A 60,948-nucleotide genomic window follows, 5' to 3' on the forward strand; every position below is an offset into this window, starting at 1 on the left:
ACAACCTCACACAGAAACCAACGCTTCTGCAGCCCGATTGTCAGCGGACATGAACGTTGAAATCAACGTTTCTTTTTTGCATGCAATAAAATCACAGGCATGAGCAAGATTATCTTTCAATAGTGATGTTCAATCATCAGAGAACGAGAGATCTTTTCGCTTTCTGTTTTATATTATATTATTTGTTAAACTCAAAACATTGTATAACAAGTAAAATGAACAAAATTTAAATATGTTACAGTTTTTAAAATAGATGACAAATACGACGTGAAGTTTTACCATTTTTACCATTTTGGCAGACCAAAGAACTTGAAAAAATTGAGACAAACATATTAATATTGATTTCATAAAATTCCAGAAACAGTCAGGACAATTATATAAACAATTAAAAGAATCCCTTAAATTTTAGAGCAATTTTGATTATACGACATACATACAGCATTATCCGATTTGTGTATGGTGACTGCAACTCCACATATTTACAACTTGTGGAGAAGGCTAAGGTGTCAACTCTTCTGGTGCGCAGAATCCGGACTATGGTTCTAGAAACTTTTAAGATTTTAAATAATATTGCTCCTTCATGTTTGAACTAAATCTACAAAATACTCTTTTAGATATAGTAATATATTAGATGTTCCCCGGGTAAAAACATCTACTTATGGTAAAAAATCGTTTAAATTTGCTGTAGTTACACTGTGGAACAGTTTTCCGGACCATTTCATGACAGAAAACAGTTTTTCTCAATTTAAGAACATATTTAAATTTTAAATCTCTTTTACCGCTGCTGACTCGCTGTCAGGTGACCCATAGAGACGCTTATATCTTTATATAAGATTGCTAGAAAACTGAAATTATGAGTGTTGCTTGGCTTTATTTTGTTGTATGTTTTGTATGTGCATGAAACTTTGTTTTATTTGTTTTGTATACGTTTTTATATTCGGTAAAAAGCTCATCAGAGATTATGTTTGTATGTTATATGCTATGCCGAATCAAAATAAAGTTTTCTATTCTATTCTATTATCCTCTCATACTTAATGCAAGATCATGCGACAGGGAATGACTTATATTTCTAAAAGTTGTGTTGATATCATGTAGCATATATCTATTGTCACAAAAATTCACTATATTCGTAAACATTAATAGATTTGTAAAACTAAGACCGCATAATCGAATAAAGTTACACCCTGGTTATTTTTTTCAACATTTTATCACTATGTGGAGATAATCAAATTTGACTACACATATACTGCTTTTTTTCGAATGCTCGATGTAAACATTCGGAAGTTCTCACTAAAACACTAAAACATTTGACATAAATTTGATTTGGTTTTGGTGTTGTGTATATGCGTTTGTATGTATATGTTAGTGAGTGTATGTTGAGGGGGAAAAGGGGGGGGGGGGGGATGGGTAAACAAAGCATATATGTACATGTACATGTATTTAGGGAATAAAGGCTAGCAACTGAATCAAGATACTCTTTCTGCTACATTTGAATTCTGACATTGCTATACGCATTTGCACAATCTTAAAAAACAATTTGTAGCAGGGTCAATTCTGCTGACAATTCACAGATGCGTACAACATCACAAATCAGTATATGCCTGGCGGACAGAATGATTACAGATCACAAATGTAACATGTGCAATACAGGTTAATACTCGAAATAAAAAAAATTACTTTTTATAATTATATTAATAATAATAATAATAATAATAATAATAATAATAATAAATTATTTATTTAACGAAGGTAACTCATTTAGCATACAATTGTTAATCTCACACGAGGCCTTCACACATTAAAATGAACAATTAATACATATAACAATCAATGCATATAACACAATAATCAATAGAGATGTACACAATTACAAATTTATATACACAAGCATGAAAACAGACTGAAGAACTATCATGGCAAGAATGTCCTAAGAAAAAAAAAGTTTGTCTACTCATTTTGTTTTGTGAAAAAAAGATTAGCACATTTCACCTTAAAGCTTTCGATATAACTTGAATCCTTTATAACATTTGGCAAACAATTCCAAATTATTAGACCTATGATTAGTGTGGTTTTTTAATTACATGATAAGTGTATGGCAGATGCGTTAATTTTAAAATACTGTACAAAGTAAAATAACAAAAGTACCTATGCGCGACTAATAATATATATAGAATAATGAAAAGTTCTTTATTTTGGGAGATAATATTTTTAAACGTTTCAAGAAAAATCAAATAGCTATTTTAATAAATGTTTTTAACCAAACGAATTATAAATACAGAAATCAATTAGATTTTACCGATTTTGTTATGATTCAAAAATAATCCAATAGCTATATAATAATGTAAAGTCAAATAATAAACTTGTTCAATTCATCTTCGCCAGACTTGTAAGAATTGGAGAATAGTACAAAGGGATGTCACTCTTGAATACAAAGACACATCTAAAAAATGAATTAACACTGCATTTATGTTCCACATGCTATAAAGATTTTAAAACTATCAATATAACCAACAGTCGACATCTATCTTTACCCACAGTACAGTATATTTTTTGGGAATTGTTCAATCCTACTCAGACAAATGCGTGGACTACTTTATGTTATTAGCTTATAACTAACGTGTTTACACATAACTTTATACAATTTTTATCAAGATTTTACTAAGTACCCATATCCCGATATCGTCAGGTAGAATCGCTTTAGCTGAATGTTGTTGATAAAAGACATGGTGATAATAATCAATTTATTCAGTATCATACTTATCTTACACTCCAAGAGTTAAAATTTGTGGGCATTATTCTTATACAAACTGGCTAAAATATTAAATAGTAAATAAGTTAATATTTTCCGAAATTGTGATAACATACCGTATGCTGTTCCCTCGTACTGATAAAACTGAAGGTCGTAAAAGACATTTTCTAGAAATGAATTACATTAACAAAGGTATGGAACTTGTTAGATAGTATAATAAAAGGCTTTACCCTTCAAAACTTAATCTTTCTGATTTTGATAAAATAGCACCACATATTTTTACGCTTTTAAAATAACCATAAGGTCCAAGGACACAGTTATCGTCCTTTGGTTTTCGTTGTCTACGAATATAGTCCCTAGTGTGAACAGTGTATAACTTGCATTTTTTTTTGATACACTTTCCAAATTTATTTCTTGATATTTTATGCATGAAATATTAAGTTAGGGGATGAAATTACATGTTAAAAAAAATTGGGTGCTGAATCTTTATGTTAAGTAGTGATTTGGTCCAGTTAAAAAAGGTCAAAAATTAGAATGTCTGAAGCTGTCAAACTGAATTTTAGCCCCCCTTAACACAGAATTGTCAATATTTTGAGTTAGAGCTGGTAGAAGTTTCTATAATTTTTATATTATTTGTATCAATAGTAGTACACTACACTGTAAAAATCTTTTTGAGATACAGCAGGTGCGATTTTTTTAATTTAAATTTATTGTCTAAAAGAAATGCACTACGAAATAACTGTGTTCTCGGGCCATAACGGTGTTATTCTTAATCATATACGTCAGTTATATCAGCCATCAGTCCAGAAAAAAGTGTTTATTAAACTATATTTTTCTGTTCCCTTCCTGTCAAACACAACAGCATGAAAAACTCATTTCTTAAGATAAAACAAAACACAATCTGTAGTAATTTTTTTAATTTTTTGTTGTTTAAAATATACATATGTCATACAGCCACTGTTTTATTTGATCCTGTTATGTATAGAATTCAAAGCAGATATAGTTGTTTCAAACTACCAGTGTTATGATTTCTTTTCATTTTTATTTGATGTCTAATTACTTATGAGATGTCGAAGGGGGAAACCTATATGTGTTTTACTTTTAACTCATAAAGAATAAAAAACAATAGTATTCAATATACTGAAATTAACAATCTTTGTCATTTTTTTTCGACTGCAGCTAAATGAAATAATGACACTTTTGCATTGTGTTTATTACTTTTGAATTGGTTTACCTCAGTAATTTTCTTCATTAATTAATGTAACAGTAAGTTAACCAGGCTTCCGATATATCATACCGACAAAATATCATAATCGGACAGCAGCGACTGGACAAAGAATATTCAAAATCCAGCCAAAAACAAAATGATTGACATAATTTGTTATTACATTCCTTTTTTACTGTAACACTAATAAAGAAAATAATTTGGAAAAAACTGCAGATCTCGAAAATGTAAATGAAGTAAACCTGGTATAGAAAATAAAAATAGTGTTGGTTCTATTTTGAAACTACAATGCAATATCACAAATGCAAACGATGTTTGAACTGTTTTTATACGGTTTATATCATTACGCTCAATCGCTTAAAGTCGGCTACATACAAATGATCAGAAAAGACATAACAAAGAAGTTTGACATTATTGTTTAAGAGCAATTAAAATTTCGAATGTCAAAACGAAAAATGATACTGCGTTTTATCATTTTACGTTAATCCTTCAGGATATATTTGCTGTTTTACCACAGTATTCACTTGTAGACGTTACTAATACTTAGTATGTTATTTTCAAATAAATAAATCATGTTAAGACAATGTAAACAAAAACTAAATTCAAATAAACAATACTTAAACACACTTATATGCTAAATTTCAAAGATGGTAGCTATCAAACTGAACATTTATATCAACAAATCAGTAGTTTGTGTCATAACACTGTTCCAAAACAATACGTTCGGGGATTAGGCTAAACCTATGAGACTACGTCATTTGATGTTGCCTACAAAACTTAAAACTGGTTTAGTCAGTAAAATACTTCATCAAAACAATTAAGAAAACGTTATATTCAATTGATATGTAACACTTGTATATAAGCATCTTCCCATTATTCCTTTATATCAGAGCTATATATATTTTATATACTGGAATGGCTAAGTTTTTCTATAAAACAAATTACTTGAACTTTCTTGTGAAAGTAAATCCTATATTTTATCAAAATCTTCATCAATATATTGCTATAGGATCATTTTTTTCCCGTTCACTATTCGCCGATATTTTCCCGTACGCAGTGACCTTAACTACGACCTCTCGTTAGAACCTCATCCACCGCATAGCGTAAGTGCAACTTATTCGTAAAGAACACATTTAATTTAACAAATCGTTTAACAACATTTGTGCTGTATTTCTGCCATAAGCAAATCTAAAAACAAATATCTTGGCTCTATCAATTCACGTATGTGTCGCGTGCTCCACGTGCTTTGTGTTGATCATTTATCAATGTCACGATCCGGTAAATTTCGGCAACAATCTAACCAGAAAGTTAGCTTGCAATCAACAATCACTAAATGAAACATTATTTGTCGATAGTGCGTAATAGATTTGTAATAAATATATAAAAAACGTGCATACCGGACTAAGTTTAATGTATTTGCATGCGTTGATTCAATAATGTCGATATCATTAAAATTACAAGAAACTCGTTTCATATGACATTAATGTTCAAATACTGTTCAACAATGCAAAGCTTCTAGTTATAGAACTATTGTTGAATACATGTACTGAATATACACAAATTTTATTTTTATTTCAAATCAAATTAATGGGACAAATGTGTAAATACTACACGGAAGTTTTTAAGAATGTTTTCTTCTACATACTAGGCCATGTACCCCACAGAGAGTCAAAAAGTCAATCATAACAATGCTACACTTCAGTAAATAGTGCATTGTTCCAAGGTTGTACTCTTAGTCCCACGTCTAGTGGTCAAGTTATCAGGTGTCACTTGAATACGACATGAAAATGGATGACTCTTCTTCAATTATTATCTGTCGAACCGCTAAAAATATAGTGTTATATGTTTGTATACCACAAGGCGTTTTTGCAATCTTAGGTTAACACAAACGAAAGTTAAATTTAATATTGCGTATGTTCCCAGGGAACTATCTCCAAATAATAACATCACTGTTTATCCTTTAACAGAGAAACCTTGTTGCCATCTAAGAAATCAAAAATACATGTGAAGACATTCTGTTGAATGTTACAGACCTTCTAAAATTCAAACTGACCTTTTTTCCGTGCATTCATCGTTCATCGTCCGTTCTGCCATCGTGTTCCATTCATTCATCGTGCATTTAACGTGCGTGCGTTCATCGTTCATCATTCCGTGTGTTTTTCATTCAACATGCGCTCAACGTTCATTCATTTTTTTTTTTTTTTTTTTTTTAACAATTAAATCATCTTTATTGCACTAAATGCTGTTTAACAATTTACTTAGCTTACAGCATTGGGCTAAGTTTCCCTGTGTATTTAAAATTATTATATATCCAGGGAGAATATATAATAAAATATATATAAATGTTAGTATTATACAATTAAACATAATACATAATATAAATAAACGTCAATATAAACTGATTCATTGATTTTTTGTCTGCTTACAAATCGGAAAAAATAACGGATCTTCACCGTTACATTTTGTGATTATTATGTGTATTTACTTTCTCACAGGATACCTGTGTAATTGGAATTTACTTATTCTTTTATAATTTGAAGGATTTATTTTTCAAACTTACATGCTTGACCATGTTAATGGAAATACATATATAGGTAGGTGTATATAGTTATGTTAAATACAAATCAATAGGTTATTTGCGATGCATTTTTTTTTTTGGCTCCTCGTGGTATATTATAGACTGGAAGTAGCATGTGTTGATTTGTCAAACATACTCATTACCTACAGATATCACTTACAAGTTACAATATGTCGATGTCTTTAATAACATTTTTCCGGTTTCGATATTTCTTATCGCATTTAATTTTATAATGTCGTATATTTCCGTTTTGAAAATTTTGAAGATATCTATCTTTGTTTCTTTTTTGTTTGAAATAAAATGTGCTTTATATATAGAGAAAAATATAACTGTTATAAGGGTGTTTATATCAAAATATTTTATATCTGATATTTTATAGCCAGTTATTAAATTTTCTAGCCTTAGAATGTGTCTGTTTATTTGAAGATAAAGTAGTAGTTTATATATTTCATGCCAGTATTTAGTATTATAAGGGCATGTTATGAAAAAATGTTTATAGTTTTCAATTTCTTTGCAGAAATTGCATGAACTGTTTTCTAATACTTTCCACTGAACTAATAATTCATTGCATGGAAGGATGAAATGGAGTAATTTCCATTTAAACATTTTAAATTTGTTGTTATCTAGGTATTTAAATATAAAATTAAGAGTGCTTTTTAATTTTATGTTAAAATTTTCTTTGAAAATTCTTTCCCACTTAAGATAACCTACAGGTTTTTCTTGTTTATGAGGGGCAAATAATATTGAATATATTTCTTTATTACTCATTTCTGGATAGATATTATGATTGAGTAGTATTTGCAGATTTTTGGTATTCTTTATATGTACTTTTGTTTTAAATGAGCTTTCTTGCTTTAAAATATTCTGCCAATGTTTTGGAATAGCTTTCTTTATTAAGGATAATTCTCTAATCCAATCTCGTTTATCTTTTAGTTTAAGTAATATTTTATTTTCTGATATATAACCTCTTTCATCTAGTATGTCATTTACATACAGAATATTATGTTCAATCCATTTAGTAAACAATAAGTGTTTTCCTTTTGTTTGTATATTATAATTGCCCCATAAGATCTGCTTTCTTATATCTAGAAAAGTTTGTGGGATCTTTGTCTGTCCACCCTTTACATTAATCCAAGTTTTAATCAATTGCTGATAGAACTCAGGGATGGATTTAAATGATTTTTTGTCTAACATATTAACATTTTTAATGTTCATCTGGAATATCAAAAGGTTTTTACCAAATTTGTTTAGATAAAATTGGGGTATGATTGACCAATTATCGCCAGAGTTTTGTTTAAGTTTTAAAATCCACCGTAATTGAAGTGCTTTGAGATACAAGTCTATGTCGATCATTTTTAACCCACCTTCCAAATAGTCTTTACAAAGGGTTGCACGTTTAACTTTATCTTTTTTCCCATTCCATATGAAATTATAGACTAGAGTTTTAAACTTTTGTATAATTTCCTTTGGTATGTACATGTTTGATGCAATATAAGTTAAATTTGGAAGAATTAATGATTTTACTACTATTATTTTGCCTATTAATGTTAAGTTTCTTTTCATCCAATTTGATAGTATCTTTTCACATTTTTTTAGCTGTTTATCAGTGTTTAGTTTTTGACAGTCTTGATTGTTATAACCAAAGTAAAAGCCAAGACTTTTAATGTTATCTGTTTTCCAATTTATGTTTTCAAATTTGTCTCTACTATGTTTGAGTTTTCCTAACCAAAATCCCTCTGTTTTATTTCTGTTTAACTGTAATCCTGAGAAGCTTCCAAAAGTTTCAATTATATTCATTGCTAAACTAACATCTTTTGGTGATTTGAGAAATAGGGTTGTATCATCTGCGAGTTGACATATTTTCAGTGAGCAGTTTTTACCATCTAATTTCACCTCTAAACCCTTGAGGCTATTATTTTGTCTTAGTTTAATTGCCATAATTTCAACTACCAATACGAAAGCTAACGAAGAAATTGGACATCCTTGTCGAATTCCGCGAAAAATATTAAAACTGCTGGACACCCAACCATTGTTGAGTATACAGCCTTTTATGTCTGTGTACATTGTTTGAATCCATCTTATAAAACTACTTTTGAAGCCAAATTTTTCCAAGGTTTCTGACATAAAGTTCCATTCAAGGGAGTCAAATGCCTTTGAAAAATCAACAAAAAGTATAGCTCCATCTACTTTAAAGTTCTCTGAGTAATCAATAATATCTTGTATTTGCCTGATATTGAAGCCTATGTATCTATTTTTTATGTAACCTTTTTGGTCAGTATGAATTATTTTTGGTAATACTAGTTTTAATCTTTGAGCAAGTGCATAAGCTAACAATTTTACATCATAATTTAACAGAGTTATTGGACGATAATTATTTAAAGAAAGTGGATCTTCTTTTTTATATATTAATGATATTGCCCCAACTTTTTGTGAATTTGACAATTCTCCTTTTTCATGGCAAAAATTGAATACAGATACAATTAATTCTTTTATTTTTTCCCAAAATCTTCTGTAAAATTCAACATTAAGTCCATCTAAACCTGGAGCTTTATTTAGTTTCATTTTGAATATAGCATCTGTACATTCCTGCACTGTGATTTTTCCTTCACATAAAGTACTTTCACTATCACTTAATTTTGGACATTTTTTAATATCGTTTAAGTACTTTTTGGTATCTTCAACATCTGGATTAGTAGAGGAATATAAATTTTTATAATAATTAACTTCAAGGTCAAGTATTTTTTCTTGATCAGTAATTATATTATTGTTTACATCATATAATCTAGTAATGGTTTTTTTGCACTGCCTGGCTTTTTCAAGACCTAAGAAGTATGAGGTATTTTTTTCTCCCTCTTCAATCCATTTCACCCTTGATCTTATTTGATTGCCTTTTATTTTTTCATTGTACAGATTTCCTAATTCTTGTTCTACTTTCTCTATTTTTTCAATCAGGTAGGTATTTGTTTCATTAACTCTGATGTTATTTGTATGAATTGCATTATTTAGTTGTATTAGTTGATTTTCTAATACATTGATTGAATCTTTTTTGTTTAGGGCTTTCAATTTACAGAACTGAATTGTACAATCTCGAACCTCTATTTTAAAATTGTCCCATAGAATAGCTAGATTTTTTGAATCATTTGCTTTAATTTTATAGTTGTTAATGAGATTGTATATTATTTTTAGGTAAATTTCATTGTTTAAAACACTACTATTTAATTTCCAGTAACCACGTCCTTTATTATTTCTTGACATTTGTAATTTTAAAGATACACTATTGTGGTCAGTGTATTGAATAACAATTGGTCTAATATCACAAGAGGAGCAATTTTTTTTAATTTCAGTACTAACAAGGAAGTAGTCAATTCTTGTGGCTTCTGTTTTATTTCTTTTACTCCAGGTGAAATGAGTTTTATCTCGGTTTTTTTCACGCCAAATATCTGTTATTTTAAGAGATTTAATTAAAGTTTTAAGTCCGGATACTGGTTTATCAAATTTTGTTCTTTTATTTTTATTTTTTGTATCTTTTTCAGATAAGATATCGTTAAAATCTCCTCCTATTATTAATTGTCCAAGACTATATTTGTCTATAAAAGTTTTAACTGATTTAAAAAAGGTGTTTCTTAGTTTATTGTTATTTGGTGCATAAACGTTTGCAATTGTAAGTATGTTTTCATCAATTTCTATATTTATCAGAAGAAGTCTCCCGTCTTTATCCTTATAATAGTCAATAAATTTGTAATTAAGCCTACTTTTTAACCATATGGATACCCCTCTAGCATTGCTCTGACCATTGCTGAAGAACAATTCCCCTTCAAATTCTTTTTTTAAAGATTCTTCTAAGCTGTCAGTAAAATGTGTTTCTTGTATAAGAAGGATATCACATTTTTGTTGTTTTGTCCATTCAATTAGACGTTTTCTTTTTTCAGTTTGCTGTAGTCCCTTAGAATTGATTGTACAGATGTGAAGTTTTGGATCAGCCATGATTGTTATTATTAAAAGGTAAGAATTAATTTAGCTTTATGTTTGGGAAACCCCCATCTATTTATAGTATCAATTATCGATGTTGTGCCTTCTGCTACTGTTTCACGCAGGTTTACTTTAACTAACAGGTGAAAAATTATCGGCTGTTTTGTTGTGTTTTTAACAATGTATTCTTTATATTTTCTACATAGTGCACAATGTTTTACTATACGTAGTGATCCTATATAAAAACATATTAAATAGTGTTCACATTTTATCACATTATTTAGATATACAGTATCATTAATATATAACGTAACGGTATTATGTAAAACAATATTACACAGTGTTGTTTTCAAGTTAACAATGCATACAATTTTTACACAGAATGACCTCGCCTTACGGGTCATTATTTGGGTCAACAGCGTGACTTTGTTTACAAACTGAGCTGTGACAAACGTATACCACACACAGCTTGTGAATACAATAATTGAGAAATAAATTTTACTCAAAACAAAAAATATACATAAATTGCAATGCTTCTGTTGAGAAAAATATTTACATGAATATATTATACAAAAGTTATATTTACAAAGTTTACAGTAGATTAACATAATGAGTAATTTACATAAATATGTACATTTTTTTTTATCAGTACTATATGTGTTGCATTTGTCAGGACTAGATCGTAATGGTTTGTTATCCTCATACTTCTTTGCTTTTATTTTGGTATATTGTTTTTTGTAACTATTGAATGCTAAAAGAGTTATTATTTTTTTCAGGAAATATATGTTATTTTCCAATTTGGACTCAAAACTATGCACATCATTTAAATACAAAATATGAGCATATGTGCAGCTGCATGCGTGATTCTGGATTTGTACACCGGTTGTCAATTTACTATTCATTTTTGGTGTACAAAAGTGTGTTCTTTGCATATCTGTGTACAGTATTGAAAAGTGATATATGTAATTATTTTGTGATCTAAGAAGAATCATTTTAAGGCACATCTGGATCAATTGGAGCTGTGGTGAGGAAAAAGCAAACTTTAAATAAAATATGTAATTCACCAGAGATACTAATTGTGGAATGTATGTGGACTTACTACTACATGTATATAGAGTGGTACTTTGTTCAACTTTGCTGTGAATGAGTTTTGTTACAAGTGTCATCATGATCATAAAAAAATAAATATCACTGCACATGTATTACAGTATAATATTAAATTAGTGTTGCATTTATTTGTTTTCATATAAAGTTTCTGCAAACTGTTTGTTTTTACAGTACTGATAAATACCATTGGGTTTCAGTTGATATGATTAAGTTGCCAAAGTTTTTGACCGTTTTACTGTGGTATCACCCTCATTATCGTGCAGAACATGGGTCGGGGTAACCGGAGACCGTTCCACGTTTCTGTTAGCTTTTAGTTTTGCAGGAGTTGATACAGACTCCTGTTGTTCTGATACAAATGATGTAATTTGAGTTTGTGTTGTCTTTTTCCCTTTTTTCTCTTTTTTTGTTTTTCTTTTCCTTTCCTCCTGAGTTGGTACAGACTGGGGCATATCACTGTCGTCTTCATGTACGCTCGTAGATTCATGTTCACTAATTGTTGGTGGATCATCTGTGTGACTTGGTTGTTGTGTAGCATCAGTATCTACAGAAGTGTCATCATCAGCATGTGTGTTTTCATTTGCATCATTTGTGCTTTGATGTACATCAGATTGTTGATTGGTATCAGAAAGATCATTTTCCATACAGTCCATTTGTTTATGACCTTCCTTACCACATGATTTACAAACCCAGTCATTAGGGCAATTGCTTATATTGTGGCCATCAGCTAGACATTTTGAGCACTTTTTTGGACGACTGTTTGTCACTGGTTGATCGCGGTACATAACTGTGGCTCTGTATTTTCCTATTGCAATAGAGCGAGGAATGTGTTGGGGTAAGGGACCCTCACATATAACAATTCTATCACCAGTGAAACAGTTAGTGAGCTTATTTTCATACCTCAGACGTTCTCTAAAGTGGTTAAAGATTATACAGCTTCGTTCTTCTAGTGCTCTTAAGATTTGGCCGTCATCGGCAGAGAGTGGGACATCTTTAACTCTAATTCTTACATTGTCTATGTTCTCATGTATGGTCACCCGAGGGTTCCTTGAGTAAACGTTGACTTTTTTACCACGAATTTCTACCCCCTTAGAGATAAGGTGATCTCTTTCAGACTCACAATCCAGGTATATTCTCCAGAGACCTCTTATACGTTGAAGTCCTATGATGGTTCTTGCTTCAACTGAATAACCCAGAGTTTGATACATCTCAATATTTGTTAGGTAAAGTGTTTTTGTTGTTACTCGATCTGTGAGTGAACCAAATACATCTATTTCTTGAACAAAGACTGGCTTAACACCGGCCATTGTTGAAGGGTCTATTGTCTTTGGATCTGTTTTTGTTGCGTCGGCATACGACGCCATTTTTTCTTCACTTTGGCTTTCTTCGTTAGATTTTGCCATTTTTTTACAAGAATTTAAGAATGTTCTGGTGTGTTAAGATCGTGTAAATTGTCAAAAGAAATGTTTATGGTAAACCTTACACAACAATATATTACAGCTAAGTTGGATTTTTCTTCGAATTTCACAATTTTTTCCTTGCCTGATTACAACCCGCTACCGTAGTCAAGGGCCGTAACCGTCTTCATTCATTCTTAATCGTGTAAAGTGCGTTCAACGTTCATTCATTCTTAATCGTGTAAAGTGCGCTCAACGTCCAGTCATTCTTAATCGTGTAAAGTGCACTCAACGTTCATTCATTCTTGATCGTGTAATGTGCACTCAACGTGTGTTAATTCTAAATCGGATGATATTCATTCAGTCTTTGATTCATTTTGTAAGATGACTTTATAGTCTTGTATAACCACTACGTACTAATTAGAAAACATTTTTTTTAGTTGCGAGATACTCATTTTCTTATCTTCATGTATATCATGATGTTATAAAAATGGGTTAACTTTTATGTGTATTCTGATTTTTAACTTTATCTTTATTTAATTGCATTATTTTTGAAACAGCAAATATCAAATCTCTTGTTCTCGATTTTGTCTTAAAAACTTTACTTAAGTCTATAATTGAGTCTGAAAATTAAACCCAACAGTGTTAGAATTTCTGTCCCTCACCGGGATTTGAACACACACCTTTGATACACTACAGCACCAATCGCAATATACATGCATATATATTTGGACATCTTATTAATAACGTTCATTTTGAGTCATTTTTCCAATGTTGAACTATGCTAGATTATAATTCTTCGCTTATTAGGCAAATTCATATTCTACTCAGATATTTTCAATCATTTAGGTTTTGATAAATGCGTGCGTCTAAACACTGCTAAGGACTCCTTGGTGCACTAATATTCGAAACATTTGGCAAACGTGCTAAAAAATCTTCGTTTTAATTCAATAACTCCTACAAAAAGTCGTCTTATAGTTTAGATGTCAATAGTCATGACGCAGATTTCATGCATCGCTCTAAATATTTTCGCCCCTGCCATTTTCGCTAACTATAGTGGAGTTTAAAATAATATACAATTTACAAAAAATGTTTTATTTTAAACCATGCTTGTCGGCAAGCGTGGTCATCGAACACATTTTTTTAAAAACTGAATATGCCATCGATGTTTGTGACCAATTTTTGGTGTACCCCCTCCCCCCATAAGGACTTTTAATATGCCACTAAGGACTAGAAGAGAGTGCTATTACATGTAAACAAATTTCATATTATGGTAGAGATTGATATTTAATGCATAAATTCCAAATTGTATCGGAAAAGAATCACAAATAAATGAATAATTGAACAATATTGAGGCACGTGCCGGTTTTTCTTTGATTTCGCCGAAAATCCGTGAACCGTAAGACAGTGTTAAATTACATAACTGATTACACTATTATCCTGAAAAAAAAATGAAAAATTAATTGTTTACATTAGAAAATAACCCAGACATTAGATATGTTTACCATAAAACTACTAAGGGATTTATTATTGTTTTTGAATCTTTTTTTTGTATTCAACATCTACAGTTTAAAATCTAAAGTATGTACATCGGTTAATTTAATAATAAAATCTAGAAAATTGTTAAGCGTTTTTTATGTAAAGAAAAAATGTTTGTCCCGAGAATAAAAAGCACCCCCGCACCCACCTTATGAATGGTCATAACCTAAGTGGGGGCTAAATTTGGAGACCAAGGCCTGACTGCCATAAACAACAGACGACGAACAGCAAACAGTGGATACAACATTTGATATGTATGAAAGACGACGACGTACACAAAATGATTGCTCTGAATAAGTTTAACTACCATGTACCACTTGATACCCTATGAATTTATTTACATACTTGAACTCGTCTAAGGAATATATTTCTGGACAAAAACGAATTCAGCATGTTTACTGTAACAACAGACACCAAGTGATGGACACAATTGTGGCTTATATTGTTTAATTCATTTTTAGAGCAAAATTTGATTGATTGATTGGTGGTTGCTTAACGTCCAGTGGCAAACATTTCATGCATATTCAGGACGAACAGTCGTTTCAAAATTATATTATGAGGTATTAAGTATTACAAATGTTAAAATTGTCTAATCATTTGGTAAAAAGATATTTTCTGAGCTATTTGAATTTGTACGAATCATATTATTTTTTCTGACAAAATTATATCTTTTGCTCTAAATTAACACATACGATTCTGATAATATTAAGAACGTTGTAACTTAAGTCTCGGAAATTATTTGTTTATTAAGGCTTTTGAATATTTAAACCCTGCATTTGTTTGCAACTGTGCTAATTCAGGTACCTGGGGCCATGTCAGTGAAATTATCCCAGGATATGTCCTAAGATATGTCTTAGGACATTATTAAGTTGGTCATAGGACGTGTCTGAGACATGTACTAGGATGTAAAACAAAACTATCTTAGGACAGTCCTAACTACGATGGTCATAGGACCATCCTAACACATTTATTTAATTAATATAAATATGTAGAGAATGAAATGACATTTATTTTAATGTATTTCAGTATATATGTAAAGGTCGGGAGGTAGCATTTTTTATGAAAACAAAAATAACGCTTAATAAAGTTTTAACGTAATACTAATAGATACATGATTAAATACTTTTAAAAATGATAAATAAATTTCATACAACAATTAAACTAAATTGTCACAAAAGTTTGTTAGAGGCTATTATCGTGCTGCAATTTAAGCTATATAAACTAGTTTTGTCCTTATGTCCACTCAATTTCATTAAATGTATTGAATCAGCCTTTAGTAAGAAAAGAAGTCCATTTTTTCTAAAACCGAAATTCAAATGTTTTATATGTTGCAATTTAAGTTATATCATTTGGTCAGGTGCAAACAATGTTGCTAATATTAATAGTATTTTTAAGCTTCAAAAACGGGCAGCAAGAATTATTTTAAATGAGCGTAATAATATGGCATCTTCAGACATATTTTTTGGATAGCTGCGAAGGATGCATAATTTTAAGAAGACATGGGGTAGTATATACACAAAGATAATTTTTTTTCTAATACTACTGAAGGCCATATTTGTTGATTTTATTTCGAGGTAGGACATCGTAACTTTTTGGACTATCCTAATACCATCCTAAGACACCTTTGTATATATCCAAATTTTAAGACCAAATTTAGGACATATCTTAACTTAGGAGACTTTCGTTAACCTGACTTAGGACTAAGACGTGCCCTAAGACCATTCTAAGACACGTCCTAGTCCTAAGACAGCTTCGTTGACACGTCCTAGTCCTAAGACAGCTTCGTTGACACGGCCCCTGTTGTTCAGTGGTTGTCGTTTGTTGATCAGAAGTGTTTCTCGTTTCTCGTATTTCTTATATAGATTAGACCGTTGGTTTTCCTGTTTGAATGGTTTTGCACTAGTCATTTTGAGGCTTTTTATAGCTTGTCTCATTAGCACTCATATATACCACATCTATTAATATCTATTTTGATCATAGAATATCAAATTTCATTATTGTCGACATTTTTATTCCTTTTGTCTTGATAACTCTTTAATAAATAAAACATTTTAACAAGCTGACAATATTCTAACTTATTTGTTGACGCACATCAAATCCATGCACGCAAATAACTTTATCGGAAGAGAAATAAAACAGAAGCAAAATGATTTGTCCTTTTAATCTTTGTAAATAAGAACAAAACATTTGATTATACATATTTAGCACTAGTCTTTACAATTGTTAATTACCTAAAATAAAAAAAAGATTATGATTGTTTAATCAGAGTTGTTATGTAAGTTGGCTCGTGTCAATCGGCTCACTGATTTTCGGCAACATCAAAGAAAAAACGGCACGTGCATTATTATCATTCAATTACTCATTTATTTGTGGTTCCTTTTCTATAAAGTTTGGAATTTATGTATTAGATATCAATCTCTTCCATAATAGGAAAACAATGTACATGTAACAGCGCCCCTTCTAGTCCTTAGTGGCATATTATAAGTCCTTAGTGCACTAAGGAGTCCTTAGCAGTGTTTAGACGTACCATTGATAAATACCAGTTAACACGGATATGTAATTTCTCTTTAACAATATTTTTATTCTCTGTTCTTTATTTTCATTTAAACTAAGCTAAATACGTTTTGTGGCAAATAAAATTAAAAAAAAAAATCAGATGTATTTGAAGGCATTTTGTAAATAAACTTATAAGATCAGGCAAATATATCAAGTATTCCTTAAGAACGATTCTAATATCAGAACTTTTTTTTTACTAAAAATTGTGTTTACGAGTTTAAAATATAGTTATTTATTTTCTGATAAAATAGTTAAATCTAGGGTATTATCATAACAATTCTTGATTTTATTTTATAAACATTAAACACTTTCTCGGATTAACTTGCACTTTTCATGGTGTTCATGATTGCAAATCCGGCACACTGTTTTAATGTATGTCTAAAAGATTAATTCCGAAAACAAATTTACATTAGAGCTTTGTTAACACTGTAGGATTATTAAAAAATGACGGATTTTTTTTCTACCATGGGGGTATTTTTTGTTCCGTTACTGAGGATATGTTTGTCCTTCACGAATCAATAGTAGAAATTTGACTGAGTCTTTTGTAGACGAAACACGCGTCTGGCGCAAATACAAAATTTCAATCCTGGTATCTAGGATGAGTTTATTTATTAAATAGGATATATGTTGTCTCATAGGAAAACACAGTAGTTTTTATCCGAAAGATTTTTTTCATTTTTATCGGATATAATAGTTATTTTGATAAATACAAATAATTCATTGAAGTTTTGTATGCATCTATCGAGATAAAAAACAATCTCGTCCAGAAATGTTGTCTAGTAATACGCACAATGTCAGTGTGTATCAGTGTGCTCTCTCACTGAACATGCAAGTCATATTATGAATAAGATTGAATATTGTTTGCTTGCTGCAAAGTGCTGTGTATTATTTGCAAATTCAAAACGATAATTGTCAAACTATATGTTATGCAACTTAATCATTAATCACCAATGAATGAGATGGGGTTCATTTTTTGCCTGTTCGTGTACATTTATAACTTTGGTTTTTAAATCATTCCAATTCCTTTTCATCCGAGCTTTCATTGTTGGGGAATAATACAGAATACATGATTCATCCATCAAATATACATGAAGTACGTTACGTTTGACTCTCAAATTGGTTCAACATGATAAAAGGTGAACTGTTAGCTCTTGTGTGTATATTGACATAAGGATCGTTTTGGCTTTATAGCTCAAAACGGTATTATTTGTTTTTCCTAAGCATTTGATGATTCTTTTTTCTTGATTTTATAATGAGGATAAATTCAGAAATGTTGACTGAATTCGGAACACTTTACATTGGTTAAATAACGAAATGTATGTTTTAGAAATTTACACAAGTCTAAATTCGGTTTTGACGCCCGGGGACACTGTCGTTTACAGCAAAAGACGAAAATCTACACATGTATATCCTAATAAAAAAAAAGTTGTTGTATGATTGCCAGTGTTCATAATTATATCATAAATATTGTTCTCCCCCTTATAATGCATCTTATAGTTGCCACTGGACGTTAAACAACCAACTATTAATTCATCCATCTTATCCTTTTAGGTTTGTGATAATTTGTATACATTATAGTTAGGAGGCCGAAATTATTACACACATAAACCACTCATTATCATCCCTACGTCTTGATCCCATCACAAAACAACACTTTATAAATTACATGCATCCGTAACGCTTTCCTGGATTTACTTTAACCAGGAACGCTCAAAGCTACAAATTTGAAAGCCAAAAAATGTATAAAAAAATAGGAGTGAAGAGCTACATGTATATGACCAATTAAGGACTTGCACATTCGCTACATTCTTTATGTGCCTGTCCAAAGTCAGAAGCATGTAGTTCAGTGGTTGTCGTTACTTCAAGTCTGTTATATGTGTTTATAAATAAGGCCATTAGTTTTCTCAATTGAATTGTTTCATAATTTTCATGTCGGGGCGGGGCCTTTTATAGCCGACTTTACGGTTTCCGTATTTTTCATTATTGAAAGTCAACACAATAATTATTTGATTATTCAATCTTTAAACATGTAAATGCATATAAGGCATCCCTCGGATATGTGTTAGGTGATTAATTGATGTTTGAGTAATGTCCAGTGGCAAATATTTCATACATTTCTAGACGAAAACAAATGATCAAATAAAAGGGTATGGTTACAAATTAAGGTGGATCCAGTGGGTTCCGGGGATTGGAACCCCCTTTTATTTTGACGATCAATGCTTTTGAATGGGGAAATATGGTTGGAACCACCCCATTTTATCCTGGGTTGAGAACCCTCTTTTTAAAAATGGCTGGAGCCGCCCCTCTTTCAAATGTAAAAATGTATAAATAAATTATTTATCTTATTTAATATTAAGTTAAATTATAAATATCGATGAGTTTTATAATTTGACAACAATCATTGATATTGGAAATACACTAAAAAATATACAACAATTAATATATGTACCACATTGAATGTTCAGTAAAATTGCCGACCAATCAACACTGAAAGCGCGATATCTAAAATTTGTATACCCTTATACATTTTAATTGTGACATGTCAATTTTAAATGTCATTCTAAATAAAATGGATTTCGAATCGTGTGTGAAGTGCTTATCGTTCATTCGTCAATGAATCATTCACCGCGCGTTTATCATGCGTTCATCATTCATCATTCACCGTGCGTGTATCGTGGGTTCATCATTCATCATTCAGTTTTCGTTAATCCTCCGTGTAACGCTCATCACTCATCGTGCGTGGATCGTGGATCGTTCATTCACCGTGCATTCATCGTGCATTCACCGTGCGTGTATCGTCCGTGCGTGTATAGTGCGTGTGGTAAGTTTGAATTTTAGAAGGTCTGTAGCAGTGTTTAGCGGTCATAAGTTATAGCATTTTCTGATGAACGGCTACGCGTTTTTAGGCAGTTAAGCTGCCTTTTGCTAGCACTAAAGATTTGTATTTTCCCCCGGGAATACTGAAATAGGTATCATTGTCCTTATCTAGCAGGCTGGTAGTTCATGTATAACTAATTGGACACTTTTTTCATGCTTTTAGTTCTTGAATACAAAAATATATGTCTAATATAACCTTAAATGATCGTCGAACAACCAAAAATCAATGACGTTGCACATTGGAAATAGTGCTTATTTGAAAGTGTTACAAAGAGTTTTATCTTCTGTGCTTTTGATAACGATGTTAAAGTTTACATGTTGTAACCACTATTATATTATTTATTTGTGCGTTTTTTTGTGCTGTATTTCTGTCACGTAGTGTTGTCATTTTAGCGCTATGTTTTAACATTGCCATATAAGCGGGAGGTTTGCCCAGCCATAAAACCAGGTTCAACTTACCATTTTTTCTTAATATGTCCTGTACCAAGTCAGGAATATGGCAGTTATTATCAAATAGTTCGTTTCAATGTATGTTGACGTTTGTATTTGTTGCACTTCAGTGTTTCTGTTGTTCCGTTGTTTTCCTCTTATAGTTGATATGTTTCCCTCGGTTTTAGTTTGTAACCCGGATTTGTTTTCTCTCAATCGATTTATGAATTTTGAACAGCGGTATACTACTGTTGCCTTTATTTAAAGAACAATTGTATGAAATATTTCATCGCCGAAAATTTCTACATACAAGTCGTTTACATTTACCAAATGACAAATTGTGCATGGATATCGTTAGGCAGTAATTTCAAACCAGTAGACGAAAAGTAGATTTCAAGGATTTATTTCAAACGTTTAGTTGTGATCGATACTATATTGCAACTTTGTTTACATGAATCGTACCTATTACAGTGTTGTTTTAACGTAGCAGTCACGTGACAGTCTTGTGGCAGTTATACTCGCTTTCGTTCCTTTCTATTATATTATTCCGTTTTATTACATAACTGGCCCTTATCAAATCACATGAAGTTGTTATAGTTGGACGACACATGTTTTAATGGCGTCTAAGTTCAAGATTTTGGTCACGTGACAAAAGGTCAGAGTTTATCGTGTATGCATTGTTTTCGGTTGTTTTTGTTTTTTTTTTTTACATCGTATCGTCTTATTTTTACTTTTATACGTTTAACGTTTTAATTTTGTTATTGGTGAACAATTAATTAATTCTAATTCTTAAATTTTTTCACGTACGACACTCGCATCAAACAAAAACCTGTAAAGGGCTCCTTTACTACTTTGCATATATACGAAATCAGCTATAAATATTTTACATACGGGTCATTGAATATTATATTAATAGATCGATAACATTCTATTTTATATATAATTTCTTTTGTCATGGAGACAAAAAAGATGCGCCGGAAAACAACACATAAAAACAGACCGATCGTTGTTTATAATCTTCATTGAAAACATTAAAACAATAACATATGAAACAACTATATTTTATTGAATTTAACACTGTGACACTGAAATATCGAACATAGCTTTCCATCCTTTTTCGGGGGTTTCCTGTCTTCTGATCGTGTTTGACCCCGTAATTTCAGATTTCGGATATCAACTGCATACCGTTTTCGCGTTCAAAAATTGGCAATGTAAGTAACCGAAATCAACACTACTGCTGCCAAGAAATAATGGTTACTCCTCAAATCTTTATGAATAGGGAAGTGAATTGTTTTTTCTTCAAATTCGGTTTGGTCAAAGCAATGGCGTATATTGTTACTTATACATCCTTGGTCAAAGTTTAAAAAAAAATTATCCATATTTGGCTATAGTTCCACATCTTCAGACAGCAGTGTCAGTGAACTTGTTATTTTTTTTCATAGAAAGGAAGAAAAGTATAAATTTTGTACTGTAGAACTTACGTCGACCAAACTCAGTGTTCTCCCCAGGCCAATATAATATTGGAGAGTGGTCCTTAAACCTATCAGTCTTAGGGCTGTCCTTTATTTCTGGCCCATGGTGATATAAATTTCAGTCTGAAAATCGTATATCGGTAAAATTTACCCGACTTGTTAAATCTTATCCGTGTAGTTTAAAATTCAAGGTGAAATTTAACCAACACCTTGATTGTAATTGATGTACCTGATGAGGTCTGTATGATAAGTCTAAGTTGTAAGCTTGTAAACTAGCACATTAAAACATTTATTCAGCTTGTTGGTCATGAACAAAGCAAGTTTATAATCATGAACATAATATTTTGTGTAAAAAATACATCCTAAGATGATCTAAGATTGAAGCTTCCCATAAAACTCACTAAATCACCTTTTCATAAATTCCCATTATAGATGCATTTGCTTTCTTCAATTATTCAATGGAGACATGCTTACACTTACATATACATACATCTTCTCAGAAATTGATACTTTAAAAAAAGATATCTTAAAGTAACTTAAAACCTGGTATCAATTTTTGAAAACAAATGGTATAGTTGATGAGAAAAGTGTATGATAGTGGAAAACAGAACAGTACAAAAAAGTGTTGATACTTGAGATTATGTTATACGATCGCACAACAATTGGTAAAATAGTATAGTGGTGTCGTCCTCCGAAGACATTTGGTTTCCTGACAATATCTTGAGCATAAGTGTATGGATCTCTATGAAATTGTAGCACATGGTGCCATACCACAAAAGGAAGGTTTGGATTGATTTTGAGGGTTATGGCCCAAACCGTTTAGGCCGAAAACAATCATTTTATAGAACTTTGTATAAATTGCTCATTTCTTGACCAATTTCAATGGGGTTCTATAATATGCTGAATCTAACTGTGTTTTTCGATATTTTTTTTTTATTTTGGTCCCCGTTTTCAAGTTGGTCCAAATTGGGGTCCAAAATTAAACTTCGTTTGAATTGAAGTCAAACATAGAATTCTTGGTTTTTTTATTCTAACCGTGTATTTAGATTTTTAATTTTGGGTCCCATTTTCAAATTGTTTCACCTTGAGGTCCAAAGGGTCCAAAATTAAACTTTGTTTTATCCCAACAAAAATTTAATTATTGGTGTTTTTTTAAACACTGATTGTAACCCTATATTCAGATTTTTCAAATTTGAGACCCGTTTTCAAGTTGGTCCAAATTGTTGTCAAAAGTGTCAAAAATAAAACTTTGTTTGATTTCAACAAAAATTAGATGCTTGGTGTACTTGAATACGCTGAATCTAACATTGTATTTAAATTTTTGATATTGGACAATAATGGGTAAAAGTCTAATTTCAAATTTTTCAGTTCTTTGACCACATTCATACCTATGTCAGAAACCTATGCTGTGTCAGATATGTAATCACATTCCAAATTAAGAGCTGTACCAAGCTTGAATGTAGTGTTCAAAATTACTTGCCCCAACTGTTCAGGGTTCGACCTCTGCGGTTGTATCAAGCTGTTCCCCGCGAAGCATTCTATTATAAGCTTTGATAAATAGGTAAGCCAACTCTTCCACAATTTTCAGCATCACTATTGCCTTGGTTTTCTATTAACTGCCTACAGCACACGCAGTGCTTTCATTATTTCCTTTGACTTACAAAAAAAAGGGTGTGTTTGAGACCAACATCGGAATGGAAAAATCATTTTCCGTATAAGCAAACTAATGAACGCAGATTCGTCATTGTAACCTGAATGACATCCCTTCATTGTTTTTAAAATACTATAAACACTTGGTAAATGTTATTTGAATTGAATCTCATAATTGATCGTTGGTGTATTGCATTATTCGTAGCCCATCCTCTCATGTCTTGCCTCGATTATTATTGAACGCAACAATGATGATTTTTGCAGGATTTGTGGTGCAGATATCATAACAGTTCTGTTAATATTTTGTTTTTCTATTAGCCTTGTTGTACGAAAACATGATTACTCTTTATTCCCATAACCTAATCGCAATCTGCACTGTCGGATTTGGTTGAACTGAAATATAATACACTATTCATAGAGAAACGACAAAATAAAGTTTGAACTGTTTAAAAATGTTCCATATGAAGACTTTATGTTTTACAAGTATCATCTCTAACATGTCTAACGGGCTGGTATAAAAAAAAAAGGAATATCGCAAAAGGTATCTGTAGCTCATACTTTATTTTATATTGTTTTTCTTATTAATATTTTATTTTCGTGAATCATATCACTGCATTTGTCATGCTTTAACGGATACGAAAATGTGTTTAATGGTTTTGTTAGGTACACCACAGGTTACAATATTTCGTCAATCACACTATTTTCAAATCGGAACAACAGCCACATTTGTCTGCATTGTTCAAAGTAACCCAGCAGTTAGTGAGTTATGGTGGACTGATAACCAAGCACAAGTTATCACTGACACACAAAGATACAATGGTGGAAATATACATAACCACAATCTCAGCATTATAAGTGTGAAGGATTCCGACAGTGGTCTATATACATGTAATGCAAAGAACACAGAAGGTACATCAAGTGCAACTACCACGTTGATAACTGGTAGTGAGTATAGTTTGTATGTATATTTTAAAACAACTAATAATGCTATTCCTTTAAAACGGTTATAAGGATGACTGAGTTTCACACCAAAAAAGAGACAATGAACTTGTCAAATTCTTAATGTTACTATTTATAATAACTGTTTTTCATTTATTGTTTTCAGTATAAATAAGACAGTTGATTTTTTTTTGGAATAGCTTCACAATTTGATATGCAGGGGTCTTTTATAGCTTACATACGGCATACTAGTTAGTTTCGTTTATAATTGAAGGTTGTATTGTGACATGCTGTTGTTTTTATCTTCATCTTTCATATTTGGTTTTCTAATGAATGGTTATCTTGTTTGAAATCATTCCACATTTCCTGGTCTTTAAATCAAATGTTCTTGCAACATCAAAATGTATTTGTACTATTTTCTCCTTTTATAAAAGGAAGAGAATGAGTTCAAACACTTAAAGGGGTAGAATGACATCAAATATTCATCAAGGTTTTCAGTTCTAATAAAATGTTTCGTTAAATAGTTTAAATGGATGCACAGTATTGCATGTCAGAAATGAAAAGGACATTTTCGTTGAAACATTTGTTTAAATCTTTTTTTTTTGAAGGCCATATAAGATTACGTTACAATTATTGTTGGAGTATTTTCAATGCAGTTTATGTGTAAATGAATGCACACGCTGGAGGTTTTTAATATTGAATATCATAACTGAATTATATATTGACAATAGTTTAGGTGAATATCTTATTGTATGCAGAAAAAAACATAACTTCAACTATTGAACAATGGAAATTGATTGAGAGTCTTTCTATCATATACACCTTACAAACATCTGTTAGACTAGAAACAGTTATAATACCTTAATATAATAACTAAGAAACTGACTTAAAGATGTTCGCTGTTCTTGCTTTTAACTTTATTTATATATTCGAAAACCTCTAGTTTAATCCATGTAGTGCAAATAAAAAAATTTCCCGCGAACCCCTACTTTTCTTTTCATAATTTTATTACGTATAGTTTAAAAAGTCATTTTTGAAAATCTAATATAATCTTATATAGTTTTTGAAGCAAAAAAGGTGCCAACATTAAATGTATAAAAAATCTAAAGAGAATCATTTCCCGCCAAATTTCCAATTTATTATGTCTCGAAGACAGGTACACAGACCTTTCATGTTTTCTGCTTTTAAAGTTCCGTTATTTATTTACTAATGTATAACAGTCTTTTTAAAAGCTTTTTATTTTGAAGCAGAGGAGCGACAACACTTAAATGAAAATAACTCTTTATTAATTTAGTGCGTCCGAATCGGTTTTCTGAATTTACTTTCATCAGTAACGCTCACATCCAAATATTTGAAATTCAATTATATCCTTATAATACATGAACACCTAAAGCGCACGCAGACGCTTGAAGTGACGATAACACTTTAAATGTTCGAGGATCTGAAGCGCTTTTCTGGAGTAACCTTCATCAGGAACTCTCCAAGTAAAATGAGTCAAGCTTTTAAATCGTATGTATTGATTTGATAAATGCACAGATCGATGATATAATCTGCACAATTTAGTGTAGAAAATACTTTTGACGGTGATGTCACAACGATGTCGGAAATATTTATGTCGAAACTGACATTCAGATTATAAATACTACCATGTCTTTTCTGATTTATGTCAAAATGTGTTTCTAAAATGCATTTAAACAGTCATGCTTCAGTGAGATTCCCCCGTATTTTTTTATGGGATGTGTGTTGTTCTATCTTTAGTTTTCTGTGTTGTGTAGTGTACATTGTTGTTAACCTTGTCATTGTTTTTCGTTTGATACCATGGCATTGTCAGTTCCTTGTCAACTTATGAGTTACACTTTTCTTTAGGTATCTTTCATCTCACTTTCTTGGCTATTACTATTGAGAACATGCGCACAAACATACTTTGGCAGATCATGCATAGACTCCTAATCATTTAATGATGTTATCATCGGAAAAGTTTAACGGCAGAAAAATATTGGTGTTGCCGAGACCTACCAAAATAATATTTTCAAATAATGTTAACTGCTATAAACACAATCCTTGTCACCAAAATGTCTTCGCAGGTGTATTTACTATAAATACATTGTTTTGAAGTAAAATAAGTAGAAAAGTAAGACGATACCCTTTAATTATATATACATTAGAATCGTGTATTAGGTTGCCTGTATGATATACTCAAGCTGTTACACAGAAGGTAAAAGTTGCATGCTGGGGTTTGTGTGTTTCGATCAATTTGAATTGTTTTTTTTTTCTCTTGTGAATATAATGTTAAATGTAAACAAAAAACGTATTTTCTAGTACGACATGAAACTATATCATGAAAAAAATATACAAACTGTACGTGAGTGTACATGTATGTGATAAAAATTACCATCTACCATACATTATTTTGAATTATAAAAGTTAGATATACACTTTCAATGATTCTATTCAAAATTTTAGAATAAAACCTTTTATATGCACTACAAATGCACATGGTAAATGCATTGATAGAATAATAATCTTTATTTACATTTCTTATTTACATAGACTTTCATTTATTATTTTGCTAGTTTGTAAAACTCTGTTTGATGGTTTAATAAATGATCCGTGAAAGTTGTAGTGTATCCATTTTACCGGTCAAACAGGTGTTCTGTATTTTTTTCAAAATATAAAGATGTATATATAAGAAATGTGGCATAGCACATTTACGTAACGAAATAAGCGTTTTGTATGCATATTTAAATCTCACTGTGTTGTTATTTTCGTCATTCGTTGATAACTACGAATGACATTAAAGTTTATAAGTTATTTATTTTATTGTAAAATGATAAACAACTTAATTTAGATTGTATTGCCAACACACTTTAAGTTTGCTACGCATAATGATTAACATTATTAATCAGACACAATTCTTCAACATGATCGAAATTGTTTTGACAAATTAGTTTCATGGATGCTTTTTATGACCTTACACTGTTAAATGTTTTAGATTATGTTCTGTTGTTGAAAGAGGTTTTTGGAAAATGTGCACACTAGATTGAATACATCAGTAATTTTCATGTAGGGAAAGATAGCAGTGAAAGATACCAAAGTGATAGTAAAACTCATAAGTTGAAAACTAACGGACAATGTTGCTGCAAAAAAAATAAATAGAAAAAAGACTAACAGCAGTCTACATACATGTACAAGACACATGATCGAAATCTAAAAATTGATCAAAACACAAAACCAATCGAAAACCGGGAGTGATATCAGGCGCCCCAGAAGTGTAAGCAGATTCCAGATATTTAGAAAAGAAAAACTATCGCACTTATTATCTGTTTGAGGTCCAAGGGTTTATGTTCTCCAAATGATATTTTTTTGCAACATTTTTACTCGGCAGATTTTGTACTTTCCTCTACTATGAAACCAGCTGTGATTTTAGCGGTATTTGTTTATATTCAAAGTTTTCCAGTTTCTAGTTTCAAGTTACTTGTCATCGCATTTGTGAAGTATCCGGGAAGACCTTTTCCCTGATTTTGTTTAATAATTTTTCATGTTAACTTTCTAGTGGTAAGTATCATCTCGACTAGGCTAGGCAAATAGTCACATTTTTCAGTTTCTTCCTTAGTCCAATTTTTCTCATTTTTCGTTGACTTAAGAAAAGAAGTTTACACAGAGCATACAAAACCATTAAATATTACAGACTTTAAACTAATCAATATAAAAATGAGAAGATGTGGTATGACTGCCAATGAAACAAGTCTCCACAATAGACCAAATGACATAGAAGTTAACAACTATATGTCACCGTACGGCCTTCAAGAAGGAGCAAAACCCATATTAAATAGTCAGCTGTTAAAGACCCCGAAATGACAAATGTAAAATAATTCAAACGAGAAAAACAACGGCCTGATTTATGTACAAAATAATGAACGAAAATATATGAACTTATATTTAAAAAAATATGAGTCCTTCTTTTTTCAGTTCTATTGAACGTTGTATCTATGCTCCAGTGATTGCTATTTTGCCAAAACACTGCGAGGTTATATTTAATTTTTTGGTTTTGAGTGTTCGTGTTGATGGTAAATCTAGACACGCGATTCAGACATAGCAAATGTATACAGTGTTATTCGTCATTTCTATTAAATCAAGAGTTTCAAGTGGCGAAGTTTCAATCATCCCTTCGAAAAGTGTACGAAGGCCATAACGAGTTGGTTTACCCGAATTTGAACTACAGGATTAGTCTTATCACCGGGTTTGTACTAACATGGTAACACAACTGGTGCTTCATGTGGAGCAGGATCTGCCTACCCTTCCGGAGCACCTGAGATCACCCCCGATTTTTGGTGGAGTACGTGTTGCTCAGTCTCTAGTTTTCAATGTTATGTTTTATATACTGTTGTTTTTTTTTGTTTTTTTTCATTTTTTGTCATGACATTTTCAGTCTATTAGCGACTTATGAGTTTGAATATCCCTTTGGTATCTTTCGCCTTTCTTTTTCTTGGAATGGTCTATACCGCTGTTGGTGGATTGCCAGTCACTGAGGGTATCATCTGCTCAGTAAATAGTGCTTATTACTGACATGATTTATATCACATGTTTTTGTTAAATGTTTCGTTGATAGATAAGACACTGTCAAAAAATAAAGGTTTCAACTCCCTAAGGCAAAATATTTGGCTTTGTATTTAAGGTCCCTGTTGGTCATATAGCTCATCGCGTATTAAAGTTCCTATTTACATCTTTGGATTTAAAACTTTGATTCTCTAGAAAAGCTCTTATGAAGTACAATGTAGGACATTTATTAAATGTTATTGATTTTATGGTAAAATATAGATAGAAGAGAAAAATTAACATAGAATTGAGAATTGTAATAATTAAAAATTGGTCATTTGATCAACAGAGTTTTTTTTATATATCTATTATGAATATGTGTTATTATCATTCACATTTTTTTTTAATAATGAAATAAAACAATTTAGTTTTAAGGGTCCCAAACGCATTCCATTTCATTTTATTTTTTTACAAAATCCATCAAAATTCTGAACAGTTTTGAAAAGAAATGATTATTTTATGTGTAGTGGTCGGAAAAAGGCTAAATGTAAGATAAAAGGGAATAACCTCTTATGTTGTACTCCAAACTGGTTTTTAACTGAGATAGGTTTGATAGTTTGAATAAAACAGATAATTGTTGTGTATCAACGGTAAATCAGTTTGATCGCATGTAATTTTACTCGAAAAAAAAACTGGTCTACAATCATAAAAACAGGAACAACCCAACATGACATTATACATGTAGTATATATGTATGTTTTACATTTGTCCTTTCGGGGCCTTTTATAGCTGACTATGCGGTATGGGCTTTGCTGATTGTTGAAGGCCGTACGGTGATCTATAGTTGTTAACTTCTGTGTCATTTGGTGTCTTGTGAAGAGTTGTCTCATTTGGCAATCATACCACATCTTCTTTTTTATATATGTTTTGAAGTAAAGACTAGGAAATGTATTAAACTATCTGAGGTTTTTAGTATTTATCATAACTTCGTAGATATAACTCAGACAACCATATTGAAAGACTATTATGTCGCCATAGATGAACAAAATATAACTCTGGAATGTCTGATAAACGCTGAACCGTCAAATAAAGAGCTATACTGGCTCAAAAATGGACAAGATCTGAGGCCGTATTTGAGAAGTAAATACAGTGGTGGCGAACAGTCACTGACTCTCAAGAATGTTGACAACAATGATGCCGGTAATTACACATGTAAATTGGAAAATAATTTTGGAACTTCTGAGGACGTTACTGAATTGAAAGTTCTTTGTAAGTAGACATAATGAAACTTATCAAATAAGATTGAGTTTAATCCCAAATGAAGGTTCCGTTTAACCAGTAAACGTTCATTTTCGTAACATGATCTTTGGGTGTGGTTTGAAGTTAGAAAGTTTTAGTAGCATAAAATAGTCAGGGGGATACGGAACAAACAATGACCAAAACTTATCTGAAGAAAATGTTTTTTAGGAATGAGATTATCAAAGCTCACAAATACTGGCAACTTTATAAGTACTGGCTGGATCATTTCTAGCTATGTTTTATAAGGTTGTAAACAAATTGTGAGAGTCAAAATGAAATGACACAGCAGGAAAAGTTTCAAATTTTAAAGTTAATGCTTACTTTTTGCTACTAGGCTGTGAGTTTTACACAATCTGTCGTATTTATTACTGTTATGTAATGTTCTTAAGCAATCAGTTGCAACCTACAAAAATTATATAAAGAAAGCAGTTGGGCATATTTTATCATTCCAATCATGATGCTCTAAAATAGTCGACGTGACTAAATAAACGACTTGAAAAATACACATAATAAGAATTTTATTTTGAATAATTGGACACAAAGAAAAATATATATAAATAAAATACATGTTGAATGCTAGTTCTGGGCACCTCTACCTGGCATAAGAAAAAGCTCTTGATAATAGAAGGATAATTGTACAGATGGGTAATCTATGCACTTATTTGTTAATATTTCCCCCCTCTCTCTTATCCTATTAAGTTTGAAACATACAACATAATTTTGATGTAATATTTGTATCTTCATTACTCGATAGCAACAGAATTAATTATAAGAGAAAAAAACTAAATACTTTTTTACCATTTTTGCTCAAATGTAGCTTAAACGGATAGTAGCTACGATTTTCATTAAAATTTAATTTTTTAATCTATATGCCGGATTTTGTACAAATTTTAATTTAAGTACAAATAAAACCATCACTATTTACTTTCCACTTAGCATTTAGAAGAGTTTTAACGTTTTTCACCTGAATTTAATTTTTGTCTACTAACTATTCCAGATCACACGAAAACAAATCGCGACGTGTTCAAATCGTTAATGTCCAAAATATGTTTATAAATTTTCGGGCAATGATCACCCAACTTAGCAGAAATTAAAATTCAACTTCTTACAATTAATATTATTCTTCCGGTGTATCCTTCATTATGGTCCAAATTCAATTCACAAACACGTGTATACATTATGGGCATTGTCTTGTCATACAAATGTAAAAACAAGTGTATAATATCGCCATTGTTTGAGAACCTTGGGTTCGAATAATATGCAGGCTTTTGTTATATTTCGTTATTTACATAATTTGATAAATGGTGTCAAATATGTACGTTTAATTTAAAGAAATTATCAAATACGTAAGAAAACAAAAAGCACATGTTCATATCTATTTATATTTGGATCATTTCACTCGCTGTGTCGGCAACGTTCGGGAACTAAACCCGATGCATAATTAATGAGATGAATAGGCACGCAACGTGATATTAATTATCAATAATTAACACTTCTGAGATTTATATAACCATTCTAGCGATCTTAATGTTAATTTTTAGTACATATCTTTGATTTTAGCAGCTTTAAAACTAGGTCATAATTTTTTCAAAATCGTAGCTACTATCCCTTTAAATTTCATATATTATGAAGAAAAGAATATTCAAACACAACATAATCGTCGTCCTCGAGTGCAAAAGGGCAAAGATCACATATCATTTCTTTTATTTCCAGTTTCTGAAAAGATACAATAATATAACATAAGATACAAGAATCTCTATGTCAGACATAAAAGGTCCATATATATAATTTCTGTATTTCAGACACGTTTCAAACTGAAAACAAGACACTTTAACATCCTGTGTGCTCTTAGCTTTTTTCCTAGTTATTTTACTTTTGGAACCCTCTATATTGATACATTTTTGTAAGCTGGTTTTCAGAAAGTTGTAATCATAATTGCATGACAATATGATGCAAGGTGATAATATCGACTAATTTACCGTTTAATCTAAATTTGAACATGTATAGTTTGACATTGTGTTTTTTTTTCTTTTCAATCATAAACCAATTTTATTTTCCCATTCTTATAATTTTATAATTTGATACGTTCTGTAGTTATCTTATGGTTTAATTTCTTTTATAGTGGAAAAATAAAAACCTCATACGGAGTTATTATGAATTAGCATTTGTAGGCATTCATAGTTATAACGCATGGTAGAGGTGGTATGTCCATAATTCATTCAATATTAAGTGTAAATCAATGTAAGGCATTACGTTTGTTTGTTTGTTTGTCTGTTATATTTTTTTGGGAGGAGGACTGGAGTAATATAACAGCTTTTACATGCTCTCCAATGAACCAAATTGGATAAAAGGATATTTCGGTAAAGGTCAGTAAGACAGATACACAAAACCAAAACAACTAGAAGTCAATAAACCTTAATTATTGGACAAACTTCAATGCGTTATAGCAAACTCTGGATTGTCTTTGGTTAAGAATCGTTATGAGTAAATTCACATTTAATTATCCATTATGGTCATGACTGGTACAGACTTAACTGTCATGATATTTCATATTCCCTAAGGACTTACATTTGTAAAATACATTCGTAAATACATCTGCATATATCGTAGGTACCTTATGTTATCAAGTTTGGAAGTATCCAGCTTCTGCATAAAGAATCTAAGTAATAAGATATTAGCATGTTTTTGTAATTCTTGATCTCAGATTTAAAACGTTATAACGTATTGCTATAATTTGTGATAACGGAACAACTTCCATATTACATAATGTATTACGAGTGCGGGAAATCGTGATAAATTTTTTTTCTTAATTTAAACAAATGTTTTAAGATGTTAATAAACAAACTTCTATGCATTGAGTTTTCAAACAATTAAAAAAAACTTGCATGCAGTTTGTGAACCATGTTGTCATGTTTCAATGTATTAGATCAAGTTATGTTGGAGTTTTTTGGAAAATTTACTAACTGGTGATAAGTACTTGTTACATATTTCAGCTGTACACGTTTATGACCCAGTATACATGAATATTAGGGCAAATGAAACTGTTGCATTACAGTGTGATGTCACTGGTGGTAATAGTGTAGCATGGCGACGAAACAATCAGATCATTGATACGGCCGGTAGTGTGAGATACAGTGGAGGTACTTTGAACATGCCATCACTAACCATCTCAAATGTAACCAGGAACCACACGGGGAACTACACATGTGAAACATCTTACGATCTTGTTAAAGTGACCAGCAAGAAAGCAATTCAACTGTTTGTGAAAGGTAATGAAATGCTTCTTAACAAATGTTGTTTTCATTTTAAATGATTTAATTACAAATTTTCAACTCACATGTTAAAAGGATAATTCCATTATTTTTTTTCATTATCTATACAGTCATTCAACAAAAATTGATAACAACAAATAATTCAGCACTGAATTATGATAGTTGGTTTGTATCTGACATTTGGTATCATGTTTGTACATAAAAACAAAGTAGGGTGCTAAGCATTTAAAACAAAGTGATAAACATTTTTTTTTCTTTTTCCACAGATACTCCATTAGTATATCAACCATCAGATAATATCAAAGCTTCTACTGGTGATACTATTCAACTAAAATGCGTTCACGAGTCATACCCTGAACCGTCCGCGGTATTCTGGAAAAGAGATGGTGAAATTCTGAATGTATCAGTTTCAAAATATAACGGAAGTACAATTAATGAACCATCTCTAACCATTGTCAACACTGATCAATTCGATGCAGGCACTTATGTGTGTGCCGTAGTCAATGCTATAGGAACCGGATACAGTAGCAAGATCCTACTCATGATAAAAGGTAAAATATTAAAGACTAAAGGTGCTTTATTTACTTAGTAATTAAAAAACTTTTCGCATGTGATCATACATTTTGTATAAACTCAATAATAAAGCTTATCAACAACGACACAAAAGGCCAATAGGCAATTTACATTGTCTAATGATAGCATATTGTCTCCTGAAATAAAAGAGAATTCCGACAAGATTCCAGGATTTAAATTGTCAAGACTTTTGAAAGGTTTTTGAATAAAATCATCGTGGACTACCAAACATCTGTCATGCTATATATTCACTACGAGGCAAAAACACTAATGTCTTAATTTGACAATCTATATGTATATTTCAAGCGTTAAAGGGACACTAGTTTTCAAAGTAATGTTCACCAAATTGACTCAAACTCTCACATTTGATTTATAACATACAAATAGATCCAAATTACAAAAACCCCTAAAGGATCAATTAAAGTTATTGTGAAACTGCATATTCTAGAGGTGGCATGAATCAGATGTGGATACTGAAAAATTCCAAAGATCTTTTAGAGTACATATAATCTAAAACTCATTCATCTTGGAATAAAATTAAAACATTTGACCTGTCAACACTTTACGAAAGAATTCCCCATTCCAAACTTAAAAACAAATTGAAAGAGTTGACATTGCTTTGTTTTATAAAAAAGAATGGCCAACGTAAAAAAAGTATCTTGTCTTAGGGAGGGATAAATCCTACTTTGTAAAAAATCACTCTGATTCAAACAAAAAATTCTCTGAAACTGACATTATCAAGATGCTTGATTTCTTGATTAACATCATATTTGTTACGTTGGGAGGACGTGTTTTTCAACAAATTATCGGCATACCCATGGGAACCAACTGTGCCCCTCTTTTTGCCGACTTGTTCCTTTATTCTTATGATGCTGACTTCATACAGGAACTTCTTAGGAAGAAAGAAAAGAACTTTCCTTTCCGCTATACAGATGATGTTCTCTCACTAAATAATTCAAACTTTTGTGACTATGTTGAACGCATCTACCCCATCGAACTTAAGATAAAGGATACTACAGATACAGTTAAGTCTGCCTCATATCTTGACTTACATCTAGAAATTAACAATGAGGGTCGGTTGAAAACAAAATTTTACTACAAAAGATATGATTTCAGCTTCCTAATTGTGAACTTTCCATTTCTATGTAGCAACGTTCCAGCAGCGCCTGCTTACGGCGTATACATCTCCCATTTGATACGATATTCCAGGGCTTGTATTTTCTATCATGATTTCCTTGATAGACGGTTGCTGCTCAAAAGGAAGCTATAAAACCAAGAATTCCAAATGGTGAAGTTGAAATCATCCCTTCGTAAATTTTACGGACGCCATCACGAGTTGGTTGACCGTTATGAAATATCCGTTTCACAGATAATAGCGGATATTTTCCTTATGTCGTAACTGCAATCCCGTCCCCTTTTCACGAATGTGACCTACCGAATTAGACTTTACCGGGGTTGTACTTATATAAGCAACACGACGGGTGCCACATTTGGATCAGGATCTGCTTACCCTTCCGGAGCACCTGAGATCTCCCCCAGGTGTTGGTGGGGTTCGTTTTGCTTAGTCTTTAGTTTTCTATGTTGTGTTTTGTGTACTATTGTTTGTCTGTTGTCTTTTTCTTTTTTAGCCATGGCGTTGTCAGTTTATTTTCGATTTATGAGTTTGAATGTCCCTCTGGTATCTTTCGCCCCTCTTTAACAATGCATGAATTTTCTGTAATGTATAATCATTTCTTGTATTTTAGACTAAACGCCATATAATTAAATATCAAGATGAACGAAAAATGGCGATAGTGTATGATTGATTTAAATACTTCAAATAAATATAAATACACACAAGCATGTGCAATCGTATTACGAAGATCATTCTAGGTCTGATGGATTTCATGTCATAAATTAAACAATATCTTAATAATCGTTTCCATGTAACAGAATGATTTCTTGTTAGTAGAATCAGTCAGCGAAATCGTTCCCCGGTGGCTCCGTTGTTTCACTTTTTATTGTTGACATTATATTTTTTATAATTACTGTACATGCTTTACACATTCGTAATCCACCTTAAGATTAGTCTCAAATTGAAGGTCACAGGAAATCTGATCAACAGGTTGACTAACTGACTTGCAAGCCAATAATACACCAGCAATGTTTTTGAGCTCATCATGACAAATTAATACAAATTGACTGACTATAACAAAATATTTTTTTTTTTTATACGCTTCAACAAAATAAAATCATATTTTAATTTTATGTCTAAATCATAGTTTAGGCTCTTCTAATCATTTATAGATCCAGAACAGATAAGTGGTGCTTTAGTCCCAATTGTTGGTGGCGCGATAGGAGCAATAGTACTTGTTATTATAATTTGTGTTGTATTCCGACGGTAATTATTTTAGTTATATAAGTAAATTATGAATTGAATAATTCAGAAAAGTAAAAGCCTATCTCTTCTTTAGCAAATGTTTTTGGGAAGCCAATCTGTAATTTTATAGTTCAATTTTTTCGAATATTATTATATTCATTTAGAAATCATACAAACTATAAAAAAAATATAGCAAATTAATTCCCACTGCATATATTATCATTTAGCTTTATCCAGCATTACATGTTTAATTCATTTCAACTGCTATTATGATTTTCTAATTCATAAGAAGACGAAATTCACACAAGAAAGATTCAAAGGGACAGAAAGTGAACACCAACCGTATAACCGCTGCTCAGGCCGTTCAGTTTAGACTAGGTATGATATAAATTATATATGATACATTTCAGGTTTTCGTTTTATTTCGATTATATTAACTTGGATTATTTATTACATAAACGACTTAATTATCTTAGGAAATTAACGTTAACATGGGTAAGACTGTTACTGGCAAATCAATCCGATATTGAGCTACCTGTTATTGGTCATATCTGCCGAGTTTCTTATTTAGGGTACTCTACTCATCCACGAAGTCCGCATCTGAACGATATCACAAAACGACTAATTTTAGCGAGCAAATATCTCTTTCTCCTTTACTCTAGCTGGACTTCAATACATTTAGTATTTTCTATCACACATAGATCACAATTGAAAAGATAATTTTCATGGCAATAATTTACCGCTCATAACATGCAGACGTACTATTGTGTTTAAATCTAAAAAAAAAAATATTTTAATTGAACCCAGGAGATCATATTGTCAGTTTTTAAACCATATAGTTCCACATCTTGTCAGGTAAGGGAATTTTTTTAACCGATGATACAGAGATCTTTCATTATTACATTTTAGAGGGTTACAGTGCTCTATTTCCTTGTAAAATCACATGTATTAGCAAACTATAGAAAAAAATATGATTGCTAATGAGATGACCTTCCTCAAGATACCAAATGACGTAAACGTTAGCAACTACTTTATTTGTCATCTTACGGTCGTCTACAATGAGAGAAAACCCACATTTCATATCAAGCCGTAAAATATCTCGACTTGACAGGTTAAGTTTATTTGGGTTTTTTCTTCGATATGAAAACATATTTCTATTTCAATAATAACATATCAGATGACAATCATTTTCGTTATGTGTACCTTAAGTTGCGATAATGGTCATACAGTGGACTGTGATTTATAACAATTTATTTGTTGCTGTAATTTAAACAATTGTTTGCAGATATGAAATTTAAATGCAAGCTGGCACCTTATGATTGTAAATTATGTTTGCATTTTTTGTATTTATTTTTACGTTTTATAATCTGAATGTATGTACTGTATCTTTGCAAACAAATAAACAAGGACTAATGTACATGGATAAATATAGAATAACCATACATTGTCTGTCTCGCAATATACATTATTTGTACAAGGGTTAGAAACAGGTAAAAGGTGAGGCTTTCTTTGCCGAGCATTTCTATCCTGTTTTGGGCCGAGTACAAATATAAATTATATTTCGAGACACATTATGGCTATTCTTTATATACTGTAACTCCTACAACTGTTTAAAATGAAACATTTGAGTAAAAACCGTCATTTTTTAATTTGAACCTATACTTTTAATAATGTCATAAATAAACTCTACGGAAACGCATTGTCAACGTCGTAAAGAAGGCGATATACGGTCAGTGACTGTATATCACAAATGATTAAACGGTCAATGTAAAATATCACAGCTGCAGTATATATGCCAGTTTCCTCTACAGGTACTGATGAGGATGAAGCTCCATCTTCAATACTGATGAATCTAAACCCACCAAGAGATGACCATATCAGTATAAAAGTCCATGAGCTAAAAGAATATATTTTTAAAAAACAACTGAATGACACATTAGAAGATGAATTTAAGGTAAGGAGTTGTTAGATGCTTCATGATCGAAATTTGATGTATCCCTAAATATTAATTTACATATTACTAAATTTTGAAGTATTACATGTCGTTGATGTATCTGTTGTGTTAATCAAAAGACTGTCAATGTGTGGCAAATTAATAACTTTATCTGAATGTATTAAGGTGAATGTTTATCATGACTACTATTAAAATTAATACTGAAAAGACTACATGTCATAAATAAACTCTACGGAAACGCATTGTCAACGTCGTAAAGAAGGCGATATACGGTCAGTGACTGTATATCACAAATGATTATACGGTCAATGTAAAATATCACAGCTGCAGTATATATGCCAGTTTCTTCTACAGGTACTGAAAAAAAATTAATTGAAGATGAAACATCATTTTTATTTCCTTAGTGTATATTTTACATAGATATTAAATTCCTTTGTTTTCCATCTCGAGCGTTTGCTTTATTCTTAATACGATAACCGTAGCAAGCCAGAATATCCTTTCAATATTTACACCTTAGAAAATAAAATATGGAGTTCTACATCCCACTACAAAGGCTCAGCTAAAGGAAAATCAACCAAAGAACAGATTTAAAGAAATATTTCCATGTGAGTATTTGAGAGATCTTCAACTAACAATGACTTTTTATGCTTATAAACTATTAATTTGGTACGTTTAAATGAATTCATATCACAGCATTTTCATATCTAATATAAAGTTTTGAAGATTATTTTCTAACGTCCATGTGAAAATTTAAAAAAATTATAACAAAAATAACACAAATGATAACAGTATTAACATCGTATTCGTACAGTCACGACTACACTGCAGTAATCACCATTCTCTTGTAGATGACCATACAAGGGTTGTGTTGGAACCAGGTCATGGGATGTCCTCAGATTATATAAATGCTAACTATGTAGATGTAAGTTGTAACATGTATCATTTAATATCCGTGTACGCAACAATTTTAAGTTAAAATGAAATATTAATCTGAAATGTAGTTATTTGATATAGAAAAGACTGTTGGTTTTTTTTTCAATGTATTCGAAATATATAAGGAAAGCAATTACTATATTAACAGATCAACGAAAAAACATATAAATGTTATTAACATTTTGAATTTGTTAATAAAACTTAAAACGCAGAATGTATTGAGTGATTTTAAAGTAGTATCATACCACGTGACATCACTTCAGACAATTGTGCGTCATAAAGGTGGAACATGCATAATGAAGATGTTTCTGATGAAGATAGCTTACTAAATATTTGTTTTATATAAAATATCATTATGTATCGCGGGTGATGATAACAGGTTTGTTTCAAATTTCTATTTATTATTTCTATTTTCAATTTCCAATTCAAGTACTTTTTCATTTATCAATACGAAGTTGAAAAATTGAAATTGCTTAAACAAAATAACCAAATCAAAAATTAAACATACAGATAAATAATCCGTGATCCTGAGCTCAGCCCAACGACAACGTGTGTTCAGAATTTACAACAGAAACGAGCGCTAAATAACGTTTTAACGTGTTTCAATCTGTAATAAAGCAAACTTTCGTCAATGCCAACTTACAGTAATCTATATTATTTGATTAAAGGGCATTAGCTGCTTAAATTCATTACCACCAAATTGACAAAAATCTTTAATTTGATCTATAATTTACTTAAATATTTACGTGAATTACAAAGGTTTCTTAGGAAATAATAAGCAATGCATGAAATCGAAATAAAGTATCAGCTTGTATTTCGTGCTAATTTTAGGAATGGACACCCTCTAATCCATTATCGAGATGAATTCAGAAGACAGTCATGTGACCCGATATTAACATAAATATTGATATAAATGAACAGACTAGACGTGTAATATTCTTAATTATTATCCATTTACAACAGTAGTAAGATATTTTAATAGTCTGTAGGTATTAACATATTTTTTTTTTATTATTTGAAATTATCAACTATACAGTTATGAAATATTATGGTCCTACATTCTGTCGATACAATGTACTTACATTTTAGTATTGCACAAGGTCAAACTCTACCAAGACGGTTGATGACGTATTCACACTAAATCCTTGTAATGTGAACCGATTGATAGTTTTGTTTAGTATAACATGATTTATTTCTTGGTTGTCATTGCCCTTGAGTTAGCTTTCAGTATCTGTAAGTCTTATTGGATCGGTACTTTGTATCTTTTGCCTTTTTGTTAGTTATGTTTGTGCCTCGTACCAATGTTATGAATGAAGCCATTTTCAACTAATCTTTAAAGTTTATTCTTATTGTGTGATTTAACACAACTTTTCCATGTTTAACGGACGGTTTTCAAAAATCAGGCCGTTGGTTTTTCTCGTGTGAATTGTTTCACATGTTGTCATATCGAAGCCTTCTTTAACGGGCTATATGGTATTAATTTTGCTCATTGTCGAAAGCCATACGGTGATCTATGATAGTCGTTTACATCCATATTATTTCGAATATTCGTTTATAGTTATCTCATTTGCCATCATACAACCACGTCTTATTTTTTATCAAATATATTTGTGGAAACTTTTATGTAAACACCTTTTAATTGCAGGGTTTCAAAAAGGAAAAGTGTCATATAGCATCTCAAGGTATGATAGTTATAATTCATGTTTATTCATGTTTCAATATATGTCACAATACATATACCAAATTCCTAGTCCACCATTAACAACTCTGTTTAGGATATTTTATCTACAGCTGATACTCCGATGCCTATAGCAAACAATGAATTCAGCATTTATATTTGTTTCTGCACCTGTTTTGGTGTACATTAGGCTACAACACCCCTAAAAACTATAGAGCTACAAAATCGGAAACCAAAACAAAAAGTATCTTAAAAAAGTCGTACAAAAGACAAAAGATAAGTGTCTACAGTTACACAAGTGAATAGTACACCAGGAATTTCAAACACAATATACCCAAATTCATAAACATAATCGAAATTAAGGCTCAATAACTTTTTGTCTAAATTCAATTCATTTTGTTGATTTATAATTTTCATTTGTAAACAGCAATATCAACCAAGATATTTGTTAGTTTATATGTATAACAGACCTCAAAATTTTATTTAGTTATGAAATGCCATGATCCTGAGCCATAAAATGTATGGCATTAACAATTTAGATTTATTCACATGTTTCAGGACCACTAAAGAATACTATAAATGACCACTGGAGAATGATTTGGCAAAATAATACAAGAAAGATTATAATGCTGACAAATCTGGTAGAAGGCACAAAGGTACATATAGTTCACTATCATTTTATATAGTTAATTATATAGCAATATAAGAGATTTTATTCTAATCGCAATCACCAGGAAAAAAACCCAGAAACACAACAAAATCAAAATAGAACACAGAAAATTACAGATTGAGCAACACGAACCCCACCACAAATCTGGGATAAACTCGGGTAAGATGTGGGTATTCTATCTTATTATTTATGAAAATACATATCTGCGTCATCCTAACTAACATCCGCTCTCTTTCTTATGAGTAATGAAGTATTGGTTCCCCACATTGGCTTCTAAATTAAGTTGATATTAATTTACTATGAATAAAAACTCAACACAACAGTTATGTAGACCTCTTAGTTCCATTTTAAAATAAAGGAACCGAAAAACTTAAGTTGTTCCTAGTAAAAATTACCATCTCGTCACTCAAGTCTCGACTTTAATTTAGTGCCATTTCAAACTATCCGGTTTGCTCCAACTTTGACAGCACTATATCAAAATTGAAGAAAATAATTCACCTGGTTTTCTTTTTGAGCCTCTGAGCTTAAAAAGGAAAAAAAATTAAAATCATATGTTACGAGTTTCTTGTAATCAAAATGTTATCGGAATTATTGAACCAATGCATGCATATAAACAAAACTAAGTCCTGTATGTACGTTTTTGTTTTTCATTTTTTACGAATCTATAACGTATTATCGACAAATACGTTCAGCGATTGTCGGTCGCAAGCTAATACATTTTAGAGTTTTTTGCCGAAATTCCAACTAGACGTCTTTTAGTGAAGGTCACTGCATACGTGAAATTATCTGCGAATTAGAGTACAAGAAGACAATTATTCAACAGTAGTACATTTGTCCTAATTATTTGTCATTAACGCTGGACAATTTTCATCAAAAATAAACAAGGAGTCTTGTGATATTTTACCTTAAGGTTAACGTATTTATATTGGTTGCGTTGATTTATGGTTGTTTCCTCTAAATTTGATGCTTTGCAACAGGAAAAAATTAGACGTCACATATAAAAGACATTGTTGTGATGATCCCATTATGTTATATTATGTAGTTTGAGATCCAATCATACTTATAGTTATCAATATTAAAATAAGAAGATGCAGTATGATTGCTAATAAGGCATTTGTCAATACGATAAGATCTAACGGCTGATACATATAGACGGCTTTCAACAATGACTAAATCCCATAATTTATAATACGCTATTAAAGGCCCCGACATGATGACATCATTCAATGATTTTCAGAATGACAATGTAAGTGAAAACAGTTGTTGAAATCCATAAAATTCACAAAAGAATAAAGATATTTACTCATAGACATACTTGTTACACGTTTTAGAGGAAATGTGAAAGATACTGGCCAGGAGGAAAGCCGATGACGTATGGTTACCTTGTTCTCACCTTACTAACAGAAAAGGAACGGGCTGCATATATCACGAGGGAGATAGAGGTTGAAGATCAAACGGTATGGCAGACAGAAAATAATTTAGGAATTGAAATTAAAAATTGCGAATCGTAACCGCATCTGCTCTTATTTACAATAGCATTGGAGTATCGTCTTGGATAACAATGAAGATTACCATGGGGATAGTGTAGATTCATCAATAATTTGTATTACAGTTGTACAGATATGAATACATATTATTAATTTATGATACAACAAAATTGATTCAACAAAACGTTATAGTCCGCATCAACGTTGGTTTGTAAAGTTATTAGTAAAGCTAGCGGGAAAAGTGATAGGCCTTCAATTTTTTTCTTCTAGTTAAAAAGAAAAATGATTATCTTAGCTACGAAGAAGTGGGTGTATATTTTTATGACAGTCACTTAGTTCGTCAGTAAGTTATCTATTTTAGTCTCCGGATGCTGACTCAAATGCTATATATTGTATTGCAACTTTATTTGGTTTATCAGCTCTTCGATCTTTGAAAAAGTTTTGGATTTTCAAATATTTCGGCCTCCTCAATCATCACTTAACAGACATTTATTGTCGAAATGAGCTGGTGCAGCAAAATTGGTACCGTGAATATTAATGTTTTATTTGGATAGATGATCACATATAATTAGAAGTACGAAACAAACGAAATTTGTACAGAAAAAAAAAACTGTGTTTGATGCGCAAACAAATACTACATTTGAGATTGCAAACTTAAATCAATATTTAGTTACATACAATAGTAAGATCAGGATAAATATCTCTATTTATTTTTTTTTTTTTGTATCCACGGTTAATGTCATATAACTAAAAAAATTATTTGTGTAAATAAGGGCTACAGTAGTATACCGCTGTTCAAAAGTCATAAATACACTATTAGTGTCGAAATTGTATTGATGTTTTTGTTTTTGGTTTTCTTACAAAAAATAGTCTTATGTCTACTATGTCATGCTCCTTTTCTTCATTGTATGGGATAATAATAACAGACAAAAGAGAAGAGATGTATCACACAGTACCATTTTACTGCCTGGCCTGATCATGGAACACCAGATCCTCTGTACCTTGTATTGTTTCACAAACATGTCATATCTGATCATACAAGTACTGAAAATAATGGACCAATTCTTGTTCATTGCAGGTATTGAAATTTGAAAATTCAAATATTGACTTTGTTTCCCGCTATATATGCGTGTGCCATGACATTCGCCTTTAAATCAAATGTATGTGACTACATTAATAAACAGCACAATATTTAAATATTGCTAATACAGAAACACTAAACGTCGTTCAACAAAATGACTAGAATGAATATCGAATAATGTTTACAGGAAAACATGAAAATTCCAGAAATCAGTATTTAATTATATTATGTGATTTTTTTTACCCTAACAAATTACGATTAGTAGGATTTCTTGTCTTATCTTTTCAAAGAACTTTTTTTCATTATCCTTAATGAGTACAAAGAATAGGATTCTCATGCTTTTTTTTACGTAAATTTACAGTGATGATATCACTTTTTTTCACAACAGTGCTGGTATAGGCAGAACTGGGACATATATCGGACTTGATGCTTTATATGAAGAAGGACGTGATACTGGGTTCGTGGATGTCGTTAAGTTTGTAGAGAAAATGAGGTACAGCAGGATGAACATGGTTCAAACACCTGTAAGTTTTATTACTACGTTTGTCACACTAGAGAGTCAAATCTAGAATTTAAATAGGGTACCTGCACAGATTATAATAGCTATAGCAAAAATTGAAAAAAAAACTACTTACTTAATTAAAGTACTTTTTGAAATGTTAACACAAAAATAAATATTCATTGAAGGGTGTTAAGCGCACACAATCATGTTAAACACCCTACAGTCTTTGTTTTCTTGTCACAAGTCAGTGGTTGCCGTTGGTTCATGTGTGTCATATTTGTTTTTTGTAAATTATTTTGTTATATATTAGGCTGTTCGTTTTCTCATTGGTATTGTTTCATATTTTTAATTTCTGATGCCTTTTATATCAGACTATAAGGTTTTAGTTTTTCTCAATGTTGAGGGCCCACGCGTATGAGAAAAAAGAAGAGAAGTCTTATACCTGAAATAAGACAATGTGCATTTTTCTACCTATGTATACAATACTTGCTTTCAAATGTTTAGATGTCAGTGTTTCTGATGCAGGTTAGTCCAGCAAAGCGTCTCGGACGCACGTAATTATAAAGTGTTATTTTCATTCGAGAAACCAATATACAATTAAGTGTTTCATATTGTAGGGACAATATGTTTGCCTTCATTATGCCTTACTTGAGGCTTTCACAATGGAGGATACAAACGTTGGAAAGAAGAAATTTGGAACTATCTGGCAGGAAATTTTAGAAGATAAAGGCCCTGTTAACAGACGCCGACTTCATGAAGAGTTCGAGGTGCAGTAATATTTGGATAAAGCTTTTTTAAGATTTACATATATGTGGGTGTGTCCTGGAACTGCGTTCAAAAGACCCATTCCCAAATTTGAAAACAACAATGCTTGTTCTAGATGGCAAAATGTCTGCACTTCTTTACCTTTTTGAATTACTTTTTTTTATTTTAAGTAATACATTTTTCTCTTTAAGTAAGCCTTCATCTCGACACGGTATTTTTATGTTCCTTTTTAAAATGCAAATTTGATGCATATGTAATTCTGAATATTTCAATTTCAAATATTATAATGCATGAAATGTAATACATCTAAATACAAGTATACACTAATATAAGCATTCAAATTATACTGGTATATTGTAGATGCTTAAGGCTAAGAAATCTGAGCAAGAGAAAGCTGAATATGTTGCTGCTAAAAGCCCAGAAAATGTAGAAAAGAACAGAAATAAGAGTATTATTCCTTGTAAGCTGCCAATTAAGATTAATATTTCAAAGTTTTTGCATTTTAAAATATGATTTATTACTATTTTGATTTGAAGTTTCTGCATAAAGGTCATCAGGACGACTCAAAATCGAATATTTGATACCTATGATGTACATGAACCGAAACATGTGAGCAGCTTTATGACCAAAAAGTACCCGAAAAAAGCCAAATTCATCTGAGGTCAACTTTGCCTGTGGGAGTTGAAACCTTATAATTTCAAAATTTATAAACGGACCATTTCAGAAAGGTTTGTTGTAAATCATGTCAGAACCGAAGATATAATTAAAGTATATGTTCCCTCAGTTCAGAGTTAATCTTATTTCCGATGTTGATGATTAAACATATGTATTAGATAGTAAAGTCGTTTTTTGAGTAGATCTGCACGAAGATAAAAGAAGACTATATTTTTAACAAATAACAGTTAGTAATGTGTAATATCATCAACACATGGTACGCCACACCCAGTTTCAAATGAAAAAGGGTCGAAAAAATTAATCCCCTTTGATTTGACAGTTGTAGGAATTTAACCCTGTATATGATTGTCATAAATATATATCGTTGGTGTTTTATAGCACGTCTTTGATTATTTGGTGTTTCTATAAAATACTTTGGAAACTTGAGGTTATAAGGTTACTAAAGCTTGTAAACAGGAAAAACGGTGTGAAAATTTAATTGGTTAATTTCCAGTGATTGTTATTATCTTATATGCAATTTAATGGTATGTGAAATTTTGTTTTAAGCACTGGAAAAGATAAAACTATACTCATGCTAAATATTTCCTTATTTGAAATAAAGATAAATTCTGAACAATTATTTTGAAAAGTGCCAATTTAACAAAGGTTGATAGGGGGTATTACTCTTTAAGGGTGCCAAATGTAATTATCTAATGGTCAGTATCGATTGTACAGGATTTCACAATCGTATCTGTTTTCGTGGCTTTCTTGTGTAAAATAGATAAATCTGTTTTGTTTAAATTATAAATTGTTATTTACCTACTTAGTATAATGTCAACATTTATTATCGAAAATTAAATTGAATCATTTAAACTTAATCCATAAAAATATATTAGAGCATGTGTAGTCATTGTAAAGTTTGATACGATACATTAAACTATATATACTGCAATTCATTAAGACATTTCGACTTTCGTATTTTTGCATTCGTCTTAATTCGTACAAGGTTTATTTGTCATTTCTTTTACTTGATTACATTTGTACATCAAGCATGGGTAAGTAAGAATTTGTATTACTGCTATAGATAGTGGGCGAAAATGCAAAGTTGGCAATACATACAAGTCTAAAAAATGACAGCATTATGGCTAAAGGAATACAGTGGAAACAATATATCTCCACTGTTTTGGCCTTGTCGCAAACTTTCACAATATGTGACTCCGCGAAAGTCTATATCAGAAAGTTTCGCTTCAAACAAAAACGTCGAAAAGATAAATAACAGTCTCCTAAACATTAGAGGAGAAAGTAACCAAAACAATGTCGCATAAGATAGTTTTCAATTCTGTTTATACCACCATTTTGTGGAACTATTTTACATTGAAGAACATTAAAAGTCTTCATTTCTACGTGAAAGCGTTCATCAGAATATTCATGATTTCATAACGTCGTAGTCAAAATGTTTATCTTTTACTTTAATTTCGATCATTTCGATAATGCAATTAATAAAAATTTTAATAATGTTTCCAAATCATTCATCGGTATTAACGGACAATTTCAACAATCGTAATATTCTTTCAAAGATAAAACTTGATAAGCTCATTGATATGATGACAGTGATACTAACTCGGCTACAAATTTTCGACTTATATTCCTCCGCCGAATTGTTTGGTCGGAACATGTCCAATATTTATCTTGTTTTAAAGTCGAAGTTTTTTTTTGTTCAACTGATGAATATGCGAGTTGTGTTTAAACTGATACCGAATGAAACAGAATGATAGTAGTAACGTCACAAGTTCAAGTAATATGGAAGGTGTCTTTGTAGCGAAAAATGTTAAAAGATTTATTTAGATTTTTCAAAAAAATGACTTTCTGACATTCTTTTATTTATACATGTGTTATCGTAAGCCTTAGATTCTAGAAATAATAACATTGTAATTAGGTTTCCTTTTCCTTTAAACATAACGTAACAATGTGTGCAACAAGATCCCATCATAAAACCGGTGGTTAACTCGAGCATCCAAAATAGATGTTTAACTGTACTAATACTAATAAACAAATCATGGCATTTTTTTTTTGTAGCGGACAAAAACAGACTGTTTCTTATTTCATACAAAAAAGGACGAACTGATTATATCAACGCTGTACAAGCTCCAGTATGTATAGATAAATGGCTGTATTAGAAGGTTTGACTCTTATTACCCGAGCTCAGTACGTCGTGATGGCATACAAACTCGGACATGTTTTATTGACATTTACGGCTGTAAATTAATGAACACTTTAAAATCAATGAGTGTATCTCCCTCATGCAAAGCTCTTTTTACATGTCTAGATAGTCCATGGCAGTACATCAGCTCATTATCTTTTGTATTATCTTTTTGATTTTCGTGGCCTCTGGCATTACTACAAAGAAACCAATTGTAGAAATGTTCATTTAATGCAGTAATGCTATGTTATTACTTTTTACCAAACATTTACATGTAGATATAAAATTTTCAAGACAACAATAATTTTAATGTCCCTTCGGTATCTTTCGCCTTTCTCTTAGATCAACAATTTTCATCTTTTTATTATGAAGGTTCGATTTTTATTAACTTAACCTATTATGTTTTGAATCTTTAGTCATATACAAAATTCGTTGGATATTTAACGACACAGCTACCACTACCGGACACGAAGGTTGACTTTTGGACTATGGTTGGAGATCACAATTCGTCTACAATTGTCGTGTTTCTAAATGACCCAGCTGAGGTATATAATATTGTTTCTGTTTATCCAATTATTTCTGCATTATGAATCCATATTTAATTTCAGTTACATGTATTTAGATTTCTTTCACTGTGACATCATTAAAAATAAATTTTATTTGTAATTTTTAGTTATCGTGTAACTGCATCTACCCGCAACCATTGCTTTAATTTTTAAGAATTTCTACAGACCCAGTTTTAAATGTTAATGTTGCTTTTGTGCACTCTTTGTTAAATTATAAATTCGTGAGCTTGTTTGGCATTGTTTAATAATTATCTAATATAACAAATAAGGAAAAAGGGTATGATTGCCAATAAAACAATTATCGTCCTTAAAGTCAAAATTACTTTGATGTAGATAAATATACTGGTAGGATACCGTATGGTCTTCAACAATTAGCAAAACACATACCGCATATTTACTAATAAAATGTCCATTACAAAATATGAAACAGTAATCAAACGATAAAAACCTTACATTCTGATTAATGAAAAAACTATTAATTGAAAACAACAATGATATACAGCAAAACATAACCAACACTGAATTACAGGCTTTTCATCAGGAACAGAAACATAGCATCTGGTAGGGTTAGTCTTAGAGCCCAAACCTGTCCCTCCATTCAAACATAAACAAATTAACGTGTAGAACAGTTGGTGCTTTTTTTCGCGTAAGTTTAAATTCCTACAAGAGCATTGCATTCTGATTATATGAAATATATTTATGCAGGCTGACTTAGTATACTCAACTTCAAAAGACTCCTTTACATGTGGTAAATATAGCTTGAGATTAACAAGCAGAGAACAAGAAGATCTCGATGTTACAAGTTGTAAAGTCATTCTATCCAAGAAGGTAATTATTAAAATTGCTTATACATGTTATACTACTTTAAATATTTTTTTCCAAATTTATACCGTACAAACCAAGATGTTCAACGGTTTGCTTTATTGTAGGTTAAGGGTTCTAATTGAAAAACATATTTACACAAAATTTAAAGATGTATGGTGAAAGTTGTTAAAAAGTCCACTGTAAATTCACAATGTCTTTTACAAAAACCTTAATTAATTTTATCCTTTGAATTTATTATAGAAAAAACTTGTTAAACATAAATTGATTTCACTTATCTTAAACATTGAAGGATGACAAAGCGAGAGAAATAGCCCTGTATTTTGCAGTGACCAAGGGCCTTCCTGATCCACAGGTTTTGTGCAAACTTGTTAATCGTATATCAACTCGTGTCAGCATGTCAAATGATCCAGTGACCGTTGTCAGCGGGTAAGTATCAAATAAAAATATACTTCAAGTTATAAATGACACTCCCGTTTGATATAAAACTTTTTTTTTCGAGAACAACCTATTATAATTCCTAGTATGTTTAAGTTTGACAAGCAGATCGTACATTTGTATGTAATAACATTTTATAGTTTGTAAGCGTTTAACGCCACCGTAAGCGTTCTGAGATGCAATTGAAATATTTGCAATGTGGAGGTTCGTTCCTTCTAAGATCAAAGTAAGAAGAACTTTACAATCCTATGTTACTAAAAGTGTACTAAATTATGGTGCGAGTAGATGTTTATTGAATATAAAATTTTTGTTGGACTAAAACATACAAATGGAATATCAGTGAACTGCCACATAGTTACATAAACAATATCCTTAAGTTGTACACAATTCATCTAAATCCAGATCTTTGCTCGTTGTTGAAGGCCGTACGGTGACCTATAGCTGTTAATTTCTGTGTCATTTGGTCCCTTGTTGATAGTTGTCTCATTGGCAATCATACCACATCTTCTTTTTTATACTTAATATGTGATCAGTAAATTTAAAATTCTATTTCAATATTATTATTGCCTTTTATTTGTTGACACACAAAAAAGAGACCCTGATTTGAAGCAGCATTATTACAGCAAGCTAAAATGCAATACGAGTCATTTTGTAAATTTTTTTTTGGAGAACAAATTTCGTCTAATTTGAAGGATTGTCAGTTCCTTCCGAAGGTCGATTGTCCTTTCCGGGCACTCCGGCTTCCTCCACCACTTCAAATTAACCGCGAGGGAAATAGCAAAATAGTGCTTAAAGTGGCGTTTAACACCAATCAATCATTCGTCGAAACTGACAACATTCCTGGTAAAAAAATTAAAAAATACCCTAGGATTTTTTTAATATTCTAGTGATGGAGCCAAAATCTGTGGGGTTTTCTGCGCGTTTGTAAACGCTGTTTCCAGTATGACAATTGATAGAAATGCAAACATATTTCAACTTGCCAGACTGTTGCAGTTAAGGAGATCAGAGTTCTTTGCTGATTTTGTACGTATCATCATGATCATTAAGGTTAACGATCTTTATAAGTAATTAAGATGTGAACAGGTAAAAGCATTTTTTACAATCCGAGGATAATTATAGTCAAATCCTAGTATTTGCTTTATCAAACATCATTCTAGAGCGTTAAAACATAGATGACCGTCATGTCGGTTTATTTAGTTACAGACTATTACAATTTTTATAAAAGCAAAGTTGGTATCATCGTTTGTTAACTTTTTTAGTTGTTTACTTTGATTAAATGTTTTTTTTTTACATAAAAAGAAATTAGTTGTATATGTTCATTTAAGCCATGAAAATTTCCCCCTTATTCTTATTTAGTTTCTTCCCCTCAGTATACTAGTATTCCTATTGATGACAGCCCTCCTTGTTATTTACATCAATCAATTCAGTATATATAATTATTCTCTTTGTTTATTTTAGGAGGAGTACCGTCTTTGTTATGAAGCATTGAACTTTTATCTGGTGTCCTCCAACGTATACGAAAATATCTGATTTCTTTTAAAATCATTTCACGCAGATGACAATAATTATCCTGATGCGATAAGGAATTGGCGTTTTTGCAAAATGTCCTGATTCATTTAGAATAAAACTAGATAGTTGGTTAAGTGTATATTTATTTTTAAAAGCACATTTTTACCTTAAATATCAGACTTTGTATTCTGCTTATTGTTGTTATCATTGCATACATAGATTTATTCATTTGTTTAATGTTATCCGTTCGGTATTTTTTTTATTTTATTTTATACTACTGACAAAACTATGAATGTTATACCCAAGCGTTATTTACTTGTGTCTGTCCAGAGAAATATCTTTTCTAGGTCTGTGGCTATCGCTGGTTGTCGACTGTCTTCGTTTAGTGTCATAAGCTAAGATCAGGCCGGAATCTTCCTCGTTTGAATAGCTTTCCACTAGCATTGTTTTTGAAAGGGAATTTTAAAAATTAATGGGCGGTATTATTTTTTCTCCTTTTTGAAGGTCGTACGATGACCTGTAGTTGGTAATATCCTTGACCTTTTTGTTTTGTGAATAGTTGTCTCATTGGCAGTCATACCACAATTCCTTATTTTATCATGCAAACTACACTGGAAATCTTAATTCCTTACAAAAGACTTAATCTAAAACAGGTATGTTATTTTAATTTTCTTAAGTACAAGACTAGTGTAGATGATTTTTATCGGGTGTTTAACTCCATTTCAATTATTTTAGAAAACTTGGCACACAGAGTCCTGTGAGTGGTGAACATATCTTATGGTACTGAAAAATCTTCAGTTAATGTCATCAACTCTTCATATTATAATTTTTAATAGGAATTGTTGTTTGTGTCTAGTAAATATATTCTGGCTTTTAACCACATCTTCTCAAATCTCCTGACAACCAAGGGTTTACGATATAGTGTATGCCTTGCTAAATATACATGGTCGTACGATGACCTTGAAATGTGTAAATAGTTGAATGACCAATTTAAGCTTCCCATTTATCACTTTTTTCAACTCCGTACTACCTAGAGTCTGTAGTTCATTGTATTCCTTGCTAAAAATATATGGTCTTATGATTACCTTTAATGTCACAATAATCAAATTGCGCTGAGTACCCAAATTGCTTCCCTTTAGCAAAAATAGCGGCAAATTTATCTCTTTTTATCAAATTTTCAAAATTCAATATGACCGAGAGTTTGCAATACATAGTTGCCTTGCCAAAAGTACACGATATATGATGACCTTTACATTTGTAAATAGTTTAACTTAATTTTTAAGTAAATCACCAATTTATACTTCACCTACCACTGTTAATCAAATTGTTAAAGCCCCATTTGACCAAGAGTTTGCCGTACATTGTATGCCTTGTCAAATGTGCATGGTCTGCGAGTACTCTCAGATCTGTACTAAGTGTTTTTTTGTTGTTGGGATGTACAAGTACCCAGTCACGTCCACATGTTCTTGTTATATGTATATCTGATGAGTTTAGTCTTTTTCAGCTGATTTTATACCACTGTCCCAGGTTAGGGGGAGGGTTGGGATTCCGCTAACATGTTTAACCCCGCCACATTCTGTATGTATGTGCCTGTTCCAAGTCAGGAGCCTGTAATTCAGTGGTTGTCTTTTGTTGCTATGTTACATATTTGTTTTTCGTTCATTTTTTTTTTTTGTACATTAATTAGGCCGTTAGTTTTCTCATTTGAATTGTATTCCATTTGTAATTTCGAGACCTTTTATAGCTAACGATGCGGTATGGGCAATGATCATTGTTGAAGGCCGTACGGTGACCTATAGCTATTAATTTCTGTGTCATTTGGTCTCTTGTGGAGAGTTGTCTCATTGGCAATCTTACCACATCTTCTTTTTTATATGGTCTAATAATTATCTTTAAATATGTAGAAAGGTTATTTGGTTTTTTTAAACGATATGTTAATTTATGCTTCACATTCATCACTTTTATTCAACTTCTCAAAACTCCGTACGACCTAGAGTTGTCTTACATTGTATATCTTGCCAGGTGTAAAGGTCTTACATGTGTAATATGATGACCTTTAAATGTGTAAACGGTTTAACTTCTATTTGAAGTAACAAATCAATGTTTGCGTCACGTCTACATCTTTTTATGTAATGTTCCTATTTTTTTTACTTGAAATCATTTCAAAAATAACGAACGTTTAAATAAAAATGTTTTAAGGCCACTAAAGTTACGGTCGTGACAAATAATTCAAACAATCATTTGGATATGAATTAAATATTAAAAATCAAAATATAGTTTTCTCACAAATTTGAATTCATTTTTCCTCCTTTTTACAATAGTATGCAATGATTGTTGCTTCCTGTAGTTCATATATAATTTTGTATTTGTTAAACATTCTACGCATTTCATATCACATGCAATGATCCATGACAAGGAATATCGTTACTTCAATATTGTATTGCCATTGCTTTTGCTGTTTTTGTTATTTGTTATACTTTGACAAAGTGCTTTTAATAAAAAAAAATCGTCTCTTTAGAGCTTTGTTTTGGTTTTGATTTGTGTTCATCGTAAGGAGCTTGATGCAATGTTACACAATACATGTAACTCGATGCTTCATGCTTGATACAATGTTACACAATACATGTAACTCAATGCATCATGATTAAATGATTAATATATGATATCAAATATGGACAGCTCCGAGTTTTATGAATATAACACTTCTAATAGGACAAAAGAAACCCAGACAAATATTACATAAATGAGGTAATACACGAAAATAGAGTCATATCGTTTTGGCTGATATTTCATACGTGTTTCATCATAATCAAACAAACTCAGGCTCTAAGAAAAAATATTGTGTTTGAATATATTCATAAGTTGTTCTTCGCATTTTCAATTATTTAAGGCCAAGCTTTTTTGCATAAACATTTTTTTTTCAAATTATTCGACATTTTTATGTTAGTAAGTAATAATTACTTCGGGTTGAATGAAAACTAGCTTTCTTTGAGTAAGACCATTTAAATGTGATATGATAACTTCTAAATGTTCAAATATTTATAATCTAGTAGGTTAACAATTTTTAAGGAACAAATAGATTAGTTTTAACGGTTTGAATCATTTCATCGACATACCAAAAATAAAATTGATTTAATATCCAAAATAAACTACATTTGAGCACCAGTACACGTCAAGTGGTCTTTGTTATCATGACGAAGCCTGTTTTGGTGTTCTGGAACAAACAACACTAACTATATATATGCATGTAGAAAGCGGATATGCATAAAGGAAACAGCCAGCCAACGGTACAGGAAATCAAAAGATATCCCAACGATAACTAAAAGTTAACTTTCAACAAAATATTGTTCCTGTATTGAAAGTTAACATGGTTAATTATGAGTAATTTCTGCAAATATCATATGTAAATGTCAAGAAATAAGTACAGAAGATTTCTCCCCTCTGTTTACCTATTTTTAAACTTGAAAAGTTAAACAAAGTTGTCCCTTAATATAATCCACTGTGATCTTTTATCTGGGAAGCCTTAGACTAGTGACTTTTCACTTGCATCTAGTGCCGGCAAAAGTTTTGACATGTGGATTTTTCACTAATGAAAGTTTAGAGGTGTAGTCTCGCCAGATCCAAATTTTGGACCTATGATGTAGATCTTCTGTAATTACCCTTCCTTTGTCCTTAAGCCCGGCTAGAGTTTGGCAATTCCTTTGCATTTGCACATACCATTGTAGTGCAAGATTTGTAATATATTGTAATATATATTATATATATATATTGATTTTTTTAAGAATCAATGTAAGGATGGGTAGTCTTATCATACCCAAATTCTGGCGTGGGTCTTCAGTAAGTGTACTCATTTTTTTTCCTGGCAAAATTTGTACCCGTGTCTTTCACTTGCACCTGGTGTGGAGGAAAGTTTTATCATATGGATTGTTGTTATGAATTTATGTTAAGGGACAGTTTCGCCATACCCAAATTTGGACCTCTGGTGTAGACTTTCCATAAGTTTTCCCAATAAGGCCCTTTGCCCGACAAGCCCTATGCCAGTGCTTTACACTTGCACCTAGTGCGAACACACGTTTTGCCGTTGGTAATTGTTTTACAAGTTAGAGTTGGAACAGATAGTCTCGCTAGACCAAACTATGGACCTCTAGTGTAGGTCTTCCATGAGTTTACCCAACTGGTCCTTTTTGCCTGAAGGGTTTTGCTAGTGCCTTTCATTTATACTTAGTGTGGACAAAAGTTTTGTTGTAGGAATTTTTTTTTTTTCGAATTAAAGTTTTTAAAAACAGTAGTTCATTTGCGCCACAAGGTTGTTCAGTGCTGAAGGTCGCGTTATTTGGTCTATGGCGGATATTAAGTAGTTGACTCAATGGCAATCATACCACATCTTCTTATTTCTATTTAAGTAAAATCAGTTTAAAAAATATTACGATTAATGTTAACTTATTGATCTTCTGAATAAACTAGTTCTGAAAGGTTATAAATTTAACACTGTACATAGAAATATTTTTAAATACTGTCTTCATCGGTACTAACATTTATTAAATTAAAACATAGCTTAACATGTAAAGACACAAAAGTATACTGTTATGAATACGTATAGTCCTTAATCTTGTTGATACTGATATAAATGCTTATCTCGAACTGTTTATTATGTTTTTACATAAAATCCGTTGTATGTTTACTACCTCTATTATTACGAGATATATAGAACACTAAGCAACATATTATTTTTTCTTTATATAAACTATTTGTGTTGGGATAATTGTTCTATTACAGATTCAGTGCATGTCGATTTTGCTGATGGTGACTTTTGTGTTACACCTGACCTGGTCCCTGGTTACACATTCAGTATAGGTTTTGATTACTAAATACTAGTGGCTATATAAACAGCAAAGTGTACCTCGTCGTTTTTTTTTTTGTTTTCCATTAAAAATATTGATAATATCTTAAGTAAAGCCATGCTAATTTACACTTTTTTTTTCTATAGCAAAACTGCTGGGTTGCTTGTTAGTAGAGTTTTATATATATAAATAACTATGTTCAGAAAGAGTCATTGTTTCTTCAGGGACTTTGTAAGTTTCTTATATACATGCGATAAAAGAAAATATAAAAGCGACAGTAATCTAACGACACACGTCCAGCATACGCATGAATCTAAAGGCTGTCATATAAGACTGTTGGTATTGACATTGTCTGCTGTATGTCCCGCTTAACTTTAACAATGAATTCTAATAACATTCTGCCTATTTTACATGATAATTATATTCTTTTATTTTATGTTAAACTTGCATGCAAACTCTTAACAAGAGTAGATACTGAAATGTCTCACCTGCATTACTTATGATTGAATTTATGTTAAAAGTCTGTATTGTGAAGTTTTTAGTGAGCATGATGATACCGGCGAAGGGAAGAAGGATAAAAGATTGATATTCGTTTATATTCAAATAACCATGCACGTTAGAAAAAATCGGATAATTATTATAATAAAGAATTGTTGCTTTGTTCCTTATTATTCCGACTCATTTATTGTAATTTGATTAAAAGTGTTTTATTTTTTGACATTCAAGTACAAGTCATTTGATTTTTTGTCGAGCCTGCGACATTTACGTCGCGAAAGTAAGAAAGTCGGCGTCGGCGTCGTCATCGTTAACATTTTGGTTCAGTCTTTGGTTAAAGTATTTTTAGACATCAATAATTTTTCAAACCTTTATGGAATTTTATGAAATTTGAACAGAAGCTTTTTTCATGAGCAAACGACTACATTAAGTATATCCATAGAAAATTTTGAAAATATTTATTTTTTTTATTTTTTAATTAAATACTCAGTTAGTTATTGAAAATGTACCACGAAAAATGTTAAAAAAAAAAGTATTTGTCACCGACCTCGTTTTCAAGAAATAACCATGTTTAGAATGAACCTAGAGGGTATTAAAAATACTTTGATTATATGGGGGAAATCCGCATTTTTCTTCTACATTTTTCTGTTTCCTATATAAATCGTGTAATAGAGTCCATAGATTTTCTAAATCGACTTTTTCTTCCTATTTATGTAACATACCAAAAATGTTCCTGTAGAAGCGACACAACCTTAACATTTTGATGAGATAAAAAAAAACTGAACTCGTGACGTCGTCATATTTACATAACATGATGATGTGTTTAAACTTCAAGTATATATCGTTGCAGGTTGGTTCTTTTCTCGCTTTCATGGGCGTATATTTTAAGTGAAATTATAACGGTTAATAAATACGATATGTTTAATGTTCTAAGTCAATGAACACAACAATACTAAGTTGAATAACACAATTAATAAGAAATCATCCCTATGTTGCGATTCAATAAATAATATGATTGAAGTAATACCTTTTCTGTATTTTGTGTCTGAGTTTTCAAATCGAAAACTCAGAGAGGAGATTGGCATCACCGTCAGAATTTTCTACTTACTGGACTATAGAAACTTGTTCAATTTACCATGGGAACCAGTTGGCAAGAGTACAATAATTCAGAGTGGACTGTAATCGGAAAAAAATCTCTCAATGGTATTTTCAAAAGCTATAAACTAGACAAGCCATAAAAGTCCACATTACCTTTTTCTTTAAAAAAAAAAGAAAAATATTTCGACTGTAGAGAATTGGTATAAACAGTTTGTATAGTCCTAGAAAAATTCCAAAAAGACCAATCATACCGAGGTTGATACATGACATGAACACTTGTCTATTTAAGTCTGTATTAACAGAATGTATATATATAATATGTTTAATATGCCTATCAAAAATGAAAAAAAAAACAATCATAAGGAGGTTGAGACATGACAGGTACACTTTTTTTACTGTTGAAGTACAGATACATTCCTTTTCCTTTTCCTTTTTTTTTTGTGGGGAATGTTGTTGTTTGGTTGCTGTCTTATTGAAATATTTAATTCTCTCGTGATTTTCATTTTTAGAAAAAACAAAAAATGGAGATCTGCATACGCAGTCCATGAAGCTAAAATTCCAGCCTTAAAACAACTTGCAAGTAAGCCTGACATAAAATTCAAATTTGTAAGCCACAAAAATCAGTGTGAATTTAACGATCAAGTTTCCAAGGTCATTGATATATTGAAAGTAACCATTTCTGCAGATAATCGTGACTATGCCCTAAAAACTGATGAAAAAGTTCAACAAGATATCGCTGCTCGCAACAAACCTGTTAAGATTGGTGAATAGCATGGTTTGGACACCGTCAGCGAGTATGAAGGTAACCCTTTTGCTGATAATTCTGAAGATGAGCGCCATCTACGACAGGCCAAAACCAGGGCTATACGTAAAAGAAAGGCAGTCACACCTAAAGACAAATCGAAGAAATTCACAGCTGACAAACTTTTTCGTGGCTTTAGCGAAACACCTGAAACAAGAAGTCATACAAATAATGCACAAACAACACCAAGATATAATGGTTTAAGATCAAGCACCGCAAACTTCCAAGCAAGGAAAGGACTATCCCCAAAAGACATCTGCTACTTCTGTGGTGCCACATGACACTGGTCAACTAACTGTCCATAAAAAGCCAACAAGTCTATCAACACCAGCATTATATAATAGTTTAAAATTTTAGAAAAAAAACTTGTATAATAGGCTGATAGTTTAAAAAATCTAGTTTTACCTGTACTTGAATCTGGTTATTTTTTTTATTTTACCGATACACCTCCTTCTTTATTTTAATATCAATAGATCTGCTTTTTGAAAACAACGATTTTGTTGAACGTGCAATCGCAGATTTGGTATGCACGGGTCTCGCTAAGGAAGTTAGCACTGTTCATTTTGTTGTTAATCCTTTATCGGTGTCGGTCAACTCGTCTGGCAAGGAAGGGCTGATAAGAGTTGAAGTTAGATCATATGTTCATTAAAGAGTTAGAATTTTGGCATTATTCACTAAAATATTTACCTAATTGCGTGTGAGCACCAGTTCGGTGACTTCCCGAGAGGTTAGCTTATACTAATGCAAGTTCATATGCGGGCTCTGGCTACATTGTGCATTTTTCTGATCAAATCGCACATCAGATGTGGACAAGAGAGTTAATTGGTGCACGCACCAAATTTTCGGCCAGAAATATGGAGATTTTTGGTGTAAAAAAAAGTGCAAAATATTATATAAACAATCTGTATTATTGAGTTGACTTTAATCCTCAATTGCCAGAACTGGTCCAATCCAATTAGTTATAATAATGCTATAAAATATAACTTAATAGTGCAGATGATGAAATCGAATATCTTTTAAGTGCAGTTGGTAAAATGGAATATCATCTACTAGTAATTCATTTTCAAGACTTGATTTTGAAACTCGTGACTATCAAAGTTGCATCTACTGACAAAATATTTGTATTCCTCATCTCAGATATGGACTTAAACGCAGCCTTTCGCCTCATTAACTCATCAATAAATTTTATGTCAAGATGACATATTTTTTAGGACCCTCGATTCTGACTATTACAGACGCATCTACTGACAAAATATTATTTCTCCACGAGTTGTATCTCAAATATAGACTCTAACGCAAACTTTAATTAGTCACTCATATGTGAAATGTAGGTCAAGAAACCTTATTTTTATCAGAACCCCTTGGTTATTCAAGACGCACCTATGAACAAAACCTCATGAACTATGACTTATACTTCCACAGATAGACGGAGAGCCGTGGTGTAGTGGTTAGTGCATCGGACTACTAACACAAAGGTTCCTGGTGTCCCCGTTACGGGAAGAACATTTCAGGGACTGAATTTTCGGCTCTCCCTTGACACTATTTGCGAGTGTGGTCTTGAGAAACGATGATAGTCCGTCGGAAGGGGACGATAAATGGCTGACCCGTGTTAAGAGAGAGCCATATCTCTTGCACGTAAAAGACACCCTTGTAGATTTCGAAAAAGAGAAGGCTAATGCCGCTACAAGGCAGCACTCGCACCCGCAAAGTGGAAAGGGATTAATATAAGTTGCAATAACTTGTTTCCCAATCCACTATAAATAAATATGTTTAAACTAGATAGATGGACTTTAACTTTGTGATAGACAGATGAAACACTATATCCCTTCCCCAACTTCGTCATGTTCGTTTGAAAAAAGATATAAAAATATATCTTAAAGCAAACAAATATCAAATAATTCCTCTCAGTAAAGGTTGAGAAATCCTAGAC

At 31.4% G+C, this 60,948-nt stretch overlaps 1 protein-coding gene across 1 annotated transcript; it reads left to right on the forward strand.

Moving 5' to 3' along the window:
* The first annotated feature begins 36,818 nt into the window (after positions 1–36,818).
* On the forward strand, positions 36,819–54,299 carry LOC127705439 (receptor-type tyrosine-protein phosphatase gamma-like). The gene is made up of 17 exons (XM_052209755.1): positions 36,819–36,901; positions 38,335–38,477; positions 38,995–39,082; positions 39,326–39,399; positions 41,056–41,092; positions 41,647–41,744; positions 43,090–43,215; positions 44,172–44,323; positions 44,715–44,850; positions 45,446–45,595; positions 45,954–46,053; positions 48,324–48,397; positions 48,864–48,992; positions 49,719–49,841; positions 50,128–50,264; positions 51,161–51,296; positions 51,732–54,299. The coding sequence occupies exons 2-17, from the start codon at positions 38,370–38,372 to the stop codon at positions 51,801–51,803; spliced, it is 1,740 nt and encodes a 579-aa protein (XP_052065715.1). The 5' UTR covers positions 36,819–36,901; positions 38,335–38,369; the 3' UTR covers positions 51,804–54,299.
* The last annotated feature ends 6,649 nt before the right edge of the window (positions 54,300–60,948 follow it).

The sequence above is a fragment of the Mytilus californianus genome, unplaced genomic scaffold (assembly GCF_021869535.1).
Source record: "Mytilus californianus isolate M0D057914Y unplaced genomic scaffold, xbMytCali1.0.p SCAF_6, whole genome shotgun sequence".
NCBI classification, from domain to species: domain Eukaryota; kingdom Metazoa; phylum Mollusca; class Bivalvia; order Mytilida; family Mytilidae; genus Mytilus; species Mytilus californianus.

Excerpts from the sequence above, each read along its gene's own strand:
- LOC127705439 (XM_052209755.1), top strand. The coding sequence starts at position 38,370 with ATGAATCTAAACCCACCAAGAGATGACCATATCAGTATAAAAGTCCAT. Across the intron at positions 43,216-44,171 it reads TAGAGGTTGAAGATCAAACG|ACAAAAGAGAAGAGATGTAT; the intron begins GTATGGCAGACA and ends TAATAATAACAG. Across the intron at positions 48,398-48,863 it reads TCAACGCTGTACAAGCTCCA|TCATATACAAAATTCGTTGG; the intron begins GTATGTATAGAT and ends TTGAATCTTTAG.